The 72,089-nt window shown below is 39.1% G+C and overlaps 3 protein-coding genes and 1 pseudogene across 3 annotated transcripts in view; 3 read left to right on the forward strand and 1 right to left on the reverse strand.

Moving 5' to 3' along the window:
- Window positions 1-16,240: 16,240 nt before the first annotated feature.
- LOC141617303 (protein STABILIZED1-like) lies at window positions 16,241-52,796 on the forward strand (annotated as a pseudogene).
- Window positions 52,797-52,918: 122 nt separating this feature from the next.
- On the reverse strand, window positions 52,919-54,936 carry LOC141617304 (uncharacterized). Its single transcript, XM_074434484.1, has 3 exons — window positions 54,540-54,936; window positions 54,318-54,453; window positions 52,919-54,206 (listed from the first exon to the last, which is right to left on the reverse strand). Exons 1-3 carry the CDS (start codon window positions 54,934-54,936, stop codon window positions 52,919-52,921), a joined length of 1,821 nt encoding a protein of 606 aa, XP_074290585.1.
- An 8,353-nt stretch (window positions 54,937-63,289) lies between these two features.
- On the forward strand, window positions 63,290-67,627 carry LOC141617305 (uncharacterized). The gene is made up of 4 exons (XM_074434486.1): window positions 63,290-63,707; window positions 63,823-64,277; window positions 64,662-65,002; window positions 65,716-67,627. Exons 1-4 carry the CDS (start codon window positions 63,290-63,292, stop codon window positions 67,625-67,627), a joined length of 3,126 nt encoding a protein of 1,041 aa, XP_074290587.1.
- Window positions 67,628-69,164: 1,537 nt separating this feature from the next.
- LOC141623282 (protein HOTHEAD-like) overlaps window positions 69,165-72,089 on the forward strand; it is a 7,030-nt gene continuing 4,105 nt past the window's right edge. The window contains exons 1-2 of the mRNA XM_074439376.1: window positions 69,165-69,322; window positions 70,382-71,023. Of these exons, the coding sequence (XP_074295477.1) occupies window positions 69,229-69,322; window positions 70,382-71,023 (736 nt within the window). The 5' untranslated portion in view covers window positions 69,165-69,228. The remainder of the gene's footprint in view (window positions 69,323-70,381; window positions 71,024-72,089) is intronic.

The raw sequence follows: 72,089 nt of genomic DNA on the forward strand, positions 1-72,089 counted from the left end.
AATCTCCAGATCGAGAAAACCACTCAAGATATGATCAAGTGTAAGTAAGACCTGCAAGACACCTTGCATTTAGTGGGAGATTATAATAGGACAAGAGAATTGGTGACGCACACTTTTCGAGGACAAGTGGGAGATTGTTGGGAAATGTGTCCTCAACAATAGTGCGATCACATGATTTAAAATCATAATTAAATCTCATATAAAGAATACGTAAGGGATGATTCAATTATATAGTCAACTGATCAACATTAATCGGTAACGATTGGCTTGCTAGAGTTTGACGTCATCGTCGTGGGGACGGTGGTGGTCGATTGATCCCTTAAGGTCACACCTAAAGGATGATGCCCTTATCTATAAAGTTAATTAATTGTATGTCGATACAAGTTGATTAATTCCTTAAAAATGAACAATTTATTTTTATGAGAGGAAATATGTATCTTATTATAATGTGATTAAATAAGATCATATTTAGTGGATTAATATGTTAATTCACTAAATTATGTTGAGATTTTATAAATGTTTCGAGGTAGAGGTAATTAGTTATTTGCATTTACAAGAGGTTGTAAATTTAACTAACTAACTATTATGGGACCCATTATATGTTGATATAATGATAAAATATTACTCAATAAGTTGAGTGGATATATGTTTATTAATTTGTCACATAATTGATGTCTGACCAAATTAATATTTAATTATGAAAGATAATTAATCATAAGCATTTGAGGGACAAATATTATAAGACAAAAATGGACCCATATGCTCTAAGTGGACCGTCCAAACCATAAGCATGCTAGTTTTTTGGTTTTTGTCTTTTAGTTGTTGGATAGATTCTTCAACATCTTATGACACACCTAAAACTAGCTAGCCTACAACCTCTACTAATGCTTTTGCATGTGATAAGTTTTTAGAAGACCAAAATGCTCTTATTAAGAGCATGAGGCCGGAATCAAGAGAGAGTGAGAGGACATTTTTGTTCTTATTATTTTTCCACTCATTCTCTCACAAGATGCTTTACATGCAACCTCTCACATATTCATCATCTTCTTGATCAAAACATTAGATTTTTGATTCAAATTGTTCATAAAAGATTACTAATATTATTAGTGTAATATATGAGTATTAGTAATCAATTTTAAGGTAAACTACTAAACAAATATCTAGCAAATATTATTTAGTAGGGATAAGGGATAATCTAGAGGAGTGGCTTCTATACTTGAAGTCTTTGGAGGATCATCCTATTACTCATAATAGCTCAAGAACAAGTGAAGGTAGGAGACCTTACTTGTGCCCATAAAACGAAATTTACAATGTAAGGGACATTGTTTTCTTATAAATCCTTCTTTTTGTTATGCATGCACTAGATCTAAAGAACAAATAATTAACAAGTTAATTAGTTCACTATTAGAGGAGTCTAATAATAGGTATATGAACCTAACAAGTGGTATCAGAGTATAAGGATGTTTCATGCATAATCGGTTATTATTTTTCCAAGTTAAAAGGTTAACATATAAAACTAAAAATTTGTGATTTATTAGTATAGGCCACGAAATCACCATGCATGTTATATATTCTGGTCCTAAAATGTTTTTAGGTCATTTTTATGATTTATGGAAATTTATTGCTCATTTTAATGATTTTTGGTCATTTTATTACATTTTTATGACTAAAATGGGAATTAAAATGCTAAAAATAGTTAAACTAAGTTTCTGACATTGAAAATTTTATATGACCTCACATGCGTATTTTACAAGTTGTGTGTAAAAAGTCGAGTTAATTTGATTAATATTTCATGATTTATGATTTTTATGAGATAAAAATGGATTTAAAGAGGTAAAATGGTTAAAAATAGTTAAATTTCGAATTAAGCCATGATCTTTTAATATGATATCACATGCATAATTTAAAGATAGTATGTAAATTTATAGATTAAAAGATCTCTTTTAGCATGATTTATGGATTTTTAGAGTAAAAATGGCATAAATAGTGACTATTTTAGCAAAATTAGCTAAAACATATTGCATGGTTTGAAAAAATTATTTTAAGTTGAATAAATATCCCACTAATCATATCTAAAGTTGTAAAAATTATTGGATTAAGTTTCGGATACTTTAAGTATTTTATGATATAAAACCGATAAAATGAAACTATATTTTCTCAAATTTAATTCGAAAATTTTAAGCATGATTTTTGACATTATTAGTGTTCTAGATTTATTCCATAATATTCAAAAATTTAAAATTCAAATTTTGAAATTTTCATAATTTAATTTGGATTTATTTCATATAAATAATGATTTTAAGGTCAAAAATGAGCATAAAATTAAATCAAGTTGAATTATTGTCAAATATTTAGTGATGACTAATTTTTGAGTCCTAAAAAGTGTTAGGATAATTAACTTGAGCTTAGATGTGATTTAAGTGTTAATTAGTGAATTTAAAAGGTTATTATCACGCATTTCCATAAAACCGGGTTATATGTACGACATAAGTTAAATAGGGCAATTTGGCACATCATTTGGCATGATAGATACATATTGTAATGCTGTATATTTCAATTGTTGAATGTCTTTTATTTATATAATTTTGAATTATGTAATTTTATCTTAGTATGGCCTTAGTTTAATCGATATTACCCGTAATGAAAGGGAATATTGATTCGGTTGTAATTTAATGTGATCTCAAATCACTTTTATTTTTATTAGTTTTTCCATTTTATAAATGTATAATAGGAATAGCGTTGTATTTTTATTATTATTTGTAATTATGGAGCATCTTCAAAGACGGTGCCATTCGGAAAGGTGATCCGACGAAGACGGTGTCTTGAGAGGCATGCCAATTGAAGATTCAAGGGACCAAAGGAGTTGATTTCCGAATATGTAATAGATTATTTGATTTTCTATTTTTTTTTAGGAAGGCCATACTAGGAAATTTATTTATTACTTTGCATTTCTTTTAATATGTTACATGCATTGCCAAATCGCCATAACAACACATGCATTTTATATCGAGTCATCGACCGTGTCAATTATAATTATCGTAGTTCACCGCTTTAGTTCACTTAAAACGTGATAGATAATAAATTGACAAGACCTCTCACATATAATAATTGAGATATAGCCTTACCAAATAGTAGAACCCATGAAGTACCAATTTCATAAGGGAGTTAATCTGGCTTCACCGTAATACAAACCTTGTTACGTTGGCGAAATGGGGTAGTAAAATATTATTACATCGAAATTTGGATTGAGCTCAACGGAAGTATTGTTGACCGTAGTCGCATGTGTTCCGGGCTAAAGATGAAAATTAGAGTAATTTTTATCGACCGAGAGTTCTAAAAGTAGAATCGAATAAAGTGTTAATCCACCGAGTTATATTAATAAGGGTTGAATCGGCTCACCGTGCCCGAGTTGATATGAATTTGGATCTCGGAATCATTTATATAGTTGGGTGGAGGTCACTATATAAATGCAATACTTGTAGTTAAATTTACGAGTATTATTAAAACGATAGATGTTAATTATTTCCTTCATTTCCGTTTTTGTAGTTAAATAATACGCAATGAATTCATCTAATACTCCTACACCAATCACCGTTGATACATTGCTCCAATTATTCAATGAAAAATTCTCCGAGGATGACAATGAAACGATTAGAGAATTACGCATTGGCATTGGTCAGAATGGAAATTTTTGCTTCTTTACCACCTCCACACCACCCACTCCAATATTATTGCCCACCACCTTGGAAAGAAAATCTTGTGAAGAAAATCTTACTAAACCCAAGGCATCCTTGTTTGAAGAAACAATGAGATATATCAAATTGAGTGGGAGTTCTAGCAAGAGTGTCCTTCCAAATAAAAGGAGTGTTGGTATTAATAAAGGGAAAGCAATAATGGGCGAGAAACCCAAACCTGATTATAAATTGGAAATGGATAGTGGGACTACCAAGACCAAGACCAAGAAGGGTGCCAAATTCTATGAGGAATGTCATTATTGTAATGTCATGGGCCATTGGAGGCAAAATTGCCCCAAGTATTTGGAAGATATCAAAGTTGGGCTTGTTACTCCAAGTGGGACTTGGAAATGTGAAAAAGCTAAACAAGAGTAATCTGAATCTCCGATAAGGAAATGGAGCTAGGGTAGTCGCCACTTCAAGAGGGACTTATGTACTTGTTTTTGCTAATAGCTTTGAGTTATAATTTACATAATTGTTATTATGTACCCACTTAATCTAAAACATTATTTCCATTTCTATGTGAGACATGAAATGATTTATATTTTGTCATCAAAGACAATTGTTGTATCTTATTGAAAATAGACATGGATGTGAGCCATGTCACTTATCTTAATGGTATTCATGTTTTAGACACTTCCAACTCAAGTAAAGATATCTACATAATACGCACCAAAAGACTCATAACTAGTAATCCAAATGATTTGTACATTTTTTTTTCAATTTGGTTATGTAAAAGAGAAACGCATTAAAGGCTAGTGTCGACTAGATTTAATAAACCATATGATTTCAATCATATGGAATGTGTGAATCTTGTCACCTTTGCAATATGATTTGTACTTCCTTTAGAAGTAAAGGGACACAAGCAAGTGATTTGTTGGGACTAATACATGCTAATGTATGTGTTCTAAATGTGCATCATCGCAAAGGATATTTATGACTACTTCGTCACTTTTAACAATGATTTAAGTAGATATTGGTATATTTACTTAATCAAATATAAAGTGTAGCATTTGAGATATTTGAGAAATTTCTAATTGACGTAGAGAACCAATTGAATAAAGTTCTAAGCATTACGATTCAATCGTAGTGGCAAAGATCTAAGTAATAAATTTGATTTATTAAAGATGGATTATGACCTAGTGTCACTACCCATAAGATCAAACTAATATGAGTCAGTTTGAGTTGTTGAACTCAATTTTGGGAATTTGCAATCCAAAACGGACAAGTAATTCTAAACGAATGGTCAACCATAAGATACCTAGAATAGAGAGTCTATTAAACAGATGACATGGATAAGACTCGCATATTATCAAGCTGCCATGTTAGGATGGCCTTTTGAAAGCAAATACATAGTCTAAGTAAACTCCTAATACTCCGTTAAATATATATGTTTGTGACTCACAAAGCTATCTCTCATGAATATAGATGTATTTCTGAGAGATAGAGTGGGAGTAGATTGAATCGTCACAAACATCTCTTATAGTTGAAATGTTACTTTGTGAAAGTAATAGAATTATAGAGTGGGAGTTGGTATTGAACTATAGTCTATGAAGATAGAATGGAAGTATAGTTCAGTGGGAGTTTATCGCACATGTCTTATTGTTTAAAAATATTACTTTGTGAAAGTAATAGTATCATGACCTTCTTACATACGAGCCGAAGCATTACAATTCGAAAATTGTTGCTCGTGAGTAGATTTACTTTAAAGTAAGGGTCTGTTTAAAGGTAAATAGAGCTTCAGAGTACACAAATGCGTAAGATTTACATGAAGATGTTGATCAAGATAAATTGTGTTAGGAATTGCCGCATTTCAATTTAATGAAAAATGGCAAATAAAATTCGCTTTTCTAAAATGAGAATTTAGAGAAAGAAGTGTTTGAAACACAAAATCTTAGATGAAGATCTAAGAATCCTAACATATTATGCGTAGCTTTCTTAAGTGACCTTAGAATGGTCTTAAGCAAGCATTAAAGGATTATAATTTTCGTTCATGTGATAATAGTGAATTGTTTCATTCACATGATTGAAGAATCATGATTATACATGAAGTTAAGTGGGAGCTAGAATTGTTTCTCCATGTCTTATATGTTGATAACATATTACTTATTGAGAATAATGTACCAATTCTCTCTTCTGGCAAGAGTGATTGGGAGACTTGGAAAAGGTACAATATACTTTAGATTACTGAATCTATGTGAGAGTATATTGGCATAGAGTTGAAAGTCTTATGAGGATAAGATCTTTCGTATCTGTTTAAACATCAACAAGGATGAATGGGTTATTCATGTTGATGAAAGTGGAATTACTATGATGGAGTCATAGTTGTTCACTGAACCTATTAAGTTGTTGATCGCATGAAATCGGTTGTTCACTGAACCTATAAAGTTGTTGATCGCATGAAATCGATTGCTTATGTTTCCGCCATTAGAATGATCATGTATGCTAACAGACGCACATGCCATGGTGTGATATAAAAAGGAGAGCATTATAAGTCAATAAAAGGGATAATTCCCATGATATGGCTTGTGAAAGCCTTAAAGAGAATTCTTGAGATTCTTGAGAAGAATTAAGGATTCGTTTAAATGTTTGGATGATAAACTAAGTAATGTGTTGAAGGGTTGCACAGCTTTAGTTTCCAAACTCAAAAGGGATTTGTTGAAATCCTAGGGTGACCTATTGACTAAGGAGTAAGATATTAGAAAAGTATTTTAGTATCGCGCATTGCAAATTCTACAAAAGGAATCTAAGTAAAATGTGATAAAAGATCAATGTAGGGATTAAGGGTGAATTCCTCTACAAATGACTTTGTCACATGTTATGCGATAACAGTGGGAGCATCTTTCAAGTTAAAGAGCCCAAGTCTAGTAAGAAGTTTAGACATATACTTAGATAAATTCATGACATTGGAGATGACATTGAATAGAAGGAAATAGCGATTGAAAAAGTTGGAATACATGGATATCGGGTATATTCACTTGCCAAGCTTTTAATTGCATCTAAACTAGTGTTAATAATACACTAGAGATTATGGGATATGAAGTAGTAATAGTGTATTAATTATTCATATGTAATAATCGCATTTATCATTTGAGTTTCATTAAACTCACCCGCTACCTTGTCGTAACCGAATAGGTTGTAGAGACAAATTGAACCCCATTAAAGTGAACTGGATTGACATGGTATTCGCCCCTAGTTACTTATATGAGGTGATGTCTCGAAGTGACTAGAGTGTGATGCGATTGATGGCAAGTTCAAGTGCCATAGAGTCATATGGGATGACTAGTCGATCACATAGGCAGAATGTATGGGACATTCTGTTGGGCAGTGACCGCTTATAGAGTTCTAGAAATTCATAAAGCCTGGTCGTGGCAAGAGCTACTATAGTATTCTTATGAGTCAATTCTTTTGACTAGAGACTATTCGCCTAAGTTGGCACAACTTCTGATTAGCTTTGATTTATACTCTACGATTTCGTAAATGAGGTCAAACTGGGTATATTTTGGGTTATGATGGACTGTGGCTGAACGAAGGGAATAGGGCGAAAGGAATTGTCCACCCCTTGTCAGGGTTGTTGGAAATCTCAAGGCCACTCGAGGAGTAGTTAACTGGAAATGCGTTGCCACGCTCGGCAGGCATCTATGATAGATATTTCCGGTCAAACAGTTAATCTCCAGATCGAGAAAACCACTCAAGATATGATCAAGTGTAAGTAAGACCTGCAAGACACCTTGCATTTAGTGGGAGATTATAATAGGACAAGAGAATTGGTGACGCACACTTTTCGAGGACAAGTGGGAGATTGTTGGGAAATGTGTCCTCAACAATAGTGCGATCACATGATTTAAAATCATAATTAAATCTCATATAAAGAATACGTAAGGGATGATTCAATTATATAGTCAACTGATCAACATTAATCGGTAACGATTGGCTTGCTAGAGTTTGACGTCACTGTCGTGGGACGGTGGTGGTCAGTTGATCCCTTAAGGTCACACCTAAAGGATGATGCCCTTATCTATAAAGTTAATTAATTGTATGTCGATACAAGTTGATTAATTCCTTAAAAATGAACAATTTATTTTTATGAGAGGAAATATGTATCTTATTATAATGTGATTAAATAAGATCATATTTAGTGGATTAATATGTTAATTCACTAAATTATGTTGAGATTTTATAAATGTTTCGAGGTAGAGGTAATTAGTTATTTGCATTTACAAGAGGTTGTAAATTTAACTAACTAACTATTATGGGACCCATTATATGTTGATATAATGATAAAATATTACTCAATAAGTTGAGTGGATATATGTTTATTAATTTGTCACATAATTGTTGTATGACCAAATTAATATTTAATTATGAAAGATAATTAATCATAAGCATTTGAGGGACAAATATTATAAGACAAAAATGGACCCATATGCTCTAAGTGGACCGTCCAAACCATAAGCATGCTAGTTTTTTGGTTTTTGTCTTTTAGTTGTTGGATAGATTCTTCAACATCTTATGACACACCTAAAACTAGCTAGCCTACAACCTCTACTAATGCTTTTGCATGTGATAAGTTTTGAGAAGACCAAAATGCTCTTATTAAGAGCATGAGACCGGAATCAAGAGAGATTGAGAGGACATTTTTGCTCCTATTATTTTTCCACTCATTCTCTCACAAGATGCTTTACATGCAACCTCTCACATATTCATCATCTTCTTGATCAAAACATTAGATTTTTGATTCAAATTGTTCATAAAAGATTACTAATATTATTAGTGTAATATATGAGTATTAGTAATCAATTTTAAGGTAAAACTACTAAACAAATATCTAGCAAATATTATTTAGTAGGGATAAGGGATAATCTTGGGTGCAATCAAGAGGAGTGGCTTCTATACTTGAAGTCTTTGGACGATCATCCTATTACTCATAATATCTCAAGAACAAGTGAAGGTAGGAGACCTTACTTGTGCCCATAAAACGAAATTTACAATGTAAGGGACATTGTTTTCTTGTAAATCCTTCTTTTTGTTATGCATGCACTAGATCTAAAGAATAAATAATTAACAAGTTAATTAGTTCACTATTAGAGGAGTCTAATAATAGGTATATGAACCTAACAAGTGGTATCAGAGCATAAGGATATTGCATGCATAATCGGTTATTATTTTTACAAGTTAAAAGGTTAACATATAAAACTAAAAATTTGTGATTTATTAGTATAGGCCACGAAATCACCATGCATGTTATATATTCTGGTCCTAAAATTTTTTTAGGTCATTTTTATGATTTATGAAAATTTATTGCTCATTTTAATGATTTTTGGTCATTTTATTACATTTTTATGACTAAAATGGGAATTAAAATGCTAAAAATAGTTAAACTAAGTTTATCACCTTGGAAATTTTATATGACCTCACATGAATATTTTACGAGTTGTGTGTAAAAAGTCGAGTTAATTTGATTAATATTGCATGATTTATGATTTTTATGAGATAAAAATGGATTTAAAGAGGTAAAATGGTTAAAAATAGTTAAATTTTGAATTAAGCCATGATCTTTTAATATGATTTCACATGCATAATTTACAGATAGTATGTAAATTTATAGATTAAAAGATCTCTTTTAGCATGATTTATGGATTTTTAGACTAAAAATGGCATAAATAGTGACTATTTTTGCAAAATTAGCTAAAACGTATTGCATGGTTTGAAAAAATTATTTTAAGTTGCATAAATATCCCACTAATCAGATCTAAAGTTGTAAAAATTATTGGATTAAGTTTCGGATACTTTAAGTATTTTATGATATAAAACCGATAAAATGCAACTATATTTTCTCAAAATTAATTCGAAACTTTTAAGAATGATTTTTGACATTTTTGAGTCCTAAAAAGTGATAGGATAATTAACTTGAGCTTAGATGTGATTTAAGTGTTAATTAGTGAATTTAAAAGGCTATTATCACGCATTTCCATAAAACCGGGTTATATGTATGACATAAGTTAAATAGGGCGATTTGGCACATCATTTGGCATGATAGATACATATTATAATGGTGTATATTTCAATTGTTGAATGTCTTTTATTTATATAATTTTGAATTATGTAATTTTATCTTAGTATGGCCTTAGTTTAATCGATATTACCCGTAATGAAAAGGAATATTGATTCGGTTGTGATTTAATGTGATCTCAAATCACTTTTTTTCTTATTAGTTTTTCCGTTTTACAAATGTATAATAGGAATAGCTTTGTATTTTTATTATTATTTGTAATTATGGAGCATCTTCAAAGACGCTGCCATTCGGAAAGGTGATCCGACGAAGACGGTGTCTTGAGAGGCGTGCCAATTGAAGATTCAAGGGACCAAAGGAGTTGCTTTCCGAATATGTAATAGATTATTTGATTTTCTATTTTTTTTAGGAAGGCCATACTAGGAATTTTATTTAATACTTTGCATTTCTTTTAATATGTTACATGCATTGCCAAATCGCCATAACAACACATGCATTTTATATCGAGTCATCGACCGTGTCAATTATAATTATCTTAGTTCACCGCTTTAGTTCACTTAAAACGTGATAGATAATAAATTGACAAGACCTCTCACATATAATAATTGAGATATAGCCTTACCAAATAGTAGAACCCATGAAGTACCAATTTCATAAGGGAGTTAATCCTGCTTCACCGTAATACAAACCTTGTTACGTTGGCGAAATGGGGTAGTAAAATGTTATTACATCGAAATTTGGATTGAGCTCAACGGAAGTATTGTTGACCGTAGTCGCATGTGTTCCGGGCTAAAGATGAAAATTAGAGTAATTTTTATCGACCGAGAGTTCTAAAAGTAGAATCGAATAAAGTGTTAATCCACCGAGTTATATTAATAAGGGTTGAATCGGCTCACCGTGCCCGAGTTGATATGAATTTGGATCTCGGAATCATTTATATAGTTGGGTGGAGGTCACTATATAAATGCAATACTTGTAGTTAAATTTACGAGTATTATTAAAACGATAGATGTTAATTATTTTCTTCATTTCCTTTTTTGTAGTTAAATAATACGCAATGAATTCATGTAATACTCCTACACCAATCACCGTTGATACATGGCTCCAATCATTCGATGAAAAATGCTCCGAGGATGACAATGAAACGATTAGAGAATTACGCATTGGCATTGGTCAGGATGGAAATTTTTGCTTCTTTACCACCTCCACACGACCCACTCCAATATTATTGCCCACCACCTTGGAAAGAAAATCTTGTGAAGAAAATCTTACTAAACCCAAGGCATCCTTGTTTGAAGAAACAATGAGAAATATCAAATTGAGTGGGAGTTCTAGCAAGAGTGTCCTTGCAAATAAAAGGAGTGTTGGTATTAATAAAGGGAAAGCAATAATGGGCAAGAAACCCAAACCTGATTATAAATTGGAAATGGATAGTGGGACAACCAAGACCAAGACCAAGAAGGGTGTCAAATCCTATGAGGAATGTCATTATTGTAATGTCATGGGCCATTGGAGGCGAAATTGCCCCAAGTATTTGGAAGATATCAAAGTTGGGCTTGTTACTCCAAGTGGGACTTGGAAATGTGGAAAAGCTAAACAAGAGTAATATGAATATCCGATAAGGAAATGGAGCTAGGGTAGCCGCCACTTCAAGAGGGACTTATGTACTTGTTTTTGCTAATAGCTTTGAGTTATAATTTACATAATTGTTATTATGTACCCACTTAGTCTAAAACATTATTTCCATTTCTATGTGAGACATGAAATGATTTATATTTTGTCATCAAAGACAATTGTTGTATCTTATTGAAAATAGACATGGATGTGAGCCATGTCACTTATCTTAATGATATTCATGTTTTAGACACTTCCAACTCAAGTAAAGATATCTACATAATACGCACCAAAAGACTCATAACTAGTAATCCAAATGATTTGTACATTGTTTTTTTTCAATTTGGTTACGTAAAAGAGAAACGCATTAAAGGCTAGTGTCGACTAGATTTAATAAACCATATGATTTCAATCATATGGAATGTGCGAATCTTGTCTCTTTTGCAATATAATTTGTACTTCCTTTAGAAGTAAAGGGACACCAGCAAGTGATTTGTTGGGACTAATACTTGCTGATGTATGTGTTCTAAATGTGCATCATCACAAAGGATATTTATGACTACTTCGTCACTTTTAACAATGATTTAAGTAGATATTGGTATATTTACTTAATCAAATATAAAGTGTAGCATTTGAGATATTTGAGAAATTTCTAAATGACGTAGAGAACCAATTGAATAAAGTTCTAAGCATTACGATCCAATCGTCGTGGCAAAGATCTAAGTAATAAATTTGATTTATTAAAGATGGATTATGACCTAGTGTCACTACCCATAAGATCAAACTAATATGAGTCAGTTTGAGTTGTTGAACTCAATTTTGGGAATTTACATTCCAAAACGGACAAGTAATTCTAAACGAATTGATGCGTGCATATTATATAGACTTTTACGGTCTCTTTTGGCACGCATTTCTATGTATTTGAGTGATATTATGTCGCTTTGTACCCCGAATAGGCTACTTTGTGCTTTTATTGCTATTTTGCAGATTTGTAGCGGAAACGAACCTTTTGTGGCCTTGAGATAGCATCTCTGGAAGATAGACGGAAAAGAGGACGAAGGACTCATGCATGGGGAAGCGTGAAGACGAAAGTTAACCAAACTAAACAAGTCAGGACTACTACGGAAGCTGAGAAGTGACTGAAGATCTCGATCGACCACATTTGGCTGTCGATCGAGAACACAGAGGAACACAAGCCCTCGATCGAGCTGTCATGTGCTCGATCGAACTGTCAAGCCCTCGATCGAGTTGCCCTGTGCTCAATCGAGCTGTCCTGTGCTCGATCGAGAGCCTTAACCTCTCGATCGAGAGGTTCTCCTTTACGTGGGCTATTAAAGCCCGTAGGTTAATAAAACTACTCGTGAAGTTTTGTTATAAAAACAAAAAGACGAGTTACTAGGTTAATATCTTTTACCTATCATTCATTTTTCCCATATACATTTTTACTCAAGCATCGTTCTTTCGCTTGGAATTTTACGATCTAGGATTTGGTTGTTCTTTACGCCGGATTTGCTATTATAGTATAATTCCTTCCCTTAATCTCTTCTCTTGTTTATGTTTTATATTTGCTCGTTTAGTTTCATTATTAATTTCGGCCCTAATCTCGTTATTGCTTTATACTATTGTCACATCATGTTTTCCGTTAGCATTTCGTTATTAGTTGTGTTAGTTAATTTAATTAGCATGCGTAGCTAATTTCTTTATATGCCGGGATGAGGGAAACCGTGTTAGAAGCATGTTAGGACGACTACTAAGGTAGTTATGCGGTAGGAATCAGATCTAAGCAATTTGTTTGTAGATCGGTTAAATGAGTGCACGCAGGAGACCGTCTGTTTAGTTAACCCCCGACCTGGATCGAAAGATTGGAAGGGTAGACTTGCTTAGTTCTGATAATTGACTCCTATGAGGGCGAAAGTCAAGTAGGATGACCTTAGGGCGACTTTAGACCGAAAGGTATAGTCGGGTTTGAGACCGAAAGGAGATAACCTAGCCCTTCCTGCTAATAAACTTGCCAACCTAGTTATCCCGATAGTGCGTAGAACACGGCGTACCGAAATCCTGGCATATCTCTCTTTATCTGATAGTTTATTTACATTTCTCCCTATTTTCTCTTATACCCTTTTTTTCTCTTCCCCTTAAACTTTAGTAGTTAGAACATCAAATTCAAAACCCCCATTTTGTGACCGACAGATTAGACTACAGTTAATAGAAAAGCCTCTATGTGGATTCGACCCGACTTCCCTAGCTATTTATAGTATAGGCTTGTTGGTATATATTTTTGGTGTTGAATGTCACGCATCAAATTTTGGCGCCGTTGCCGGGGAGGCAATTTTCATTTTTTATCTGTGTTGTTTATTTCTGTCTTGTCTTAAGGAATTTTATTTCCTTAAGGCTGTTCTTATTTATTTCCTTTTAGCTGTGTATGCGCATGTCTCGTAGGGGTGAATTAGTTGCGGCTGATCCTGAACCTGAAAGATCCTTTTTACGCAGAAAGAGGGAGTTAGAAAGAGTTCGTCGGGAGGAAGTCTTGAGTACTTCTGACAGTTCGGTTATTGAGGAAACTTCTATTCGTGAGACTATTATTCCAGTCAAAATGCCTAATATCGCGAGTCATTCGGAGCCTACTGCTGACTATATTCCGAAGGGGTTCAAATTGTCTACCGATGAGGACGGCAATACCTTCGATATTCGGCCATCCTACATCAATTTGGTCGAACGGAATTTGTATCGGGGGGTCCCGGCGAGGATCCTAGGAAACATATGGAAAGATTTGCTGATTATTGTTCATCCATCCCTACGTCCAAGGGAGTGACCCAAGACAAGATAAAGGAAGTTCTCTTTCCTTTCTCTCTGACCGATAATGCGAGGGAATGGTTGACGGACTTGGATAGAGAAGCAGCAGGTATCACGGATTGGACTACTTTAGCTCTACCCTTCTATAAGAAGTATTTTTCTCCGCAGAGGACCAATGCATTGAGGGCCCAGATTACTAATTTCAAGCAGACGGGTTCTGAAAATCTGTTTGAAGCATGGTGCCGCTTTAAGAAAGCTGTGAGATCGGTACCCCATCATGGATTCCAACAAAGTGGTTTTTATGCAACCAATTCTATAATGGGTTGTATGATGATCATAGAGCCATTTTAGATGTGCGGCTAATGGTAGATTCAGTAGCGAGGTTGATGATGATAAGGGCTGGAAGCTTATTGAGGAGATGGCTAATCACACTGCAGAATATGGGAATCCGCGGAGTGGTACACGGACGATAGCTAATGTCGAATGTGAGGATATGGATGCTAAGTTCGAAAGGCTTAATGCTAGGTTTGACCAATTGGAGATGCAGTCTCCAGGGAGTCAATAAACGGTTCACATGCTAAAGAAAGACGATACGAATCTTTGTGAGAGATGCGGTGAGCTGGGGCACGTTGCTATTGACTGTTTTGCTGATAGAGAGCAAGTCTTTTCTTTCCAGAAGTACCGTCAAGGGTATAATTCGGGGTATGTCCATCCAAATCTGCGTTGGTCGAGTCAAAATGTCCTAAATCCTACTCCTCCACCGCAGCAACAAGCTTATGTGCCACCGCATAAGCAAAGTTATCAAAAACCCCCGCAATTTCCAAATCCGCAGCAAGGAAGTTCTTCATCTGGAGGAATTTCAGAAGTGGGAGAGCTGAAATCCATGATTCAAGCTCTCGCTACACAAGTGAATAGGTCGGACCTAGCAACCAATGCTACTATCAAATTGCTTGAGTCCCAAATAGCTCAAATTGCCGCAAATCAATCCACGAGGCAACCCGGACAGCTGCCTTCTCAATCTGAAAAGAGGAAAGAAACGCTGAATATGATAACATTGAGAAGCGGACTGACTTATTCTGATGCTGATATTGCTAGTACTGATGTTTCTGGCACGAATTCCAATGCTACTGCTGCTGACAGTACGACAGCTCTCGATCGAGAGGTTTGTGTTCCTCGATCGAGAGAAAATGGAGAGATGGATCTCGATCGAGAGGCTGCTATAGCTCGATCGAGCACTGCTGCTGGTGAAGTCTCTCGATCGAGTGAAAGTTATGATCGATCGAGAGATTCTGATGATGAAAGTGGTCGATCGAGGCCAATGAGCAAGCATATGATTAATAACGCTTTGATTCGTGACACGCATAACGGAGCTCCTATTGAAGATGCTCCATATCCAGGGCGCTTGAAGAGGGTCAAGAAGACGGAGCCTGAGTTCGCACGTTTCGGTGAACTTGTGCGAGGATTGAACGTAAGTGTTCCGTTTATCGAGCTGCTAAAAAAGGTACCTTCATATCTAAAATTTTTGCGAGAAGTATTAATGCGTAAAAGGACCATAGATGATGTTGAGACAGTAGCTTTGACGGAGGGGTGTTCTGCACACCTCCAAAATAGGACCCCACCTAAGCTTGCTGACCCTGGAAGTTTTTCGATACCGTGTCACATTGGAGTTCAATTAATTGATAATGCGTTGTGTGATTTAGGAGCAAGTGTTAGCGTGTTACCCTTATCTTTGGCCAAACGGTTAGGATTCACTAAATTCCATTGCACCAACATGACGGTCCAAATGGCTGATCGGACCTTGTCAGGACCTTTAGGAGTACTGCAAGATATTCCTGTGCAAATAGGAAGATTCCTTATTCCTGTCGATTTTGTCTTGTTAGATATACCCGAAGATAATCACACCCCAATTATTCTGGGAAGACCGTTCTTGCACACTGTGCAAGCGGTTATAGATGTTGGGTTGCGCACTCTTACGTTTAATGTCGGTGGTGAGGAATTGGTTTTTGCTAAACCCGCTACTCATAGGGGTTCTATGCGTGTTTTGGAGTGACATGCTATTCCTGCGGTTGGTGTTCTTACGCCACCCATGATTGAGTCGCCTTCCATCCCCGTTGTTGATGTTGAGCCCCCTCGTGTTGTTACTTTACCTGCTACACTCACACCTCCGCCTCAGAATGAGAGCGATAAGGGGGACCGTGCTATTGTTGTTACTTGTACAGGACCTGGATGGGGAGCTTTGGCGCTTGACCAAGGCGAAATGAATTCCAATGTTGGAACGGGAGAGGGCGATGGTGGCAATATGACACGCATTCTGGCGGAAGAAATAAAGTTGGGACATTCGTCGGAAAGTGGTACTTATGTTTGGAGAAGAAAGTTGGAAGTTACCACAGCTGAGGGTAACTCCGTTAGCCAGAGGCCTAGCAGAGGCCTGAAGGACTTAATTGAGCATTAGCCGGGTTTGCAACCTCGTGCAAATTGTAATAGACAATAGATTTTTGAATTTCTTTTATTGTTTTTAAACTTCTTTATTTGCGTTAGACACTTAGACTATAGGCAATTTTACCATAGAAGACAATTGTGGACTGTAGACAATTTGCTCGTAGTTTGGGATTTTTTTACTGTCAATTTTGCAGGTACAGAAAGCCGCACTCAAAAGATAATACATTAAAATGTGTGCCAGCAGGAAAAGCTCTCGATCGAGAGGATTTTTGAAGAAAAAGAGCTCGATCGAGGGAGTCCGTTCTCGATCGAGTAAGAGGAAGATTAAGGGACAGCCACCTCTCGATCGAGAGGTATGAATTAACTCGATCGAGAGGATCTGAGAGCTAAAGCTCTCGATCGAGAAACTTGTACCTCGATCGAGAAGCTTAACGGGTATATAAAGGGAGTTCTCTTCTCGATCGTCTTCTTTATTTTCTCGACCCCCATTCCTTCATTCCTGCATTTTTCAATCGATTAATTACCTTGCAAAATTGGTTTTTCTTGCCCAAAATCTTTCTACAATAAATTACCCATATAATTACCATTCCTAATTAATCAAAAGCCCTCTCCCAAACTCCATCTTTTTCGATTAATTAGAGTTTTCGGGTTTTTAGGGTTTATCAATTCGAATTTTTCGAATTTGTGCTTATTGTTTCGATTAATTAATCTTGTGTGGGTATTCTAGCATCAAGTAAGTTCGACCTTACTCTTCTCTTTCAATTAATTGCAATCCCCATTCCCTTTTTTGTGATTTAGGGTTTATGTGGTTGTTTAGGACGAATTTTCCAATTGAAATTGTAATTTAATTATTAGTCTTGATGTTATTGTAGTTATGGATTCCAGTAAAGAAACCCCCATCACTGAGACCGTACCTGAGACCGCTGCTAATGCTCAGACGGCTGCTTCTTCTGTTGGTGTTGTTACTCCGGTGGTTACCACCACTGCAGCTTCGGCTGCTGCTTCTACCCCAGTGACGGAGAAACCCACAACCGCCACCGAGGTCACAAAAGCCAAGGCTGTGGGAGAGGTGACACCTGCTGCCTCTGCTCCTACCAGGCCCTTTTCTATGCTGGATCGAGGAGTCACGCCTCGATTCCCGACACCTGGTATGCTGCCACCTAAGCCGAGTCAGCAGGCTAGTCAGCTAGTCACCACTTCCAGCTCTTCTGGGGCTGCAGTTGCGAGAGAGGCCACTCTTACTCCTTTATCGGAGTTGCCCACGGTACGTTTCGTTTCCACGGATCACCGGACTCGGTTATCCGCTTTACTTCGTTGCCCTCTCTCCTCCACCCCTTTCATTGCGCGGACTGACCTAGCGACCTTAGGAATTTATGAGGAGGTCTTTAGTTTGTTGAACGGGACGGGAATGTCGGGTCTGATTACCTTGCAGGAGGCTGCTATTCGTATCCCTACATACGAGTTTTTCAGCTCCTGCTCTTTTGACACCCACTTTTATGCTTCCAACCACTCTAGTCCTTGCATTCACTTTCGACTCCGCAATGAGTCGCACCATTGGACTTTGGCCAGGTTTGGGGAGGTTCTAGGCCTAGTTAGTGACGGCCCCATCGAGCCGCCTCGGGATATCCTTCAGCCGCTTTGGGCTGCACTTTCTCACACTCCTTACCCCACACGGAGAGGAGCCCACGTACACTTACCTGCTCCCCGTTACTTCTTGCGACTTATGGGAGAGACCATCTTTGGGCGACCTGAGCCCAATAACGTGACCAACACTGAGCTAGCGATTCTCGCGGGGTACCTCAACATTGACTACGGTACCCCGTTTGTTCTAAACATTGCTTATTTGGTAGCTCAGCATTGGAACGGAATTGGGAAGAAGGTCAAGACCTCTGTTGTCTGTGGCGGGCTAGTGACTAGGATTGCCCGCCATATTTACCCCTCTGAGCCTGGACTTACCGCGCCTCATAAGCGGTGCTTACCTTGACTTGGCCGCCATGGTTGACTTTGCTCGGTTCCCAAAGAAGAAGGGCATGAGGACGTGGAAGATTTGTGGTTCCACGTCTGTTACCTTACCGTGCCCTACCCTTCCTCCACTTTTACCGCTCCCGACTGCTGCTGAGGGAGCGAGGCTACCTCCACCCACCTACCACCTTACTTTCACCCCTGCATCCTCCTCTTCCAAGAAGAGGAAGCGGGAGGTCGGAGCGACTTCTTGCTCTCAAGCTCAGACTCAGGCTGGACCGACGCCCGCGTCCACGCCCCCACTTACCCCTCCTCCTTCTGGATCGGCCCTGCCGGCCAATTTTGTTTGCCCTCTTGCTTTAGGGGCGCCCGAGGTCATGGACCAAGGGCGTCGTGATGCCTTGCTTCTGGATATGTGCAGGTACCTTACCGAGATGAGACGGGATCAGGCTCTTGCCTTATTCCCGATCTACGAGTTCCACATCCGAGCACGGCGACCGATTCCAGAGGGGTGGCCGCATCCCTCCTTCTACCGATACCCAGAGGGTGGGTACCCTCCACTCCCTTCTAACTCAGAGGACGAGGTGGAGGAAACACCGGTAGCACGAGAGTTGCGGTTGCGGGCTGAGCAGGCGGCACAACGGGCTGCCCGAGAGGAGGCGAGGGACCCCCCATTTACGCCAGGTGCGGAGGAGGTAGCTGGAGACGACGATTAGAGGTTCCCCTAGTTTGTTGCTGGTTTGGGGAAGCCGTCTTGTGAGTACCGTCTTCCTTTCTTTTTCATCTTTGTATTTATTTATTGTATTTTAGGAGCATGTATTAGGTTTGCGTACCCCATCTCCCATTTTTCTTTGTTAGTTAGTTGTGAAGACAATGAGGACATTTCTGCTGTTTTTGGTTTGGGGAGGGTATATGCATCCTTTTGCGTCTGCATTTGCATTTCGTTTTGCATTCACGTTTACTGCTTTATGCTTTTGTTTTTCATACAAACAAAAAAAAAACATCAAAAACATAAAAAAAAAATATATAACATATCATGTTTACTTTTGCATATAGCAGAGTCGGATTGGAGTTCCTTAATGATGACTTTGCACTGCTAGTCGTTTATATGCCATTCCTTGCCTTTCATAACTGCCTTGTAAGAAAATTAAAAGTGATTTCTCAAATTTTGTTGTGGAATTTACTACGGATTATTAGACTTGACTCGTAATTTTGGCAAACTACCTATATATTCTGAGATATAGAGCCATAACTGGTGACATTCATGACCAGTTTTCCTAGGAATCGAGAGTAGTTACTCCCCACATTTCATTGTATCGCATGTATATGAGTTTTGATTTCTTTTTGCCTGCACGCATGGGTTTGTGGTCGGTATTACGTGTTTTGAGAACTATTGCATATTCCCCTTTCTCATTTTATCCCATGAGCTCCACATTAGCCAAATCGCAGTTGCCCCGAAACTACAACCTATATTTAGCCTACCCTTGCTGAGCTAGTTAGTAGTTTTGTGGAATATATTGTTATGTATCGGATTTTGGCTCGTATATCTTATCTTGGAGTATGTATTAATGAGAAAAGAAAAAAAAATCAGCCAAAGAAAGAAAAGAAAAAAAAACCGTGTAAAAAGAAAGGAGAAAAAAAAAGGAAAAAAGAAAAAACAAATGGCTGAAAAATATTTTATACCTCTCGTGCTTATTTATACTTTACGAGGTACATTCATTATGGATTCTTGTGTTGTATATGCCAAATTATAAGGCATTGAGTTATTTATATGATTGGAAGAGTGGGATGTATTTTATTATGGTCTTGGTTAGGTTCTAGCTCGGCTATTTTACCTTCACATTTCCATATTTGTTTTGCCCCTTCTTACTAATTGAGCCTCACATATCCATATTATGCAATTGTTCGGCACGTGATAGTCCTTGAACGGTGGTTTTGCGTGTGTACGGTGACTGAATCATTACTCATGTTAGTTAGCGTTACATGTTGTGTTGGTCATGATCTAGGTGAGAGTCTCGCAATTTCTTCTTTCTCTCGCACACATATTCTTACTTACCATTTGCTTTCTTTGCCGAGAGAAGAGTGAACCGGGAGAGTCCAAATTTATGAGTCTTGCAAGGTCGAACATCCAATGTAATTCCATTATATGCATAAATTTGTTCACCTGCTTTGAGCTTGGCAGTAGTTGATTTTGTGCATTAAAGCGGTTTGGCATTGACTAGTAGTTAGCTCTGAAAGTTACTCCTTTCCATTAGGTCTTTAGTTGCATTTAGTTTGCTTGGGGACAAGCAAAGGTTTGGTTTGGGGAAGTTTGATGCGTGCATATTATATAGACTTTTACGGTCTCTTTTGGCACGCATTTCTATGTATTTGAGTGATATTATGTCGCTTTGTACCCCGAATAGGCTACTTTGTGCTTTTATTGCTATTTTGCAGATTTGTAGCGGAAACCAACCTTTTGTGGCCTCGAGATAGCATCTCTGGAAGATGGACGGAAAAGAGGACGAAGGACTCATGCATGGGGAAGCGTGAAGACGAAAGTTAACCAAACTAAGCAAGTCAGGACTACTACGGAAGCTGAGAAGTGACTGAAGATCTCGATCGACCACATTTGGCTGTCGATCGAGAACACAGAGGAACACAAGCCCTCGATCGAGCTGTCCTGTGCTCGATCGAACTGTCAAGCCCTCAGTCGAGTTGCCCTGTGCTCGATCGAGCTGTCCTGTGCTCGATCGAGCTGTCCTGTGCTCGATCGAGAGCCTTAACCTCTCGATCGAGAGGTTCTCCTTTACGTGGGCTATTAAAGCCCGTAGGTTAATAAAACTACTCATGAAGTTTTGTTATAAAAACAAAAAGACGAGTTACTAGGTTAATATCTTTTACCTATCATTCATTTCTCCCATATACATTTTTTGCAAGCATCGTTCACTTTGCTTGGAATTTTACGATCTAGGATTTGGTTGTTCTTTACGCCGGATTTGCTATTATAGTATAATTCCTTCCCTTAATCTCTTCTCTTGTTTATGTTTTAAAATTGCTCTTTTAGTAACATTATTAATTTTGGCCCTAATCTCGTTATTGCTTTATACTATTGTCACATCATGTTTTCCGTTAGCATTTCGTTATTAGTTGTGTTAGTTAATATAATTAGCATGCGTAGCTAATTTCTTTATATGCCGGGATGAGGGAAACCGTGTTAGAAGCATGTTAGGACGACTACTAAGGTAGTTATGCGGTAGGAATCAGATCTAAGCAATTTGTTTGTAGATCGGTTAAATGAGTGCACGCAGGAGACCGTCTGTTTAGTTAACCCCCGACCTGGATCGAAAGATTGGAAGGGTAGACTTGCTTAGTTCTGATAATTGACTCCTATGAGGGCGAAAGTCAAGTAGGATGACCTTAGGGCGACTTTAGACCGAAAGGTATAGTCGGGTTTGAGACCGAAAGGAGATAACCTAGCCCTTCCTGCTAATAAACTTGCCAACCTAGTTATCCCGATAGTGCGTAGAACACGGCGTACCGAAATCCTGGCATATCTCTCTTTATCTGATAGTTTATTTACATTTCTCCCTATTTTCTCTTATACCCTTTTTTCTCTTCCCCTTAAACTTTAGTAGTTAGAACATCAAATTCAAAACCCCCATTTTGTGACCGACAGATTAGACTACAGTTAATAGAAAAGCCTCTCTGTGGATTCGACCCGACTTCCCTAGCTATTTATAGTATAGGCTTGTTGGTATATATTTTTGGTGTTGAACGACACGCATCACGAATGGTCAACCATAAGATACCTAGAATAGAGAGTCTATTAAATAGATGACATGGATAAGACTCGCATATTATCAAGCTGCCATGTTAGGATGGCCTTTTGAAAGCAAATACATAGTCTAAGTAAACTCCTAATACTCCGTTAAATATATATGTTTGTGACTCACAAAGCTATCTCTCATGAATATAGATGTATTTCTGAGAGATAGAGTGGGAGTAGATTGAATCGTCACAAATATCTCTTATAGTTGAAATGTTACTTTGTGAAAGTAATAGAATTATAGAGTGGGAGTTGGTATTGAACTATAGTCTATGAAGATAGAATGGAAGTATAGTTCAGTGGGAGTTTATCGCACATGTCTTATTGTTTAAAAATATTACTTTGTGAAAGTAATAGTATCATGACCTTCTTACATACGAGCCGAAGCATTACAATCCGAAAATTGTTGCTCATGAGTAGATTTACTTTAAAGTAAGGGTCTCTTTAAAGGTAAATAGAGCTTCAGAGTACACAAATGCATAAGATTTACATGAAGATGTTGATCAAGATAAATTGTGTTAGGAATTGCCGCATTTCATTTTAATGAAAAATGGCAAATAAAATTCGCTTTTCTAAAATGGGAATTTAGAGAAGGAAGTGTTTGAAACACAAAATCTTAGATGATGATCTCAGAATCCTAACATATTATGCGTAGCTTTCTTAAGTGACCTTAGAATGGTCTTAAGCAAGCATTAAAGGATTATACTTTTCGTTCATGTGATAATAGTGAATTGTTTCATTCACATGATTGAAGAATCAAGATTATACATGAAGTTAAGTGGGAGCTAGAATTGTTTCTCCATATCTTATATGTTGATAACATATTACTTATTGAGAATAATGTACCAATTCTCTCTTCTGGCAAGAGTGATTGGGAGACTTGGAAAAGGTACAATATACTTTAGATTACCGAATCTATGTGAGAGTATATTGGCATAGAGTTGAAAGTCTTATGAGGATAAGATCTTTCGTATCTGTTTAAACATCAACAAGGATGAATGGGTTATTCATGTTGATGAAAGTGGAATTACTATGATGGAGTCATAGGTTTTCACTGAACCTATTAAGTTGTTGATCGCATGAAATCGGTTGTTCACTGAACCTATTAAGTTGTTGATCGCATGAAATCGATTGCTAATGTTTTCGCCATTAGAATGATCATGTATGCCAACAGACGCACATGCCATGGTGTGATATATGCTGAGAGCATTATAAGTCAATAAAAGGGATAATTCCCATGATATGGCTTGTGAAAGCCTTAAAGAGCATTCTTGAGATTCTTGAGAAGAATTAAGGATTCGTTTAAATGTTTGGATGATAAACTAAGTAATGTGTTGAAGGGTTGCACAAACTTTAGTTTTCAAACTCAAAAGGGATTTGTTGAAATCCTAGGGTGACCTATTGTCTAAGGAGTAAGAGATTAGAAAAGTATTTTAGTATCGCGCATTGCAAATTCTACAAAAGGAATCTAAGTAAAATGTGATAAAAAAATCAACGTAGGGATTAAGGGTGAATTCCTCTACAAATGACTTTGTCACATGTTATGCGATAATAGTGGGAGCATTTTTCATGTTAAAGAGCCCAAGTCTAGTAAGAAGTCTAGACATATACTTAGATAAATTCATGACATTGGAGATGACATTGAATAGAAGGAAATAGCGATTGAAAAAGTTGGAATACATGGATATCGGGTATATTCACTTGCCAAGCTTTTAATTGCATCTAAACTAGTGTTAATAATACACTAGAGATTATGGGATACGAAGTAGTAATAGTGTATTAATTATTCTTATGTAATAATCGCATTTATCATTTGAGTTTCATTAAACTCACCCGCTACCTTGTCGTAACCAGATGGGTTGTAGAGACAAATTGAACCCCATTAAAGTGAACTGGATTGACATGGTATTCGCCCCTAGTTACTTATATGAGGTGACGTCTCGAAGTGACTAGAGTGTGATGCGATTGATGGCAAGTTCAAGTGCCATAGAGTCATATGAGATGACTAGTCAATCACATAGGCAGAATGTATGGGACATTTTGTCGGGCAGTGACCGCTTATAGAGTTCTGGTAATTCATAAAGCCTGGTCGTGGCAAGAGCTACTATAGTATTCTTATGAGTCAATTCTTTTGACTAGAGACTATTCGCCTAAGTTGGCACAACTTCTTATTAGCTTTGATTTATACTCTACGATTTCGTAAATGAGGTCAAACTGGGTATATTTTGGGTTATGATGGACTGTGGCTGAACGAAGGGAATAGGGCGATAGGAATTGTCCACCCCTTTTCAGGGTTGTTTGAAATCTCAAGGCCACTCGAGGAGTAGTTAACTGGAAATGCGTGGCCACGCTCGGAAGGCATCTATGATAGATATTTCCGGTCAAACAGTTAATCTCCAGATCGAAAAAACCACTCAAGATATGATCAAGTGTAAGTACGACCTGCAAGACACCTTGCATTGAGTGGGAGATTGTAATAGGACAAGAGAATTGGTGACGCACACTTGTCGAGGACAAGTGGGAGATTGTTGGGAAATGTGTCCTCAACAATAGTGCGATCACATGATTTAAAATCATAATTAAATCTCATATAAAGAATACGTAAGGGATGATTCAATTATATAGTCAACTGATCAACATTAATCGGTAATGATTGGCTTGCTAGAGTTTGACGTTACTGTCGTGGGACGGTGGTGGTCAGTTGATCCCTTAAGGTCACACCTAAAGGATGATGCCCTTATATATAAAGTTAATTAATTGTATGTCGATACAAGTTGATTAATTCCTTAAAAATGAACAATTTATTTTTATGAGAGGAAATATGTATCTTATTATAATGTGATTAAATAAGATCATATTTAGTGGATTAATATATTAATTCACTAAATTATGTTGAGGTTTTATAAATGTTTCGAGGTAGAGGTAATTAGTTATTTGCATTTACAAGAGGTTGTAAATTTAACTAACTAACTAACTATTATGGGACCCATTATATGTTGATATAATGATAAAATATTACTCAATAAGTTGAGTGGATATATGTTTATTAATTTGTCACATAATTGTTGTATGACCAAATTAATATTTAATTATGTAAGATAATTAATCATAAGACTTATAAGCATTTGAGGGACAAATATTATAAGACAAAAATGGACCCATATGCTCTAAGTGGACCGTCCAAACCATAAGCATGCTAGTTTTTTGGTTTTTGTCTTTTCGTTGTTGGATAGATTCTTCAACATCTTATGACACACCTAAAACTAGCTAGCCTACAACCTCTACTAATGCTTTTGCATGTGATAAGTTTTGAGAAGACCAAAATGCTCTTATTAAGAGCATGAGGCCGGAATCAAGAGAGAGTGAGAGGACATTTTTGTTCTTATTATTTTTCCACTCATTCTCTCACAAGATGCTTTACATGCAACCTCTCACATAGTCATCTTCTTCTTGATCAAAAGATGAGATTTTTGATTCAAATTGTTCATAAAAGATTACTAATATTATTAGTGTAATATATATGTATTAGTAATAAATTTTAAGGTAAACTACTAAACAAATATCTAGCAAATATTATTTAGTGGGGATAAGGTATAATCTTGGGTGCAATCAAGAGGAGTGGCTTCTATACTTGAAGTCTTTGGAGAATCATCCTATTACTCATAATAGCTCAAGAACAAGTGAAGGTAGGACACCTTACTTGTGCCCATAAACCGAAATTTACAATGTAAGGGACATTGTTTTCTTATAAATCCTTCTTTTTGTTATGCATGCACTAGATATAAAGAACAAATAATTAACAAGTTAATTAGTTCACTATTAGAGGAGTCTAATAATAGGTATATGAACCTAACAATTTACACCCTCGGACTTACATGTTTGACGAAACGAGTTGAACTAAGTTTATGTTTTAGTGATGCTCGACTCGAATGTAAGGAAAGTGCCCTCGTAAGAGGAAAACGATTAATATTAATTAAAGTTGATTATGGTGGAGTTGGTCAAATTGGTCGGTCATGCAAACGAGGCTGGTACTCAGAAGGATCCGAGCTTACGTGGTCGAAAGTTCAAGCACGTAGACGCCATAAAGTAAGAACGTGGTCTAGAATTCAAAGGGAGAAGAGAAGGGCGGACACACGCGTGAGAAATATGAGGAGCGAAGGCTCCTATTTATACTAATCACGTGAAGGAATTAGGGTTTTCGGAGAGACTTTGGAAGTGAATCTCGAAAAGATATGAAAAGATACAAAAAATACGCAGAAAAAAACTTGGGAAGAGGCGCAGCACGCACTGCGTCCTTTGGAAGAGGCGTAGCACCTGCTTCGTCTGTTTCCAAGTGGTTTCCTCCTGCGGAAGAAAGATTTATGTGTTTAATTTATGGAATAACGGATTAATCTTATTTTCCTTAATATTTTGTATGAATATTACGGGAAATTCTTTACCAAAGATTAAAAGATTGTGAAATATGGAATACAAATATCCGGAACATTCTGACTCGGGATTTTTGCGGTTATCAGAAAATTAAGACGGTTTTAAGCCCGGACTCCAAATGTACTCTAATTACTATCAAAACGACCGTATCGGCGCGTAGATGACAATTAAGAGGTAGACACAAGTGTTTGAGCAATCACTTGACAATAAACTTACGAACTGTCACAAATCGTTCTGCGTACCAAACATGCGGCCAAATTATCACCGGATGGTTTGCGGGAGGTGCAGAAATGAGGTATCTACAGAGCCCCCACTTTGACTAAGGCTTGGACAAGGCGAAAGTCAAAGTATAGCCATCAGGTCAATCGAAGATTACAACCTGACGACTATAGCGACGCGAGGCGGTTCAAGGGGTCTGAACCAAGGACCTGTCGTCGGGAACATTTTAGAGTCTGTCGACTATCGAGGAGGGTCGTTTAAAGTCCATTAGACTACGTAAGGAGGCTCGCCAGCCATAAGAAGAGACCATACCTGAGACTTCTTTCTCGAGATGCTTCTGGAGGTGCGTAGGAGCTAAGGGTAAGCATAAGAGCTAAGGTTAAGCGTAGGAGCTAAGGGTAAGACCTAAAAGATATATAAGGATTGTGCTAGGGTGTGGGACCCTAAAGGAAAGCATCGACGGGAAGGAGGCCAAATATAAGTTCAACTTAAGGGGTAATCAAGGTTTGAGTGTAGGAACTCTAAGAAAAGTTGATGATCCTAAAGGATTATGATCCTAAAAGGAAAAAGTGATCCTAAAGAATATGATCCTAAGGAGAAAAAGTGTATGAACTCTAGGGAGTTTGGGAACCTAAAAGAAGCTAGGTGTGTGAACCTGGGTATATGAACCTAAAAGGACGGGGTTACTAATTATTATTTTAAACGCGTGCGCTTAAGCTTTCTGAGGTATGAGAACTCCAAAAGGATTTATGGGTTTATACGTTCGTGTGGGAGCTTAAAGGTTTATGAACCTAAAGGAAGCCATTTTGGGATCTAAGAATCTAGGGGGTAAGAATCCTACTTTGGGTTTACGAACCTAAGGAAGGAGCGTTGGTTTGGGAACTTCTGGAGAACGATACCTTTGTTGAACTCCGCGAGGAAACATAAATGTCAAGGGTAGCAGGACGTAAGCGGGAACTGCTGGGGAAGCTGCTTGGGTCGTCTTCAAACAAACTTCGATAAGTCTTGGGGTTGATGTTGATCTCCACGTATTGAGAGGGATGATTGTATGTCCGTGTACTCTCGTTGGGAGAACATAATCGGGAACTGATCTCCATGTCTCGGGAGGGAATGTCTCTCCGTGTACTCTCGCTGGGGGAACATAATCGGGAACTGATCTCCATGTCTCGAGAGGGAATGTCTGTCCATGTACTCTCACTGGGGGAACAGAATAGAGGTGTGTCGAAACACCTGTCAAAGAATATTCGCTTGTTGTGGCAAGCGAGGTCTTGATAAAGTACTACTTCTGATACTTACCTGCATGGTTAGTAGCCACAGAAGAATGCAATCTAATATATGCACGTAAGCGATTATTACATGGACCTCGAATGAGGAAACACATAGGTTTTGCAAAAGTTGTTTCTTTTTAAAAGTCGTTTAAAACTTGTTCAAAGAAATTTGTCGTTTGTAATGCGTTATGCATATTCAATGGGCTTTAGACATAGGACTTGTCATGACACAGACCTTATACGGACGTGAAATACAGACTTAGCTTGGACTGGCGCGACACCAACTTCGATTTGACGCGACACAGGGATGACTTTGACAGACTTTGTTTAAGTATGCGCAACCCCTAGCCAAGTGTGGGTGACAATGCGTATCAGTTCCAAAGGTATAAGAATTGCAATAATGATGAAGGCGTATAAAGGCAAGGCATGAGCCATGGATCATCTGTTTACTAGGACTTCTTTCACCACCATTTGCTATAAAAGAGACCCCTCTTGAGGCACGATGACTTGGAGAATTGATCTAAGATCTTTGTCATTGTCCGGACCAAGTACTAGCTTGACTCAAAATAAGAAAGGAATAACGGAAGGGTGGCATCTTGGAAGAGAAGCCCCCAGGATGAGAAGTTGGCTCTGGACTTTGGTAAAAAAGAGGCTGGGCGACAATAAGGAGCCCCCAGTATAGAGGTGTTGGTTGTGGAAGGGATGTTAATTGAGGCTGGAAGGATGAAATAGAGGTTGAAAGTTGATGGTTTAGGTGGTTGATAATTGAGATTGAAAGTTGGAGGTGGGGATGGTTGTGTCCATGAGGACTGCCTACGTATTTACGTGAAGTGAAATCAAACCAGATCATAGTTCTGAGGGTTGGTTAATTTTGTTTGGGTGTTGTGGTTGTATCCTTCTTGTGTAAGAAAGGACTGCCTACATATCCACTTGAAAAGGCGAAATCAAAAAATGATCGTAGTTCAAGTGTGTGCCTAAGCTATGTTGTCAGGACCTCAAAGTGCAGGGGTCACAAGGGTAATATTCCTTTGGTGACTCGAAGAATCGATTTGAGATAGCTCCCTCTGATTATAGATCAAAGAGGTATAATTAAGTTTGTAAAAAATTTCCTTGTCATGTGAGCACACTTAGTGGACCCTAAGAATGAATATGGGTATGTCCCATTCTAGGTAGCAAAGTATTTGAAGACTCCGTGTTTGGGTCAAGGTGAAACTGGATTGGATATTTGGAATGTGGAGCTCGGTAATAAGAGGCTTTGATGAACAAATCTCTGAAGCTTGATTTTGTGGAGTTATGGCTTAATGGGGTTATGTCTTGTAATATGGGTTGGAAATGGAGTCTCTTGGCTTGATGTAGCCTGAGCACATAAAGGTAGGTTGAAATGACGTGGGTTCAAGTTTCCATGTCTTGGCCCTAAAGGATGGGTATACTTATCGAGCTTGAGAGGATTCTCAAAATTCCTAACTATCTCCCTGGTAACGGTCTCGAGAAGGACTTAGGGTGTGTGATGTGTGAAAGGCTAAGTGGGGGTGCTAGCTAACCATCTTCATTGGCGTCTTGATTCTATACTGTAACTTGATTCTATATAGACTTCAGGAGTATTTCGTTTAGTATTTGATTTCAGACTTGTTCTTGATTCAGATTCAGATTCTTGGTCTAGAATATATCTCGGTTTCTTGCTCAGATTTTTGATTCGGTTTTTTGAGGATAACATTGACTTTCGATATTGACTTGTTTGATTGAGCCTTCTTCTTTTGACTCTTTTGTCTTGGATATTGATCTTGGTCATTTCTCTTGATTGAGCCTTTGTCTTTGATCATGACTCATATCGTCTTGGATTTGCTTGTATAACTTCGACCTTGGATTTAGGTCAGACTAGCACCTTTGGTGGAAACGGGTTGGTCTTTTAGTAACACGGGTTGTTTATTGTAGGGAATGGGCTTGCCTTCCGTCATGGATTGTCAACAAGGGAGACGGTCTGGATTCGTCCTAGAATCTCTTGAGATATGCTCGTCCTAGACTAGGGTTATATTGTGGTTTCTATTGCCAGACATGGAATAGGTAAGAAAAGAACACGGAGTTTCGGGTCCTCTACAACTTGGAATGGAACATCATTTAAGTGCACTCACATTGACCGTCATGCGTTGTTGTTCATTTTTAAATATCTCAAATCAATTCTTGTTGTCACAGGAAAAGGATAAAAGAAGAGATATAATAGAATATATAGATGGAAAATTGTACTTTTATTGAAATGAATAATGAATGTACTTAACATAGACTCGAGAAGACATGTGACTCGTGGGACAGCCCCCATGTTGTCACTAGGAATGGAAATGGACACGAAGAAAGACACTATGACAAAATTATGGGATAGAAAGCCTAAGACTCGGACTCGGACTGGGACTTTGACTCGATTTCAGATCTAGACTCGTAATCATCGGCCCACGCTTGAACGTTTACTCTTCCAGCAACTGGCTTCGGCATCTGGCTTTGAGCATTCACCCATTTGAGCACCCCGTCCTCATTATTGGGAACACTGGAAGGATAACAGTCAAGAAGAGTTTCTTGATAAGTGGTATATCCATGAGGATTGCCTAAGTTGCCTTGTGGGCTAAAGTTTGAGAGGGACAACTGTAATACCCGCCCTTTTAGGGACCCTTTGACCATCATTGACCGACCTTGGGAGCGGAAGTACTCTTAGGAAAGTATGCCAAAACCTGTTTGAGCTGCGAGTTAAGAGTGGTACTCGATAGAGTAGAGGCTACTCGATCGAGTAGCTAGGGTACTCGATCGAGTAGGGGGCCACTCGATCGAGTAGGTTGGGTACTCGATCGAGTACCGGGTTTTCAGCGAGGGTTTTATATCGCGTTTTGTTAAATCCGCAAATCACTTCCGCCACTTTCCTCCTATCCTTCAGTCGCCCCTTTCCCTTCCCTTCACCTCAAAACCTCCATGGAAGCCTTTTTGAAGATCTTCGAACCTTGGGAGGGCGTCACTGGTGTCGGGTAGCGATCTTTTGCGGAGTTTCTCCCTAATAGGTATGTCATAATCATCATCCGTGCCTTTGTCTCTATAGTTAGGGTTTGCTTGTTAGTAATAGATATTTGTATGGTGGTTATAGGCTTTGCTTGGTCGCTGGATATGTTATCTGTCGGCGTGGATTGGTTGCGGTTGCTTAAAGGTAAGTTCGCCTACTCAGTTTCTGTAGATGGTCTAGTGTGTCGGTCGTCATGGTAGTATTGTGATTGTTTGATATAGTAATTGTGTTGTGTTGTGATTGTGGTTGTGATCGTTGTTGATGGTTCTCGAGATGTGTTCTCGGCTGAGTGGGGTCACTTGCGGGAGTGGCTTCACGCCCTAGTTTCGCCCTTCGTGGAACCCGCCACGGAAGGGGATGTGCACATTAATGGACATGGTTATCGCTCGGTATGAAGAGCGGGGCTTAGGTGGGAACGGCTGCGGTCCCCATCGCAGGATCGGTCAGGTGGACGATCGATGGATGATTTGGTTGGATTATTGTGATTGCGGTTGGGACTGATATCATTGTTTGTATTGTTGATTGTAGTTGCCATTGTCTTATCTTGTCTCGCATCGACCTTGTGTGGTTATTTGTTTGTTATGTGTCCGCCGTGATCCCTTATGGTGAGCAATCGGTCTTAGCAGGTGTTGATGATGTTGATAGTGGGGTCCGGGGCGGGGATGAGTCTTCACGAGATATGATGGTCATAGCGAGTAGTCTTTGAGTTGTACCTTTGTATCGTATTTTGGTTTGAATCACTTGTAATATAGCTTAATAGTTCTTTTATTGACGTTTGATAATTACTTTCCTCGGGCAACCGAGATGGTAACGCCCTTATATGCTAAGGAAGGCCTAGTTAAGGCTCCTCTGGATATAAGCAGGTGTTACAAAGTGGTATCAGAGCGACGATTTTGGAACCTGTAACAAATGAACATAATGAACGTAGAGAGTCTGATAAAATGAACCTGGTGTATGTGTAATGGGAGCCCTACCGATGCTAGATTTTGGGTGAGTAGGCGCCCTCATTTCAAAATCTTGGCCCCATGACACTTAAGCCAGTCACGTGGGATAGGAATGTGGAGTCCGTGTGTCTATGGGTGCTATGTATGTTAATTGTGCCGGAGCTACCTCCGGTTAAGTCTTTGTTAGAATTGATAGGGGTGTATTAGTGATATATTAGACCGTGTATGGTAATTGTCGATGAGATCAGTGAGGTTCTTTGGATGATTAGTGAACTTATATGATGGTTATGAGATATGTGACGAAAGTTTATGTAATTGCTATGATGATAATTATAGTATAGTGAGTTATAATTCGAGACATAGCATATGGTAATGCGTTATTGCCTTATAAGATGGTCGAAATTTTTCCGCTGCGTAATATTTGATTCGTGCAAGGTGAATTGCTTATGATAGAATGTAAGACATGATCGAATAAGTTGTTTAAAAAGTATGCGTTTATGCGAGAAGTGATAGATTAATTTATTATGAAAATTATGCAATTACATGTCAAATGAAAGAATGAGCTAATGTTAATTTAAATGTTTCAATTTAGTGGTAATATATAAAGTCAGCTTAAATGTAATACGATGACGTGATTATGTTTATGGAAGATTCGGTAGCAGGTAAACCGAGTAGGGTAATGGGTGTAGTGTAAGTGGAATAAACTTCATTTGTTTGACAATATGGTAGGCTTTGTTAATAATAGTAATGCGTGAATGAACTTGATAATGAGTGCCGAATTCTGAACTTAGTTGGAATCGACACGCGGTGTTGTTTTTGCAGGAATCTTCAAGTTACTTCGTACTTATGATCGAGTACTTAACTATACTTGACCGAGTGCGAGTGCTTACTAGACCGAGTAGACCTCACTCGATCTAGTTAGGAGGCTATAACGTCGGAATGTGGGAAAATTCCTGCAGATGCTCGACGATTTAGCTCCTACTCGATCGAGTAGGGTGGTACTCGATCGAGTACCCCAGGCACTCGATCGAGTAGGTTATGTCGTGCAAATAATCCTACGGGTTTTCTTAAAACCCCTAATCTTTCTATTTCTTCTTCTTATTCCTCTATATTTCGACACACCTACACCTAAATCACTCTCAATTCCTTATTTCCTCTCAAATCCTCTCTTTCTCTTGGGTTAGTAGTGATTCTTGGGGTTGATTTCTTAGTTTAATTTCGTTTCTCTACTTTGTTCATCAATCAAGGTATGCTATTCTTCCTAATGTACATGGTTTATTGCTTTGAATGTGCTAGGAAAGTAAAACAATCTGAAATTTTCGATTATAATGACCAATTTGGTGCTTTTAATTGTTGAAACATGATTCACATGCCTTCTTCCCATGTTTGTTGGTAGTTAATTGCTGTAAATTAGATTAGAAATTGCAAAGATGAACCCGAAATTTCTAGGGTTTCCAAAATTGAAATCGATTTTTGGTTGTTTTACAATGGTTAGATGGTAGAATTGAGCCTTAAGTATTGTTTATATCATGTTGGAGGATAGATTTTGATGATTTTACCCTTAGAAAGTTGCCTTAGAACTCCGTCTTAAAAGTGCCTTAAATGGAAATTCGTGATTTATAATTGAAAAATTGATGTTGTAATTGACAATATAAGCATGAGTTGAACTTCAATATAGTAATAGAAACGATGCTTGATGAAAATATGCCAAAATTGTCATTTTGTAAAGACCGTCGAGAATTTTAATTGAGTTGTTGTACATAATAGTGAAGGGGGATAATGATATGTTATAAATTATTCTTTCTCTTGAATTAGTAACATGTGATTAGAATGTGTTTGGAATAACCTTAGAAGCATGCTAGGATATCCGAATTGCTGAGTATATGTGTTCACGTGCCAAATTTTCATAATTGCGGTTTATAAGTGGCTACAAACTGAGACTATATGTTAAAATTGAGGAAACTATTGATGAAATGTGTGTACCTAGCTGAGCATCTAAGTTTAATGGCATGATTTATGTGCTTCAAATATTGAACTGGTTGATGAGTTAGTGAACTTGCTAAGTATATAGAACTCAAATTGTATGAAGTATATGCCTACATGTTTTATACAAATTGTTTGAACTTATACCTAAAGCAGATGCCGAGATCGAACCTTGGAACCCGCCAAAGTAAACGGGGAGGGGTAACCCACCTGAGCTAGGGGAAGGAAGTGGACTTGTGGTACCCGCAGTCCCGAATACCCTACGATTGTTTTTGTTGACTTCAAGCAAAGGGAGCGTTTTGTAGCCTTACAAAAACGCAAAATGAGACCTACAAAGTGTATAGACACCAGTGTGTTAGAGGAGTTGGAGATAGAGACGGATGTCCGTCACATATTCGAGACCTTGGGTTTTACGGGTTTGTATAGGCTGAGGAAGCATACTTACCCTTTTCTTACCTTGGAGTTCATGAGCTCTTTTAACTATGACCCACGGGTCGATGTCGAGTTTAGATTGATGAATACCGGTTTTTCTGTTGACCATGGAATTGTTTGCCTCTCACCTTGGGTTGGCCAAGCCTCCCAAGGACTCCATCACCGACATTCCACCGAGTGCGGCGTCTGCCGCCTAATGCCTTGCTTGACTGGGAAGCAAGCTCCCACCTCGAGCAACATGCTGATTAATGATGTTCAGCATATTACCTTGAGGGTCTTTCTCCGTTCTCTCTCGAACCTCCTCTACGACCGAAAGGATATCAGTAAATTGATTAACCATGAGGTCTTACTTTTGATGTCGTACCTCAACCCGGAGCGGGCCAGGAAAGTGGTCTTTAATGCTCTTTCTATAGTCTGTGCTGCCCTTGCCTTGATGGCTTCTTCCTCTTCCCGGTACCTGAGTTGTGGTGCTATTGCCACTCGGTTAGCTGAAAAGCTAACCTCCTTTGAGGCTTCTTCGGCGTACGTGCCTCTAGCTACCCCAGTGCCTACCATGGATCGTGAATACTATCTCGACCTGAAATGGTTGAGGACTTTGGCTGACGGCAGCCTAGCATGGAGGGTGTATGGGATGAGTTGGATGAAGATTCCAGCTCCTGAGCACCTCCCACCCACGGAGCCCTTGGAGCCGACAGTAGTGACGGTGGACTCCGATGACGAGGAGGAGGAGGATGATGACGGACCCCGCCAGCTACAGACCTATCTCATCGACGGTACCATCCTTGAGGAGATGCCGGAGCCGACGAAGGGTGAGAATGCGGGAGTTCAGGTGGTGGAGAGACCCAGAGTGGTGAGGGGACCCCGTCGAGTGAGGGAGAGGGCCTCGGGGACTAGGCCACAGCCAGTAGCACCACAGCAGCAGCAGTCTTTCCCATGCTACCCTTACCTCGACACCCCTGAGACGCGATCCAGTTACCTGGCGGAGAGAGTGTCATCTACCTTGACACTCCGGAACATGCACGAGATGGCGTACGCTCAGGGGATAGGGACCGAGGGACCGCATCCAGTTTGGTGGAGTGGAGTTGGAGACTACACAGGGGTTTTCCATTCCTACGGGGTGGATCAGTCGACGTGGGGGGCACCTCAGTCCTTCCCCTACGGGGGCTTGACTCCATGGTATGTGGGCCCAGGAGCAGGAGCAGGAGTGGATGCGGGGATTGGGACATCGGGAGCAGGTACTTCGGGTGGTGGTGGTGATGAGGTGATGTTCGAGTAGCAGCAGCAGCAGCAGGAGGAGGAGTGATACTCCTTGTTTCTATCTTCGTTCATGATTGTTAGTAGTAGTTGTTGTTGGTAGCATGGTTAGATTTTCGGTTGTTTCAGTTGAAACTTTATTTATGAACATATATCGTTAGGCCATAAGGCCGGATTAGCTACTTTAACCGTTTGCAGGATGATTGAGAGTCGGAGCGTCATCCCGACTAAATTTATGTGACAGTCATGTTTATATATGTTGGTCTATAACGGGTTGTGTAAGGTACTTGACTGCGGTACTCGACGTAGTACCCCACACTCTATCGAGTAGTCGGGGAAAGGAAGAAAGGAAACATTCGATCTCGGGCTACTCGATCGAGTAGCCAAGACACTCGATCGAGTAGCATGGCACTCGATCGAGTACCGCTACATACTCGATCGAGTAGCACTGTTACAGGAGGTTTTGAAAATTAAAAATGTTCAATTGTTTTATAATTGCGAGTTTAATGTTTAAAGTAGTTGTGAGTGCGTAGTAACGCCTTTGAACCGCTAATTTCATATGTTACAAGTCGTGATGAAAGTGTTATAAGCATATTTGTCACAATTAGTGAAGCGGTAATGATTTCTGGTTACTTTAACATTCCATACGTCTCATTACGATCTATTTATCGGAGTTGTAACTTCGCCTATATTTGTGCACATCATTTTAACGTGTGTTGTTAACGGTAACTAGTTATTAGGTAACTTGGGTACGATTTCTAATTTAACGAGTATGTAGTTAGCGAGTAATGTCCACAACAAATAATATGGTTTCCTTTAATGTTAAGATACAAATAATAAGTAAGACGCGTTGATATTTGGGTGGTGAACTTCGGGGACGAAGTTCCTTTTTAGAGGGGAAGAGTAATGTCGCGAAATAAAAAGGGTTGCCTTTGAATAATGTTTTGCTTGTTATAACGTTGTTGGTAGTTGTTTATAATGTTGTTGGTATTATGTTCTGCTTTAATATAACGAATTACTTTAGTTGTAACGTTGTTGGTATTACGTTGCCAAGTAACATGGTGGCATTAGTTGTACCACATGAAAGTGGATATGAGAAGACATGTGCTAGATTGATGGTTGGATAGTAATTATTGTATGTTGGGAGATCGTGCGTGGCGATTCGCATTGCGAGTTGGATGCTTTATATATGTATATAAAGTAACGGTTAACGGTAATAGTGCGCGCATGATAGTAGTAAAAGTCATTAGATATAAGTATAGACGGTGATGATGATGACATGGGGGGGGGAATGATATTTCCAGGGAGTAATGGGTTGAGCGGGAAGATGAGTGAGGACGTGTTGTTCTCGTGTCTCGAGCGGGAGGTGGGTGAGGTGAACTTCGGGGACGAAGTTCTTTTTAAGGGGGGAAGACTGTAATACCCGCCCTTTTAGGGACCCTTTGACCATCGTTGACTGACCTTGGGAGCGGAAGTAGTCTTAGGAAAGTATGCCAAAACCTGTTTGAGCTGCGAGTTAAGAGTGGTACTCGATAGAGTAGAGGCTACTCGATCGAGTAGCTAGGGTACTCGATCGAGTAGGGAGCCACTCGATCGAGTAGGTTGGGTACTCGATCGAGTACCGGGTTTTCAGCGAGGGTTTTATATCGCGTTTTGTTAAATCCGCAAATCACTTCCGCCACTTTCCTCCTATCCTTCAGTCGCCCCTTTCCCTTCCCTTCACCTCAAAACCTCCATGGAAGCCTTTTTGAAGATCTTCGAACCTTGGGAGGGCGTCACTGGTGTCGAGTAGCGATCTTTTGCGGAGTTTCTCCCTAATAGGTATGTCATAATCATCATCCGTGCCTTTGTCTCTATAGTTAGGGTTTGCTTGTTAGTAATAGATATTTGTATGGTGGTTATAGGCTTTGCTTGGTCGCTGGATATGTTATCTGTCGGCGTGGATTGGTTGCGGTTGCTTAAAGGTAGGTTCGCCTACTCAGTTTTTGTAGATGGTCTAGTGTGTCGGTCGTCATGGTAGTATTGTGATTGTTTGATATAGTAATTGTGTTGTGTTGTGATTGTGGTTGTGATCGTTGTTGATGGTTCTCGAGATGCGTTCTCGGCTGATTGGGGTCACTTGCGGGAGTGGCTTCACGCCCTAGTTTCGCCCTTCGTGGAACCCGCCACGGAAGGGGATGTGCACATTAATGGACAGGGTTATCGCTCGGTATGAAGAGCGGGGCTTAGGTGGGAACGGCTGCGGTCTCCCACTGGCAGGACTGGTCCAGTGGACAGTCAGTGACAGATTTGGTTGGATTATTGTGATTGCGGTTGGGACTGATATCATTGTTTGTATTGTTGATTGTAGTTGTCATTGTCTTATCTTGTCTCAGTACTGACCTTGTGTGGTTGTTTGTTTGTTATGTGTCTGCCGTGATCCCTTATGGTGAGCAGTCGGTCTTAGCAGGTGTTGATGATGTTGATAGCTGGGGTCCGGGCAGGGATGAGTCTTCACGAGATATGATGGTCATAGCGAGTAGTCTTTGAGTTGTACCTTTGTATCGTATTTTGGTTTGAATCACTTGTAATATAGCTTAATAGTTCTTTTATTGACGTTTGATAATTACTTTCCTCGGGCAACCGAGATGGTAACGCCCTTATATGCTAAGGAAGGCCTAGTTAAGGCTCCTCTGGATATAAGCAGGTGTTACAAAGTGGTATCAGAGCGACGATTTTGGAACCTGTAACAAATGAACATAATGAACGTAGAGAGTCTGATAAAATGAACCTGGTGTATGTGTAATGGGAGCCCCGGCTGATGCTAGATTTTGGGTGAGTAGGCGCCCTCATTTCAAAATCTTGGCCCCATGACACTTAAGCCAGTCACGTGGGATGGGAATGTGGAGTCCGTGTGTCTATGGGTGCTATGTATGTTAATTGTGCCGGAGCTACCTCCGGTTAAGTCTTTGTTAGAATTGATAGGGGTGTATTAGTGATATATTAGACCGTGTATGGTAATTGTCGATGAGATCAGTGAGGTTCTTTGGATGATTAGTGAACTTATATGATGGTTATGAGATATGTGACGAAAGTTTATGTAATTGCTATGATGATAATTATAGTATAGTGAGTTATAATTCGAGACATAGCATATGGTAATGCGTTATTGCCTTATAAGATGGTCGAAATTTTTCCGCTGCGTAATATTTGATTCGTGCAAGGTGAATTGCTTATGATAGAATGTAAGACATGATCGAATAAGTTGTTTAAAAAGTATGCGTTTATGCGAGAAGTGATAGATTAATTTATTATGAAAATTATGCAATTACATGTCAAATGAAAGAATGAGCTAATGTTAATTTAAATGTTTCAATTTAGTGGTAATATATAAAGTCAGCTTAAATGTAATACGATGACGTGATTATGTTTATGGAAGATTCGGTAGAGTGTAAACCGAGTAGGGTAATGGGTGTAGTGTAAGTGGAATAAACTTCATTTGTTTGACAATATGGTAGGCTTTGTTAATAATAGTAATGCGTGAATGAACTTGATAATGAGTGCCGAATTCTGAACTTAGTTGGAATCGACACGCGGTGTTGTTTTTGCAGGAATCTTCAAGTTACTTCGTACTTATGATCGAGTACTTAACTATACTTGACCGAGTGCGAGTGCTTACTAGACCGAGTAGACCTCACTCGATCTAGTTAGGAGGCTATAACGTCGGAATGTGGGAAAATTCCTGCAGATGCTCGACGATTTAGCTCCTACTCGATCGAGTAGGGTGGTACTCGATCGAGTACCCTGGCACTCGATCGAGTAGGTTATCTTGTGCAATAATCCTACGGGTTTTCTTAAAACCCCTAATCTTTCTATTTCTTCTTCTTATTCCTCTATATTTCGACACACCTACACCTAAATCACTCTCAATTCCTTATTTCCTCTCAAATCCTCTCTTTCTCTTGGGTTAGTAGTGATTCTTGGGGTTGATTTCTTAGTTTAATTTCGTTTCTCTACTTTGTTCATCAATCAAGGTATGCTATTCTTCCTAATGTACATGGTTTATTGCTTTGAATGTGCTAGGAAAGTAAAACAATCTGAAATTTTCGATTATAATGACCAATTTGGTGCTTTTAATTGTTGAAACATGATTCACATGCCTTCTTCCCATGTTTGTTGGTAGTTAATTGCTGTAAATTAGATTAGAAATTGCAAAGATGAACCCGAAATTTCTAGGGTTTCCAAAATTGAAATCGATTTTTGGTTGTTTTACAATGGTTAGATGGTAGAATTGAGCCTTAAGTATTGTTTATATCATGTTGGAGGATAGATTTTGATGATTTTACCCTTAGAAAGTTGCCTTAGAACTCCGTCTTAAAAGTGCCTTAAATGGAAATTCGTGATTTATAACTGAAAAATTGATGTTGTAATTGACAATACAAGCATGAGTTGAACTTCAGTATAGTAATAGAAACGATGCTTGATGAAAATATGCCAAAATTGTCTCAGCTGTAAAGACCGTCTGAGAATTTTAATTGAGTTGTTGTACATAATAGTGAAGGGGGATAATGATATGTTATAAATTATTCTTTCTCTTGAATTAGTAACATGTGATTAGAATGTGTTTGGAATAACCTTAGAAGCATGCTAGGATATCCGAATTGCTGAGTATATGTGTTCACGTGCCAAATTTTCATAATTGCGGTTTATAAGTGGCTACAAACTGAGACTATATGTTAAAATTGAGGAAACTATTGATGAAATGTGTGTACCTAGCTGAGCATCTAAGTTTAATGGCATGATTTATGTGCTTCAAATATTGAACTGGTTGATGAGTTAGTGAACTTGCTAAGTATATAGAACTCAAATTGTATGAAGTATATGCCTACATGTTTTATACAAATTGTTTGAACTTATACCTAAAGCGAGATCCGAGATCGAACCTTGGAACCCGCCAAAGTAAACGGGGAGGGGTAACCCACCTGAGCTAGGGGAAGGAAGTGGACTTGTGGTACCCGCAGATCCCCCGAATACCCTACAGATTGTTTTTGTTGACTTCAAGCAAAGGGAGCGTTTTGTAGCCTTACAAAAACGCAAAATGAGACCTACAAAGTGTATAGACACCAGTGTGTTAGAGGAGTTGGAGATAGAGACGGATGTCCGTCACATATTCGAGACCTTGGGTTTTACGGGTTTGTATAGGCTGAGGAAGCATACTTACCCTTTTCTTACCTTGGAGTTCATGAGCTCTTTTAACTATGACCCAGCGGGTCAGACTGTCGAGTTTAGATTGATGAATACCAGTTTTCTGTTGACCATGGAATTGTTTGCCTCTCACCTTGGGTTGGCCAAGCCTCCCAAGGACTCCATCACCGACATTCCAGCTGAGTGCGGCGTCTGCCGCCTAATGCCTTGCTTGACTGGGAAGCAAGCTCCCACCTCGAGCAACATGCTGATTAATGATGTTCAGCATATTACCTTGAGGGTCTTTCTCCGTTCTCTCTCGAACCTCCTCTACGACCGAAAGGATATCAGTAAATTGAATAACCATGAGGTCTTACTTTTGATGTCGTACCTCAACCCGGAGCGGGCCAGGAAAGTGGTCTTTAATGCTCTTTCTATAGTCTGTGCTGCCCTTGCCTTGATGGCTTCTTCCTCTTCCCGGTACCTGAGTTGTGGTGCTATTGCCACTCGGTTAGCTGAAAAGCTAACCTCCTTTGAGGCTTCTTCGGCGTACGTGCCTCTAGCTACCCCAGTGCCTACCATGGATCGTGAATACTATCTCGACCTGAAATGGTTGAGGACTTTGGTGACGGCCCCTAGCATGGAGGGTGTATGGGATGAGTTGGATGAAGATTCCAGCTCCTGAGCATCTCCCACCCACGGAGCCCTTGGAGCCGACAGTAGTGACGGTGGACTCCGATGACGAGGAGGAGGAGGAGGATGATGACGGACCCCGCCAGCTACAGACCTATCTCATCGACGGTACCATCCTTGAGGAGATGCCGGAGCCGACGAAGGGTGAGAATGCGGGAGTTCAGGTGGTGGAGAGACCCAGAGTGGTGAGGGGACCCCGTCGAGTGAGGGAGAGGGCCTCGGGGACTAGGCCACAGCCAGTAGCACCACAGCAGCAGCAGTCTTTCCCATGCTACCCTTACCTCGACACCCCTGAGACGCGATCCAGTTACCTGGCGGAGAGAGTGTCATCTACCTTGACACTCCGGAACATGCACGAGATGGCGTACGCTCGGGGGATAGGGACCGAGGGACCGCATCCAGTTTGGTGGAGTGGAGTTGGGGACTACACGGGGGTTTTCCATTCCTACGGGGTGGATCAGTCGACGTGGGGGGCACCTCAGTCCTTCCCCTACGGGGGCTTGACTCCCTGGTATGTGGGCCCAGGAGCAGGAGCAGGAGTGGACGCGGGGATTGGGACATCGGGAGCAGGTACTTCGGGTGGTGGTGGTGATGAGGTGATGTTCGAGTAGCAGCAGCAGCAGCAGGAGGAGGAGTGATACTCCTTGTTTCTATCTTCGTTCATGATTGTTAGTAGTAGTTGTTGTTGGTAGCATGGTTAGATTTTCGGTTGTTTCAGTTGAAACTTTATTTATGAACATATATCGTTAGGCCATAAGGCCGGATTAGCTACTTTAACCGTTTGCAGGATGATTGAGAGTCGGAGCATCATCCCGACTAAATTTATGTGACAGTCATGTTTATATATGTTGGTCTATAACGGGTTGTGTAAGGTACTTGACCTGCAGGTACTCGACAGAGTACCCCACACTCTATCGAGTAGCTGCAGGAAAGGAAGAAAGGAAACATTCTGATCTCGGGCTACTCGATCGAGTAGCCAAGACACTCGATCGAGTAGCATGGCACTCGATCGAGTACCGCTACATACTCGATCGAGTAGCACTGTTACAGGAGGTTTTGAAAATTAAAAATGTTCAATTGTTTTATAATTGCGAGTTTAATGTTTAAAGTAGTTGTGAGTGCGTAGTAACGCCTTTGAACCGCTAATTTCATATGTTACAAGTCGTGATGAAAGTGTTATAAGCATATTTGTCACAATTAGTGAAGCGGTAATGATTTCTGGTTACTTTAACATTCCATACGTCTCATTACGATCTATTTATCGGAGTTGTAACTTCGCCTATATTTGTGCACATCATTTTAACGTGTGTTGTTAACGGTAACTAGTTATTCCGGTAACTTGGGTACGATTTCTAATTTAACGAGTATGTAGTTAGCGAGTAATGTCCACAACAAATAATATGGTTTCCTTTAATGTTAAGATACAAATAATAAGTAAGACGCGTTGATATTTGGGTGGTGAACTTCGGGGACGAAGTTCCTTTTTAGAGGGGAAGAGTAATGTCGCGAAATAAAAAGGGTTGCCTTTGAATAATGTTTTGCTTGTTATAACGTTGTTGGTAGTTGTTTATAATGTTGTTGGTATTATGTTCTGCTTTAATATAACGAATTACTTTAGTTGTAACGTTGTTGGTATTACGTTGCCAAGTAACATGGTGGCATTAGTTGTACCACATGAAAGTGGATATGAGAAGACATGTGCTAGATTGATGGTTGGATAGTAATTATTGTATGTTGGGAGATCGTGCGTGGCGATTCGCATTGCGAGTTGGATGCTTTATATATGTATATAAAGTAACGGTTAACGGTAATAGTGCTCGCATGATAGTAGTAAAAGTCATTAGATATAAGTATAGACGGTGATGATGATGACATGGGGGGGGAATGATATTTCCAGGGAGTAATGGGTTGAGCGGGAAGATGAGTGAGGACGTGTTGTTCTCGTGTCTCGAGCGGGAGGTGGGTGAGGTGAACTTCGGGGACGAAGTTCTTTTTAAGGGGGGAAGACTGTAATACCCGCCCTTTTAGGGACCCTTTGACCATCGTTGACCGACCTTGGGAGCGGAAGTAGTCTTAGGAAAGTATGCCAAAACCTGTTTGAGCTGCGAGTTAAGAGTGGTACTCGATAGAGTAGAGGCTACTCGATCGAGTAGCTAGGGTACTCGATCGAGTAGGGAGCCACTCGATCGAGTAGGTTGGGTACTCGATCGAGTACCGGGTTTTCAGCGAGGGTTTTATATCGCGTTTTGTTAAATCCGCAAATCACTTCCGCCACTTTCCTCCTATCCTTCAGTCGCCCCTTTCCCTTCCCTTCACCTCAAAACCTCCATGGAAGCCTTTTTGAAGATCTTCGAACCTTGGGAGGGCGTCACTGGTGTTGGGTAGCGATCTTTTGCGGAGTTTCTCCCTAATAGGTATGTCATAATCATCATCCGTGCCTTTGTCTCTATAGTTAGGGTTTGCTTGTTAGTAATAGATATTTGTATGGTGGTTATAGGCTTTGCTTGGTCATTTGGATATGTTATCTGTCGGCGTGGATTGGTTGCGGTTGCTTAAAGGTAGGTTCGCCTACTCAGTTTTTGTAGATGGTCTAGTGTGTCGGTCGTCATGGTAGTATTGTGATTGTTTGATATAGTAATTGTGTTGTGTTGTGATTGTGGTTGTGATCGTTGTTGATGGTTCTCGAGATGCGTTCTCGGCTGATTGGGGTCACTTGCGGGAGTGGCTTCACGCCCTAGTTTCGCCCTTCGTGGAACCCGCCACGGAAGGGGATGTGCACATTAATGGACAGGGTTATCGCTCGGTAGGAAGAGCGGGGCTTAGGTGGGAACGGCTGCGGTCCCCCACTGGCAGGACTGGTCCAGTGGACAGTCAGTGACAGATTTGGTTGGATTATTGTGATTGCGGTTGGGACTGATATCATTGTTTGTATTGTTGATTGTAGTTGCCATTGTCTTATCTTGTCTCGATCGACCTTGTGTGGTTGTTTGTTTGTTATGTGTCCGCCGTGATCCCTTATGGTGAGCGGTCGGTCTTAGCGGTGTTGATGATGTTGATAGTGGGGTCGGGCAGGATGAGTCTTCACGAGATATGATGGTCATAGCGAGTAGTCTTTGAGTTGTACCTTTGTATCGTATTTTGGTTTGAATCACTTGTAATATAGCTTAATAGTTCTTTTATTGACGTTTGATAATTACTTTCCTCGGGCAACCGATATGGTAACGCCCTTATATGCTAAGGAAGGCCTAGTTAAGGCTCCTCTGGATATGGGGGTGTTACAACAACTTCCCGTCTTCGATCATATCCTGAATGACATGTTTTAATTTGTAACATTTCTCTATATCAGGCCCTTCGCCTCTATGGTATTTGCAGTAGGCATTCTCATCCTAGAACTTGGATTTATTCTCTGGATTAGGCGTAGGTCCTATAAGCTTCAACATTCGTTGTTCCATGAGTCTCTGAAAGGCATCGGCGTATCTAATACCAATGTTGGTAAATTTCCTAGGAGGTGTGCCCTTATTTTCGGAAGCCTTTGTAAATGATCTTGGAGGGTTGTTAGGTTTCTTTGACGAAGGGTCCATGAGGTTGCCTTTGTTGATTTTGATTCCCGGATGAGAAGAACTAAGAATAGATTGCCCACTTGTTGCTTTCTCCTTAGGACTGTTAAGTTGAGGGTTTGTCTGGACACTTTTCATTTTGAGAAGTTGGGCATCAAGCTTCTTATCCATTTCAGCAAATTGATTCTCCATCTTGGAAAGTCGAGAGTTTAGATTATCAATGGAAATTTGTTGTTGAAGCCCATGGAAAGCATGAGCATTCCACTTTGGATATCGTCGTCTTCGAGCACGTTGATATCTCCGTCGTCACAAGGATCGAGGAGATGAGAACAGTCTAGATATGATTCTTCGTCATGTTTAATGATATTAGACCCAAGAGGGTCGATTTTCTTGGATTGCCCGACAGAAGGTGGCTTAGGAAGCTTGCCTTCTTCGATCATATCTTGGATGGTGTGTTTCAAGAGAAAACACTCTTCAATATCATGACCTCTACCTTGGTGATATAAGCAGTATTTGTTGCCCTTCCAGAGGTTCACCTGTTTCTCTAAAGGTGGATCTGGAGTTGGCCCTATTGGATGTAGCTTGCCTTGGGCAGAGAGTCTCTTCAAAGCATTGGCATAAGACATGCCTAGATCGGTAAGCACCCTTTGATGCCTCCCAGGTTTTGTTTCAGCTGTTTTCGGCTTTCTAGGACGATGGTTATTGCAAGAGGTAAGTTTGGACGACCTAGACTAGAGGTTTCTCTAGGTGGTGTGTTCTTTTCCACCATCCCATTCTCGAGGGTCAGGACGCGAATGCTCAAATTTTCCACTGTAGTTTGAACTCCTAGGACCATGGCATAAACGTCTTGGAGAGACACGGTGATTGTGGCTTGATCTGCCTCGTGACTTTGCTGACTGGCAGAACTTGCTGGATTCCTACTCGACAGAAATGACGCGCATTACAACTCGATTCGACGTGGGATCACGCATACTAAGGCAATAAACAAAGGAAGGGATAAGATGACAAATCTAGACTTGACTTGTGAATCCGTGAAATGTCGTGAGCGACTTCTAGTGTTTGAATTCACGGTGCTTGACTTTTAATTTTAGACTCGAGTGTTAATTTTGACGAAGTGATCCTTCATATGATTGACTTTATTGACGGAATTAATGACACGTGTTAATTCTAATTTGTGTGTTTAAGACAGACTTGACTCGAGGTTCGGGTATGTGTGTCCCGAATGTGTCATTAGGAGAATTCAAGAGACAGATTTTGGAATGACTTGATGTGTTAGCCTCGAGTGCGTGAGTCGAGGTGTGGGAATGTTTAGATCCTAATTGAGTTGGGGTAGGGAGTCCAAAATGACGGCGTGACGCCTTAGGACTTGACTTGAATTTTGAAATTACCCAAAATGTAAAGGAAGACAGGTTTTATGACCCGACAGAGTTTCGACTAGGACATAGCCGATTTGAATTTTGACCCTAACTTAACCCAATTGAATTTACATATTCACATTTACATGCTTTGAAATATTTTGGTTTTCTTTTTTCTTTTCTTTTTTTGGACTATTTTATTTTCTTACGTTTTTTTGTTTTTGTATTTGGTTTTGAAATGGGTTTTAGGCCCGAAGTTTGACTCGACATATGGACAGAGTTTAGGCTTATTTTGTGCTATTTTGAAAATATTTATATTTTGAAAAGGATTTTATTTTACAAAATGGTTTTGTTTACAAAATGGTGATCACATATGATACAAACATATATACAAGCATTATAACGGGATGCTGAGTGCATTTAAAAGGGTTTTGGTTTAAAGGATGGGTTGCCATACCGAACAATCAAACCCGGGGTCTGTGGAGAGGCTCGTACCAAACAAGAGTAAGGCCAATTCCTAGTCCATTTCCTCAAGTAGTGAAAGTCCTTGATACAAACAAGAGTAAGTACCATGGTATGGATGACGTCAATCGCTATCCATCCTTAGGCCCAAATAAGAATTAGGACCGTTTAGACGGGACGATTGGTCGAATGGGTTGGGTTGGGCCTAGGAAGGCCGAATAAACGGTCTAGGAAGACCGAGTTATGAAAACCGACAATTGTCTTGTACAAACTATTCTCTAACCTTGTTCAAGTTTCACCCTTTTGGCTAAACGTAAGTGTATTATCCCCAGCGGAGTCGCCAAACTGTGGACACGGGCTACGGGGGCGCTTGGGAAACAAGTGTTTGCATTTGTGGAGTGGCCACCAATTTATTGTGGAAAATTGGAAACCGTTCGAATACCTCGTGCCATGTCAAGACACAAAGTAGTGACATGAACACCAAGAACTCGTTACCCTTAGCATTCTATGTCTAGAATGACTCTCGTGGATGCCAATGAACACGGATGTTCACAGAGATCTGGAGTAAGGGGTGAGGGTACGTATTAGGAAGCTCTTTTGATCGAACACCTAATCCCGCCCGCCTCGATAGCGGCCTCTACTAATGACTAGGGAAATTATTTATACTCGATATATTGCCGATTATATGCATGCAATGCAACATCCAAGTTTTAATCCTAACATGTGAGAATTAACTATGTCGGTGAAACAACTAATTTAACATACAATTGGGTCGAATCGGGATTTAGGTTCAATTACATGTGAAGACATACAAACAATGCGATAAAAGAAATACAATAAAGGAAAATTACAATAATTACATCGGTTTCATTAATTTATGTCGAAAATACTTTTAAAACGGATAATTTGAGAAAGAACAAATAAACGAACAAATTATTAATGATAATACGAATGACAATTAATTAAATGCGTAAACTAATTAAACTAGGTCAAGGCAGAACGGAAGTTCAGAGACAGAAATCAACCTGGAACAGACGCAGCAGGACTGCGCCCTCTGGAAGAGGCGCAGAAGTTGCTGCGTCTGTTCCAAGGCTGAGTTCTGGCTGTGAAGCCGGAACTGCAAATCGTTAGTATTCGTGGGTGAATTTAATGATTGATTACGATATTCGACTCGGATGAAAATGATTTAATACATTAATTACATATGAATGAGTCATAAAAAATATAAAACATGAATGAAACAAATGTAAACGAATTAATTACATGAATGAATGATTGATTAGTGACATGAGTGAACTAATTAGGTTAGATATATCGAATTAATGAAGAACTAATGACGGATAAACAGATGGGAATATATCAAAGATTGAATTCCAGAAACTCGATATGAAAGAATCGAATCTCTACAACCCGGATTGACTTTAATGACGAAAACCCGCATATATTGGTTATAAGGGATTTAAGACGGGAATTTAATGACGAATTATATACTAACAGTGATTAACAATATGTTAAATTATTATGTGAACGAACTAAGAACAAATAAATACGAAAGAAAACAAGAAAGACGAAACCAACAGAGGACGAAGGAAGAAGAAAAGAGGCAGGAACGGCGGCAACCTCAGGAAGAGGCGCAGCAAGTGCTGCGTCCTTTCCAAGAGGCGCAGCAATTGCTGCATCCATTCTCGACGTCTGTCTCCTGTTAATCCGTAAAAAGGGTTTAAACAAAGGGTTTTACAAATCGGTTTTAGAAGTACTTTCGACATAAACCTTACATGAATGATTACAAAAAGTAAATAACAATAAATAAAAGAGAGATTTACACCCTCAGACTTACATGTTTGACGAAACGAGATGAACTAAGTTTATGTTTTAGTGATGCTCGACTCGAATGTAACGAAAGTGCCCTCGTAAGAGGAAAACGATTAAGATTAATTAAAGTTGATTATGGTGGAGTTGGTCAAATTGGTCGGTCATGCAAACGAGGCTGGTACTCAGAAGGATCCGAGCTTACGTGGTCGAAAGTTCAAGCACGTAGACACCAAAAAGTAAGAACGTGGTCTAGAATACAAAGGGAAAAGAGAAGGGCGGACACTCGCGTGAGAAATATGAGGAGCGAAGCCTCCTATTTATACTAATCACATGAAGGAATTAGGGTTTTCGGAGAGACTTTGGAAGTGAATCTCGAAAAGATATGAAAAGATACGAAAAATACGCAGAAAAGGACTTGGGAAGAGGCGCAGCATGCACTGCGTCTGTTCCCAAGTGGTTTCCTCCTGCGGAAGAAATATTTCCGTGTTTAATTTAAGGAATAACGGATTAATCTTATTTTCCTTAATATTTTGTATGAATATTACGGGAAATTCTTTACCGAAGATTAAAAGATTGTGAAATATGGAATAGAAATATCCGGAACATTTCAGAACATTCTGACTCGGGATTTTAGCGGTTATCAGAAAATGAAGACGGTTTTAAGCCCGAACTCCAAATGTACTCTAATTACTGTCAAAACGACCGTATCGGCGCGTAGATGACAATTAAGAGGTAGACACAAGTGTTTGAGCAATCACTTGACAATAAACTTACGAACTGTCACAAATCGTTCCGCGTACCAAACATGCGGCCCAATCATCACCGGGTGGTTTGCGGGAGGTGCAGAAATGAGGTATCTACATTTATATAGTGTATTTAGAATCTTACTATTTCTCTAGGATTAGGAATTTATGAGTTAAAAATCAATTGGGACAAACGTGGTGGACGTTAAAGATGTAGTATTTGAGTTGTGGTAGAATGGGGAAGGTATTTTATTTGTGTATAGTCCATAAGAGAAGATATTTTTTCATATATTTGTGTACATAGGGATAATAATATTTTTTAATAAGATTTTTTAGATTGTATTTTACCTGTGTATATTCCAGAAGAGAAGGTATTCTAAATAGTTTAAAACAAAACTTTATTAATTTTTGCTTTAATCATTACGTTGTGGACGTTTTTTTCCCTTCATATTATTAAAATTGGAAGATAATAAAATAGTCAAATGGAATAAAAAGCCATTAAAATCAAGTCATTGGTACAATCAAGTCTCATGCAGACCTGTCAATTGAACCATTTAGATTAGACTTGGACAAGGTCGTTGGAGTTCGGGTCATTTCTGGTTGGGTGGTCGAGTCCAATTTATGAAGGTTCTCATTTCAATTACATCATTTGGAGTCACGTACTCACGTTTAGTCTCGATTATTCGGGTCTGGTTTATTGCAGCTGCTTTGGTACTTTGACGTTCAGCTTCATCAGCCGCATTGCTTAAGTTTTGTCATAGGCTAATTTGATGATAAACCAACTAATATTTACTTCTGTCATACTCCATCGAATTATTCGAACATAATACATAGCATATTAAATACTGAAATTCCATTCTGATGATTAACATACATAATCAATGAAATGATGGTGTAGGTAACATGTGTGGAGCTTGCCGAATTTGATGATAGTAGCATTCAATTTTTGTTCACTGCATCTACAAGTGATGCTGAGATTTATGATATTAAGAAGGCTAGATTGTTGCTTAAGTCTGTCACACAGACCAATCCTCGACATGGGCCTGGTTGGACTGCTGCTGCTAGGTTAGAAGAGGTTGATGGCAAGCTTAAGATGGCTAGACAATTAATTGAGAGAGGCTGTGAGGAGTGTCCTAAGAGTGAGGATGTCTGGGTTGAGGCATGCCGTTTAGCGAGTCCTGATGAAGCAAAAGCGGTTATAGCAAGGGGAGTGAAAGCTATCCCGAATTCCGTAAAGCTGTGGCTGGAGGCTGCTAAATTAGAGCATGATGAGTCAAATAAGAGCAGGGTTCTGAGGAAGGCCCTTGAACATAACCCAGATTCGGTGAGGCTGTGGAAGGCCGTTGTTGAGCTTGATAATGAAGAGGACAATTAGCTACTGCTTCAGAGGGCGGTCGAATGTTTTCCCCTGCATGTGGATTTGTGGCTTGCACTTGCTAGGCTAGAAACATACGATATGGCTAAGAGAGTGCTCAATAGGGCAATGGGAATGCTCCCGAAGGAGCCGTCTATATGGATTACTGCTGCCAAACTGGAAGAAGCTAATGGGAACAATGCAATGGTTGAGAAGATCATAGAAAGAGGTATCCAGGCCTTCCAAAAGGTAGATGTTGTTGTTGACCGGGAAGATTGGATGAAGAAAGCAGAACTCTGTTAGCGTGTTGGGTCTGTCGTTACTTGCCAAGCTATAATTAAACACACTGTTGGTCTTGGAGTGGAGGAAGAAGATAGGAAAAGAACATGGGTTGCTGATGCCGAGGAGTGCAAGAAGAGAGAGTCGGTGGAAACTGTTAGGGCTATATATGCTCATGCCCTTTCCGTCTTTCTGACAAAAAAAAGTATATGGCTTAAAGTAGCACAGCTCGAGAAGAGTCATGGAACTTGAGAGTCTCTTGATACTTTGTTGAGAAGGGCATTCACATATGTGCCCCAGGCCGAAGTTCCGTGGCTTATGGGTGCAAAAGAGAAGGGGCTTGCCGGTGATGTGCCATCAGCTCGAGCCATTCTTCAAGAAGCTTATGCTGCTATTCCTAACTCCGAGGAGATTTGGCTCGCTGCTTTCAAGTTGGAATTTGAAAACCATGAGCCTGCAAGAGCGAAGTTGCTCCTTGCTAAGGCTCGAGAACGAGGAGGCACTGAAAGAGTCTGGATGAATTCTGTAATTGTCGAGAGAGAACTTGGGAAGGTATTTGTTTTTAGCAATACGAATAGAATGAACTCAATTAATCAACAAATAGAAAAATTCAATATACACAATTAATTAAACCAAACAGCAACTATAAAATGCGTACATATTTTATTGATTTGCATTGATTGGCAGAGTGTGAGGCTCACAAATTCTAACCCGAGACAGTGTCTTAATAATTCCTTATATATTACTCTTTTGGTCTCGGTCGCCTGTTCACCTTTAATAATTGTTGTGAGGAGTATTGTCAGGCGGTGTTATGTTTTAAGGAAAAATAAATCTAATATAAACTAACTTAATAGTATTTGGATGCAGGTACCAAAACCATACATGGAGAACATTCCCTGGTGCCACGGTCAGTTAAAGAGGTGGCAGGATAGTCTTTTTTTGATAAACTCTATATACTGCTACGTCCTGGGTCGTTATCGTTGCTACTCCTGAATAAGTCCAGCCGTTATACCCTTTCTCAGGTGTGCTCCTGGTCGGGTTTAAATGCTGGTGGTAAGGTGATCATCGTCGGCCATTGTTTGCTGATTGTGTCAGCATTCATCTTCAGGTAACAGTCAGTTGCCTGATCTCATTTATCCGTTCCTTATATTTTTGTTTTGGACCATTTCTATCAAAGGATTTATGAGGATCACAAGATTTTAAGTTGACTGATGTTGTCCTCGTGTGTTTTGTGTTATGTACTCATTTGAATGAAGGGCATCTTGCTCCTTGATCTATCTCATTCTGTTGAGGTGTTGCTGGTTCCGATGATGTTTTTTTTTTTTTTGCCTTCTCTATGCACTGATTGATCAAATGTAATTCGTATGAAACTGAGTAAACGAGCACAAAATACTTTAAGACGATACTTTATCAACCTATGGTTTAACTATAATGTTCAAAATCCAGTTAATGTTCCAACTATGTAATATCAGTTAAATTCGAAACTGAATAAATGAGCACTAAATACTTTAATACGAAACTTTATGAACTTAGGCTTGAATCATAATGTTCAAAATCTAGTTATTCTCCCTATTATTCAATAACAGGCAAATTCGAAAAAACCTCTTTGTATACTATATTTCGTGTATATCCCTTGAAATTCTGGTCAGTATCATCTATGAAGAACCTCAGTCCTTGCGGTGTCGTCGTCCTCGATGCCGCAAAGTATAACTGTCCATGACTAAAAACTGGCTTCGGTAAGTAGACCCCGACGTGTGTAAGGGATTGACCTTGACTCTTGTTTATGGTCATTGCATAGCATGGTTTTAGTGGATATTGTCTTCTCTTGAGAATGAATGGTACCTTAGGATCCGTCGATGTTAACACTATCCGTGGGATTAGCACATGCTTACCCACGTTTGATCCGGTGATAATCCTCGCTTCCACTATATATTCTCCCGTTCGTGTTACAATCAATCGAGTTCCATTACACAATCCTTGTGAGGGGTTAATATTACGTAAAAGCATTACTGGCATGCCTACCTTAATCTTGAGCTCGTGCCTTGGCAAGCCTTGTATATTTAGCGTATTTAGGTACTCGATTGGGTATGCCGAGAACTGGTCATCGCTGTCTATAGAAGCCGCGCATAATTCATCGCAACTTTTATACATTATATAGTTGCCAGGGATTTGCCCGGTCATATAGTTGTTTACTGTATCTGTTGTTTCGTTCAAAGGTGTCAGTATTGCGCGTTCACGCAAGTATTCATCATCCTTACTCCCTTCTACGAAACTCGGGTAAATTTCATCGACTACTTGTTTAATATCAAGCTTCCCACACACTGATGTGTACTCTTCTGGTATCTTTATCCACGTCCCTTCATCCTCATGCTCTTCCGCTTTCGTTTCTAACCTCCCGTCACCCATAGCCAATAACCACTTATTAAATCTCTGTTTTTGACCATCTGAATCTGTAACCCTCATGCTCTTCCTTAGAAGAAACACGGTGCATGATTTCCATATATATGATCTGCTTATCGAGGCTTGTATGATATCCTGTCTCTTCCCCTTCGATACGATGGGGAGCACTTGTCTGAAATCTTCTCCAAGTAACACCACCTTTCCCCGGAACATCTGTGAAGATGCGTCCGGATCGGTGTAGCTTACTATATCCCTCATTGTACGATCTAGTGCTTCAAAAGCATTCATGTGGTCCATTGGTGCCTCATCCCATATAATCAATGACATCTCCTGTACTAATTCAGCCATCTGGCTATTCTGTTTCACATTACATGTCGAGTCGTCAAATAGCTCAATAGGTATATCAAACCTACTATGCGTTGTCCTTCCCCTGGTAGTAGTAATGCTGCGATACTTGTAACTGTATCGTTAGTATTTAAAGTGCCATTATCATTATATCTTTTTCTTTTTCTTGTTTGCAGTTTTTACATTTATTGTTAAACACTTATTTAATTTAGAGATCTAATCGGACGATGCCACATTGAGTACAATCTTGCCCTCCGACCGCAGTTTCGCTGAGATTGCCCCGTATAAGAATGTCTTTCCTGTTCCTCCATGACCGTAAACGAAAAACAATTCCTGTAATTTGCTACTGACAGCATTGAAAACTGCATCATAGACATCTACATTTGTAGAAAATTGTTAATACTTTATTATGTATTTTACGATGCTTATTTTCTAGTGTATGACATACCTTTTTGCTCTGTGTTCAGTAATTTGACCTTCCCCTCCCACTCGTCTCTCAGCTGTTTGCGATCGTACTTCCTCTCATCCCTAATAAGTTTGTCCTCCATGCCGTGTACATCGGATTCCACTGGTTGCGGCATACTTTCTATGTCCAATAGTCTTTTGCCGTATCTCATTAGAATTTTGTCTATCTCAAGTAGGGTGTATGACCGTTTGGCAGCATCACTAAGTTCTAAATTAGGGTCTCCAAACAATCTTCTTTTCTTGCGCTCAATGTCCTCTGATAGCATCCCATAGCTATCCTCCCACAGCTTCGTGATATCTGTTACTTCACAAAACAGAATCATCGTGACGAATAGCTCCTTGAGCTGCGACGGCATCGCCCATTTATTTGCTTCTGACATGGCTTCATGCCACTATTTATCATTATTTAAAAGGCCATGTGCATAACAAGCTTCCTTGAATGTAGGGTACACAACGTCTCCCAATGTTCTAATTTCTTGATAACTTTGCGCACCCTTGACTATGTTAAGGAGCACTCTCAGGTAATACTTTTCTCCGGCTGTTAGGTGAACGTAAACCATCCTGCCAATGCACTTCCCCGGCTTCCTTTTGTGCCATCCCCCCTCCTTCCACACGTATTTTGTTGGAAATTCCGCATAGGATAACGTTCTTGCATCTGGCTGATTTGCATTTGTTGTCATCCACGCTGTCATCATTGTTTCTGTGCTGTTTTTCTCCTCAATTATTTCTTCTAGCATATCACTGTCCTTAATCACCACTGATTGTTCTCCTTCCAGGTGCACGGGGAGGCGCATCACTGAAGGATATCTCTCCTGGATATCAAACTCAAAGATTCTCCAGGCCGCCTCTGATGCAGATAGATATCGACAATCCATGTAAGCCTTTATCTCGTCCTGTGTGTCCTCTTGTATGACTAAAGTTGCCTTATCTGGTCCCTTTGATATGTATTTAAACAAATACTTTATGGCTTTTGCTGTGTTGCACCACTCGACATTGATGTGTGCATCAAACATTAAAAGCAACCCTGGGTTATATGGTACAATAGATCTATTGTCCATCTCATGGATACCCTTTTTAATGGTCCTGCACGTAGAAATTTAACGGTTAGTTCACGTTAGTGACACTCTTGTCATTAGGTTAGAAAGTGGGAAGCTTTAGAATATGTATTTACCTACTGTCCTTCCTTCTTCTGTACACTGGATACCCATTGTAATCCAATGTTGTGCTCTCGTTATGTTCCTTTGGATATTTCTTTGTGCAAACATCATTCATCATACATGGGCAATTAGGACCATCTTTTCCGCATGGTCCATGGACCATTGAGCGTGACACAATTTCATATAACCGTGGCTCCTTGTTTTTTGTCAGGTATCTCCGCACGGATTATGGTGTCGATGAAGTCGGTTGACACCTCTTTACTCCCTCTCCTTAGCCACAATAGTATATGAGCATGAGGTAACTCTCTCTTCTGAAACTCTATGGTATAAATATCTGCAGGGGCGGGGAAAATATGTTAGTTGTTTACATTTAAGAATAGTATTTGACATTGCGGTTTAGTTGATTGAACAAAATGAGTTCAGAAAAAGCCATGGATCTGATCTTGTTTGTTCATCAAAGTTTTGTTCTTTTTGTAGGAAGGTTTAGTCTGGTTAATTGTTTCATTCTTTGGGTGGTATTTACAAATCACTGCTGCATTGATGGGGAACTTATTTTAACCTTTGACATTTAAAAATAGTACTATTTATTTTTTCAAGGATTACCTGCAACGGTAGGTCCAAAATAGTCTTCCTTTTTCAAAAGGTGCATAAGTTGCCGGAGCTTCATCTTGAAAATTCTGGCCACGATATCTGGACGGTCCTCAGCTTTTTGTCCCCCCATGAGAGTCAGAGCTGCCTCGACCTCTGACCATCTTGGATTTGCAGTGAATGTTAGAAATAAGTGAGGATTTCCATACCACCAACAGATGGCCATTGCATCTTGGTAGTTTTGTTGCATGTATCTCGGGTTTCCAGTAAATGAGGGAGGCAGATATATTCTCTGGCCAATCGTTATCCCCATTGTATCTCCTTGTGTAATGGCATCATATAAGTTATTTAAAACATCACATCTGAACTTGTCTTGATTATTTCTAATAAACCAGAGTCTTTCTGACTCGATCGCACAACAACAATCTACTAAAAATTGCTGGAACAATCTACTGGAATATAGTAATAGACCGCTTCCTATCTCCCTATGTTGTATCCGATACGCATAGTATTCTCTCATAGTGACGTATTCCCTCTTGCCCTTCTTTCGTGTCCCATCTGGTACGTAATATGTTATTCCAGTATGGTAACTATCCTCGCCATAGGGAAATAATAGCGGATACTGCAGAGCCATATAGGAAGGATGTAGCTCGCTAATTGCTTGTAACCCTCTCGATCTATGATGTACAACTATATCCTTCCCTCTGGACTCGGTGCTATTATCGTGTACAATGAGTGCGGCGATCTCTGACGCTGTTGGAGTATTATATATTCTGTCATTAGGCTTCCTTGTACCTAACAATTTGACTGATAATCGTATGTTTTCGTCCTCCTTTATTCTCTCTTTTGCCATACGAAATGTCTTTGCTAGTGGGTTAAATTCGTCTAACATGTCCTTTAGTTTTGTTAGGATGTCATGATCTAAGGTAGGGCTGGCCTCTCTTCTGGCCACGGCCTTTTCTCTTAGCAATATCTATGAGGCGGTATCATAGACATATAGTTGTGCATATGATGGCTGGCCCACCTTCTGGAAGCAGCGTTCCCATACGGTGGAGGACCTGGACGCTTACCCGGAAGACGTAGCTACCTGGCCTCTGGTTAACCGAGTTGTCGATCTTTGCACCCATAGAAGTGAATGCGTAACAGGAATTGTATACTCTAATTAACTGTCTGAAGTCTTTTGATTCCTTATCTTCATGGGTTAGTAGCCTTCTTAAGATATCGGGTGCATCCTTTAGTCCCTTCAAACGAACCTTACCATCTCTACAACACATGTTGAACCTTATGTTGTTTCGTGTGCTTGTGTTTTTTATTCTCTCATCGAACCACATAATGGCACCACATGAAGGGCAGTTGTACTCAGCATCGCCTAGGTAGCGATACTCTTTTTCTTTGTTCTCTACGACAAATATACCATTATTAATCTAATCAGTATTAAAATTGAAAAAAAAAATTAAATATTGTCTGACTAAAGAACAACAGCCTAATACTTTCTTGATTGGTACAGAAGATAAGTTTAGTAATCTACCTGGTTGCCCTTTATCGTCATTGTCTATCTGTTCTTCAGAATTGTTACCTACTCTTTGCATCTTCCTTCTGCCTTCTGAGATGATCCTCCTACGTTTGTTCCTCTTATCTACCCCTTCCATTATTGTTGTTTACTTGGGTTGCAAAAACTCTGGTGGAGCAGGAATAATTGCTGTGTTTATTTGAAGAATACATATGCTTAAGTAGGAGTAGAAGACTTTTTTGTCTCCAATTAGGTTTTACATATATATTTTATTAAAGAGTGGCAGAGTTCATATAGTAAACATAAACAATATACAATATGGTCTCCTTTCCAATTGGTTTTTATATATAGTTTCTGTTTTAAACTTTATCTACTGATGGTTTGTCAGTGTTGGGATTACTATAGTTGCAATATCTAACTCTAATTCTTTATTATATTGTTATAATTTCAGTTATGAAGCGCTCCTGGTGGGATACCTAAGGGGGCAGTTGAACGTGTTGATATTACAATGAAGCATGGCATCTGTCTGTGATGAAATTTTGGGTGTGTATTATCCGGATTATCAGTGTCAACAATCAAATTATCTTTAATACTTGTCATACGCACCTGGGTATTTTAAATTCGGCTTGCTCATTTCTGTAATCGAACATGAATTGGCACAGTCAGATTTCAGAAAAAAAAAACCCCTCTGGGAATTAACATCAGTAGTGTCTCTGAAAGAATAGTATTCACTAAACCATTCAAGACACTAACTTTCTTGAAAATACCCTCAGATTTCACAAACCCGTTAGCTAACTCTGAATAACTAAGCTCTGACATTTGTTTATCTTTTTTTAATTGGGCGAAGTCTTCAGGAAATCCATGCATCTCCAAGAGTTCATGTCTAATAATGAGGCGATCCTCTGAGGTTGGTCTTGTGTGAGATGGGTACGGTTCTGTGATTGAGAGTTTGATTTTATTTCGGGGAATTTTAATTGCAGCTGCTGAAGAAGTTTGCTTTCTTTTTCTGGGTTTTTTCGCTTCTGGAGATTGGTTATGCGATTTCAGGTTGGCACAAACTGGTATTTATTCTTTATTACTCAATATGAAAAGTATGTAATATCTAATGATAATACATCAATTATTGTCTAAGTAAATAAAAGTAGTAACTAATAATATGTAGATGTGCTACATACAGCAAACTTTAGGAAGTATCTAGGAATTGAAAGTAACAACTAATGGTTTGTAGCTGTGTCATAGACATCACAGCCATTATTAAATAACAACTAATATTATGTTTTTTATCCTATAAGCTATTAAGTAGTAGTTTAGAGCTATTCAGTCTTCCTTGAGATTTATTAAGTCAACCTCCTCGTGTCTTGTCTTCTTGTTTTTTGATGTGCTGCTCGACCCCTCGTCATCTAATTCGTCCACAATATGAACTTGTCTTGAGCGTTTTGGCTGTGTATGTTCTCCGTTGACAGTCTGTATTTAATGGTCGTATTGTTAATATCCACGCTTGGTTAAATTGAACCCATGAAACATTTAGTAATATTTAGTTATTTACCTCATTGAAGCACTTCTCTGAGATGTCAATGACGTTGAAGCTCTTTCTTCTTTTAAGACCATGATTATAATCAGCAACCTTTATTTTGAAACAGAATTCTTTTCCAACGAAGGTGTTGAAAAGCAGATCCGGGATGTGATTGTAGTCTTCATCATCCTCGTCCTCAATTAGTTGGGAATCAAATAAGGTAAGAGCATCTTGACCAATAAGTTTTTTAGCTTCTTTGTCAAATATGACGAAAGATGTAGTAGAAGTAGCATCTTGCACTTTTAACTCGATACGATACCTAACCCGAAGAACAGTCATATAGTTAGTTAATAATTTTGACAGTGTCACTATTACATCTATTAACAATCAGGTTATTGTCTGAAAAAGTGATACCTGATTGTCTGAGTTTCACTTGGCTTCTTGCAAGTATCACACCAAAGGCCAGATGCCTTATGACGTGGCTTACTGGTGCACCCAAAACATGATTGGTAATTCCATGGTTTTTCTCTTGGGATACATTTTACTTTAGCAGTACAATAACGTATAAGATCCTGAATGTCCAGAAAAAAGAATAAAAAAGGACTTAGTGAACTGAAGGAGAGAGTTTGTACTCAGTTTCTGCATACTCTAAGAGGGTTGATATATCTTTTTGGGTGATTTCGTCTATAGCTGCTTTGTGTTTGAAATCCCCATTCTACTCACTATAAATTGTAGTCAGTGTATTCACTTCAGGGAAGTCTAGATTGAGGTATAGACTACTTGATGAAGAAGTTGATATACTATTGTATCCTAAAATTTTTTTAAGAACAAAAAAATTAGGGACATGCTTTAAATTTTAGAAATAGCATAGTAATGAATAAATTTCATACTTACCATTATAGTTCTTTACTATGAGAGATGTAACGACGGCTACGGTGGGTAAGTTAGAACCAGTAAGTTTTTCTTTTTGTAGATGGTAGTTGGCAAGACATTCATCCCATAGAGTAATTCTTACATGATCACCCCTGTTTAAAAAATAAAGGAGGTTATAAAGTATTGGAGGCAGGGAGTAAAGTATAGCATATAGATTATAATCCAAGAGTTGGGTACATACACTTCATTTTCAATCTCTATAGCAAAAGAATTGTTTCCGGGTTTCTCGTTGATAACAACTCCGTATAGATCTGTAAATTCGGAGTACTGTTAGAAAGGAAGATATTAATTACGGAATAATAATTAAGGTTAGTTCACATACCAGTAAGTATATAGTGGTTATCACGCCGATGGTCTAGATTGTCGAATGGAACAAAGTCGAATCTATGAATAGGAATAGTATTATCTTCTAATGTCATGGCCTTGGCAAAAGTAGAGTAAAAGAACTTCAGCATAATCTTGTTGTCGCTTACAACACGATAAGCGGTCCTATTTGGGAAATCTCAAATTTTTTGAGGATATGGATTTTTCCATCACAAATTTTGGTTCGAAGCGTTTCCAGAAATAACCTGGGATGGTTGCCTCCACGTACCCTCCCTGTAAATGGTTTATAAAAATATAGTTTGACGTCAGTTCGTTGCCCTGGGTGGAAAACGTAAAATATATGGCCAGAGAAAATAGAATAATTTATTACCTCTTCATCTATGAGGACCTTAGAAACATGAAGAAGCTCAGATTTGTTGGTTGGACGATAAACTTTGCACAATCTTGTCACACGAACCCTGATTTTCCAATTGTTACTGTCGGAGTCTTCGTTGTCAGGAGGTGTTGGTCTTAGTTCATTGATCAACGAATAAGATATGTGCATAGAGAAATTCAAGTTAATATGAGTTAAGTTAAATATGTTTGGATGCAGGTACTAAAAGCATAGATGGAGAACATGAGAACATACCTTGGTGCCATGGTTGCCTAAAGAGTTTGCAGGAAAGTTTTTTTGCAGGTAAGTTTAACGTTGGCATTAGTTTATTTATATAGTGTTTGTAAGATTTATCTATTTCTCTAGGATTAGGAATTTATGACCTAAGAGATAAGAGTTCACAAATAGTGTTTAACATGAACGTCAATTGGAATAAACGTGCAGGAGGATGGCATTGAAGACAGTAGGAAGACAGCAAGCATTTAACAAATTTTTAATGTAGTATTTGATTTGTGGTAGAATGGGGAACATATTTTTTTCAGTGTATATTCCATAAGAGAAGATATTTTTCCATATATTTTGTGTATAATAATAATTTTTAAAAAGATTTTTTAGAAGGTAGATAGGAATAAGACTTTTTAATAAGAATTTTTAAATAGTATATGTTTTGTGGTAGAATGTGGAAAAGGAGAGTTGAGAAAAAATATTTTCAACGTGATATTTTTGAATAAGCAAGTTGTTAATTTTCAAAAAATATTTATTATTTTGGTTCGAGTGTTTAAGAAAGCATGGAGTCTCTAGAATTGCCTGAAAAAAGCCTCATATATATATATATATATATATATATATATATATATATATATATATTGATTTAAAGATGAAAAAGTATGGAGTATTTAAGCATACAAAGTACTCGGTATAGTAGTTATAATAAAATCGTCGACATATTTGATTAATATTATTTTTTTATTATTATTATTATACTCCATATGTAATTATTATTATTGAGATAAAAACACAAGAAATAATTAGTGTGCAGCTGAGATACTATATGGACTCTCACTCCTTTACCAATAACAAAGTTAAGTCTAGTAAAAATTTGAACAGTAGTACGGGTCCCAGCATCCCGAGACACAGAGAATTTCTGAATCCGTTTGAGCAAAGCAACCGCACCCGTCTCCACACCCCACCCTCAATGAAGAGAAGGAGAAATGAAAGAAACAATTTCCGATCGCCGTGCGTACAAAAGCCCCGATTTTTGGCACACTTGCGCAGAGCAGCATCAACCAGCACGCATCCGGGCACGAAATCAGACATTCTAGACCCAGTCAAGGTAAAAGACCCAGTCAGATCCACACACATCACGCCTCCTGTCCCAAGAATAAAGTAACAAATCCACAGGAGGCAGGGGTTTGTCATGCCCATCAATCAATCCAATATCCATCTCCTTACGAGCATAAATCTCAGATCGAAAGCCGATATCCAAGATGGAATCACGAACAAGGTCAACAGTTCCAGCACACAACACAGAATGATCCCCATAAATATCTTCATCAAAGACCCGAGAAGAAGCAGAACACGGCCTATGCACCGAAAACAAAAGAACACTCAAGTGACTCAACTGATAGCTAAGCACACAATGATAAGTTCTCTCATTCATAGTCTGCCCCAACCCACCAACAATCTCATTAGGATTATGCAAAAGGTCAGAACCCGTTATCTCATTAAAGGACTTGTCTTATCCGAGCACAATTTTATGAGAGTGTTGTTGATAATTAGGCGTATTGAATACCGAAAGACAAAAGAATATATAGTGTATTAAAAGCGTATAATTTTGATGCAACATTAGCCTCATCTACAATACCTACTACACCGTATAATTTATTTCATTTACAATATTCAGTGGCACCTGTATTTCATCATTCTCCTGTCTTGCGAGCTAGCCATTACAGTATACTTAAGTTTCTTGTCAAGTTTACTCTTACACTCCGTATATAAATACGTTTGCCAAATTACGACTAGGACCATAGTAAGATACCAGAAGGGAAAAATCAAATAAAAGGTGTGATACTACATTACTTTGAGTTGACTATTAAAGTTCTATCCAAGAATGGATACTATAGTTTAAAAGAAAAAATATTAGGAATATCGTATAGTTTATATTAGGCCCAATACGGATGTCCGACAATGTAAACTATATAAGCCAAGTTAGGCTAAGTGATCAATACAACTTACCATTTCATCTATCTTAACATTGTATCAGGTTCAGGTTCCCTTCCGAAACCCTAAAAAAAAACCCTAATTCGCAAAAACGAAGATCCTTTCCTCTACCTCCATGGCAGGCGACGATGAAGCCCCACCAAACCCCAAAATCGACTCCACTTCACCTTACTATCTCGGTTCTCTCGCTGTTCCCGAGGCCAAAATTTCAAACGTTGTCCTCCGTCGTGAAAATTACGACGATTGGAAGAATTCCATGCGTATGTCTTTGAAATCGCGACGCAAATTCGGTTTCATTGACGGCTCTATTAAAAAGCCGACTGATCCTTTTTATCTCGAAAATTGGGAAGTGGTTCATTGCACCCTTGTGCAATGGATCCGAAACACCATTGATCCGTCCCTCCTCGACACGATTTCCTATGTTGAGGACGCTTCTGTTTTGTGGAACGACTTAGCCGCGCAATTCTCGGTGGTTGATGGTACTGTTATTCATAATCTCAAAACTCAAATCAAAAATTGTGTTCAAACCAAAGGTATGGATATCACTACTTATTATGGCAAACTCAAAAATCTTTGGGACTCTCTTGTTGTTCATGAGCCCCCCTTTTTCCTGTAAATGTGGAAATTGTAGCTGTAACATTGGTCAAGACGCTGTCAAACGTCAAGATTCTGAGCGGCTACATCAGTTTTTAATGGGACTAGACTCGACTTTATATGGTCACATCCGATCCCAGCAGCTTCAATTAAACCCGTTACCTTCCCTTACCCGTGTTTATCATGCTGTGCTTCAAGAGGAGCGCCTTCGTGCTTCTCCCACGGCTGTTGACGATGCCTCTGATGTGGTGGCGTTTGCAACCCCGCGTCCTCCCCTTGATTCACGTAACCAGGAACGTGGGGAAAGGCGTGGTTTATTTTGTCATTTATGCGATACTCGGGGTCATGAATTACATAACTGTTACATTAAGTCACAGCGGTTTCCGGAATGGTGGGGTGACCGTCCCCGTACCCTCGCTGATTTGCGTCGTTCTCGTGCTAACAAAGCCTCGCGTGGGACTAGTTTTACCTCGGCTGGTAGGTCTGGAACGGGGACTGCTGCTGCCTCGGTAAGCGCGCCAGGAAACGGGTCAGGAGCTGGTACTGTGCACGCTAATATGCTTACTACGGGTGTTTCCACCAATTCCGTTCTTACTTCGCATCGTCTCAGTGGTATGTTTTCTTGGATTATCGATACAGGGGCATCAAATCATGTCACCGGTGATTTATCTTGATTGACGGATTGTTATACAATTATGGCTCGACCCGTTGGTCTCCCGAATGGGCAACGAGTTGAGTCCACACTTATGGGCTCGGCTTTCATTAATTCTTCTCTCACTCTTACTCAAGTTCTTTATGTGCCAAGCCTTACGTGTAATTTGCTGTCCGTGTCTCAGCTAGCCTCCACTCGTGATTTTATTTTTGAATTTGCTAAAAGTCCGTGCTTGATACAGGACCGTTCTTTGAAGACGACGATTGGAGTAGGTGAGCTGCGGGATGGATTGTATTGGATTCGTGCGTGTTCTGTTTCAGCGGGTATTCATCAAGTAAGTGCCTCGGGCTCTCGTGACCTTTGGTATCGTCGTCTTGGGCATCCCTCTGATCATGTCGTCAAGACTGTCCCTTTTGCTAGCTCTTTGAATTTTAATAAAGATTGGGTTTGTGATGTCTGTCATTTGGCTAAACAACACCGCAATAGTTTTTCCAATAATGAGCAGCGTGCTTTGGACATTTTTGATCTTATACATTGTGACTTATGGGGTCCTTATAGGATACCGTCTTCGTGTGGTGCGAAGTATTTTTTGACGATTGTGGATGATTTTTCCCGTGCTACATGGGTTTATTTATTGCTCGATAAAACAGAAGTTACGGATATGTTCATGAATTTTATTAATATGGTCTCGACACAATTTTCTAAAACTCTTAAAGTGGTGCAAAGTGATAATGGAACTGAATTTAATTGCATGGCTGGCTATTTCTTTGCTCATGGCATTCGTTTTCAAAAGTCTTGTGTTGCCACGCCTCAACAAAATGGGCGGGTTGAGTGAAAACATCGTCACATTTTAAATGTGGCGCGCTCTCTTTTATTTCAGGCCAACTCAGATAAGTTCTTTTGGGGCGAAAGCATTCTTACCGCTGTTTTTCTCATAAATCGCGTCCCGTCTTCGTTGATTGATAATAAAACTCCATATGAATGCTTGTATGGTGTCCGACCGTCCTATGTCAACCTCCGTGTTTTCGGTTGTCTCGCTTTTGCCCATAATCAAAATGCCCGTGGAAATAAATTCGAAAAAAGGGGTCGGAAATGTATTTTTGTTGGGTACCCAAGTGACAAAAAGGGGTGGAAATTGTTTGATCTCGACACAAAAACATTCTTTGTTTCCCGCGACGTTGTATTTCATGAGACCGTGTTCCCTTTCGATGATGTCCAAGAGGAACCCGTGACTTCTCTTCCTCCCCATGTTTGCGACGAGCCTTTTAATGGCTCTCTTCCTATTGATTCTCCAGCTACACCGCGGAGGGGGGGGATGCCACTGCTGCCACCACGGGTGAGACAGAGGGTGGAGTTGTGGGCGACACAGGGACAGCCGAGGGTGTTATTGGGGACGTTACAGAGGACGCTCCAAGTACCGCTACTGGTGATGCTACGGGTAATGGTACAGCTACTGATGATGCAATTGGTAGGGGTCATCGCAAAAAATTTCCTAATTCTCGTCTCCAAGGTTATGTGCTTCAAACTACACGCAATCCATCCCCGTCCTCTAGCTCATCGACTTCCTCCGCGTCGTCTTCAGGTACGCCTTATGATCTTGCCAATTATATTAATTGTAATTCTTTTTCGGAGTCGCATCGAAATTTTATTGCAGCCATTACCTCCGGAATTGAACCACCGTCTTTTAAGGAAGCTATACGGGACAATGATTGGTGTGAGGTTATGAAGGCCGAAATTGATGCCCTTGAACGCAATAACACATGGGAGCTCACTGATTTACCTACTGACAAAAAAGCTCTCGGTTGTTGGTGGGTCTATAAAATCAAATACAAATCTGATGGTACTATTGAACGCCTTAAAGCCCGTCTTGTTGTTTTTGGTAATCATCAGGTTGAAGGCCTAGATTACGGAGAGACTTTTGCGCCTGTAGTGAAGATGGTCACAATTAGAGCTTTTTTATCTGTTGCAGCTGTCAAAAATTGGGAATTGCACCAGATGGACGTGCATAACGCATTTCTACATGGGGATCTTGATGAAGAGGTATATATGAGGCTCCCTCCAGGTTTCAGTCGTGGCAAAGAAGGCAAAGTTTGTCGCCTTAAGAAATCACTTTATGGCCTCCGTCAAGCACCCCGGTGTTGGTTCGCTAAATTAACCGCGTCTTTGAAGAATTTCGGGTTTGTTCAATCTTACTCCGACTATTCTTTATTTTATTTTTCGCGAGGTACGGTGCGGTTATTTGTTCTCATTTATATGGACGATCTCGTTATTGCGGGAAATGATCCGTCTGAAATTTCGAAATTTAAAGCCTACTTGAGTGACTGTTTTCACATGAAGGACCTGGGTAAACTTAAATATTTTCTCGGCCTAGAAGTGTCACGCAGCAAAGAGGGCATTTATCTTAGTCAACGGAAGTATGCTCTTGATATTATTTCTGAGACGGGCCTTCTCGGCTCCAAGCCCGTAGCCACGCCCATTGAGCAGAATCATCGCCTTGGGTTGGCTTCTGGTCCTCCTAGCCCGGATGCTGAGTCTTATAGACGGCTAATTGGTCGCCTTGTTTATCTCGCTGTGACGCGCCCTGATTTATCTTATGCGGTCCATATTTTATCCCATTTCTTAAGCAACCCAGGAAGTGAGCATATGGCAGCCGCTCATCGTGTAGTGCGTTATTTGAAGGGTAGCCCGGGACAAGGAATTTTGCTCCGAGCTGATAGTTCGTTGTCTCTCCGCGGTTGGTGTGATTCTGATTGGGGCGGTTGCCCTACTTCACGACGGTCTATTACCGGTTGGTTTGTGACTCTTGGTGACTCCCCTATATCCTGGAAGACTAAAAAGCAACAGACGGTCTCTCTTTCCGCCGCCGAAGCAGAATATCGTTCAATGGCCCAGTTAGTCTATGAATTGAAGTGGCTTAAATGTCTTTTGTCTAGTCTCGATGTTGCCTTTGCTGCGCCTATCTCCATTTTTTCTAACAGCAAGTCCGCGTTGGATTTGGCCCGCAACCCGGTCTTCCACGAGCGTACAAAGCATATCGAGATTGACTGTCATTTCATTCGAGATGCCATTACCGACGGACTGGTTCTTCCAACTCATGTTTCTACCACTGATCAGCTCGCTGATATTTTTACGAAAGCTTTAGGCGTACCTCAGTTTACCTATCTTCTCCGCAAGCTGGGCATTCTCGATCTTCATGCTCCAGCTTGAGGGGGGGTATTAGGAATATCGTATAGTTTATATTAGGCCCAATACGGATGTCCGACAATGTAAACTATATAAGCCAAGTTAGGCTAAGTGATCAATACAACTTACCATTTCATCTATCTTAACAAAAAAAAAAATCAATTAACGTACAAATTAATTTATTTGAAATCTCTGTAAATAACCGCGATTTTTGTTACTTTAAGAATTACTCCGTATTATTAGCACATAATTCGAAATAAATGGTACATGGACATAAAAAATGAGTCAATAGATACTGGCTAAATATTATGTTCCCTATTTCTTAAGAATATTTTAACTAATTATCCGTTAAGTCTGTAGCACTTTGGTTTTTCACAATGGGAGCTTGCGGTCTAGCGTCTATGTACAATTTTGAATCAAGCAGAACCGAAGAGCATTAAAACTATGTACGGAGTAAGAAGTATACTTCTTCATCATAAGCTTTAATTTTATTATGTTTATAGCTAGGTTTCGAGCTCAAAAGTGATACGGAGTAGTTAAACTAGTGACTTAATTAGTGAGTAGTATTATTGTGTGGTTTATGTATTGAAGTTACTATATCTCAATCAACTTTGACAATTCCACGGATTTTAAGAGAAAGTTTTCAAGTAGTAATACAGTTGTCGTTTTTCATGTATGTGCCACATTGTATATATTTCAGCCATAAGAATTGGTGTATATATATATATATATATATCCAAGTCTTTCCATCATTGTATCTATCCTTCACACTTGATTGTGACATCCTAGCGCCCTTAACATCCTCTTTAATGCCGCTTAAATATAATATCGCACTAGGATATTTTAGGCCCAGCTTATTTAAGCACTATTTATCTCAGCGAATTTCAATTCACTTCAGCTCACTTTAGCTAATCAGTTCAGCTCTATTTAATTATCTCAAAAGACTAGCGAGTTGTTTATTTGTTTTAACTTGGTTACGGAGTCAATTTAATCAAATGATTTTAGATTTGTTAAATTGATGACAATGTTTTTCTTTTTTCTTTTTTCTTTTTTTTTTTAATTTCTTATGTATCTACAATGTATAGTCCTCTTTATTATATTGATCGATGGCGTAGATTTATGGAATACCAACTTGCTTTTTAAGTGACATGCTCATCATATTTGACAGAACATATAATTTTTAGACGAGAGCGTTACATAACCAAGCCTACCGATCACTCTCTCAATTACTTCGTAGTCCGTACTAATTAGTTTTACGAGCGAGAAAACATCATATGAGCCTATAGTAAACTCCCCCTCGTTACTCGTGTCTTATCGAGACGACCCGCTTTGATCGTTAATACATATAGTTAACACCCCAGTTGATTAGATTTAGCTCATACGCCATTAAATGCAAGAAGTAGGGTTATGTATACTACTGAACCACGCAAATTCTATTTCAAGTTACAACTTGTGCTTAATGAAGGGCCCTTTACGGGTTGGAGTTAGGGGGTTGGAGCATTAATCTTCGTATAATCCTTCCCTCCTTTTTTGTAATATATATATATATATATATAGATATCACACACATGATGACATTAATAAATCCAACTTCATCACTTTTACATTAACAAAACTATTTCATCATGACTTCAACTTCACGGCACATAACTTTTGTTTTCACTATTATTTTATGTGCCATTTCTACATTCTTTCATTCCTGCAAATCTCAACAAGAAGGTAAGCAGCGAAATTATTTATAGCCTAATTGACACCTTTGAATTGTATGCGTACTGCTGATTACATTTATTCGCGTATGCATGATATAATTTATGGTGTTTGTTTGTTTTCCTTTTTTTTTACTTTATAGTGATAGTTTCAAACGATATTATTTATAGCTTAATCAACACCTTCCAATTATATGCCTAGTGCTGCTTACATTTATTCTTGTATGCGCATGATATAATTTATTTTATTTTATTTTTTTACTTTATAGTGATAGTTTCAAACGATATTATTTATAGTCTAATCGACACCTTTGAATTGTATGCGTATTGCTTAATACTCCCTCCTATTCGAAATAACTCTCCCTATTGAAGGGTGGCACGGGAATTAAGGGTGTTTGAATTAAATAAGTTAAAGTATTGTGGTAAGGTGAGATAATTGGAGAGGAAAGGTATTGTGGGATATTATTGTGGGGTTAGGTGATTAAAATAAGTAATGTTATGAAGTGAGTTGATTAAAATAAGATAAAGTATGGTATTGTGGGGTATTGTTGTGGAGTAAGGTGATTAAAATAAGTATAAAACTTTACTAAAAAGGGAAATGGGGAAAGTTATATGAATAGATAAAAAAAGAAAGGGGGCAGAGTTATTATGAATAGGAGGGAGTACATTTTTTCAGCAGTAATAGGATATTCCAATTTCCCATAAAAAAATCAATAAATTTTTTCCTTTTTTGTTTTCTTATCCTATGCCTAGTGGACATAGGTTAGAAAAACCGTATTTTCAAACTATATTATTTATAGCCTACTGGACACCTTTGAATTGTATGCCTAGTGCCGATTACATTTATTCGCGCATGCGTGATATAATTTATTGTTTTTCTTTTTATACTTTATAGCGATAGTTTCAAACCATATTATTTGTGTTATAGCCTAATTGACACCTTTGAATTGTATGCATAGCATTGATTACATTTATTCGCATATGCATAATTTAAGTTATTGTGTTTTTTTCTTTTACTTAATTATAGTGATTGTTTCAGATAATAATAATTCATGTCAATTATACTATGCAGCTCTAAAGTATAGTTTCAGTAAGCCAGCAACATTAGCACCAGAAGTGTCATACTACGACTACATAATCGTGGGTGGCGGTACAGCCGGATGCGCACTAACCGCAACACTCTCAGAAGGCGCAAAAGTGCTCCTCCTCGAGCGAGGTGGACAACCCTACGGAAGACCAGACGTAGAGGAAATGGGAAAATTCGGATCCAACCTAGCCAACAACTCATGGGCAGCCTCAGCACAACCGTTTGTGTCAGAAGACGGGGTAATCAACGCCAGAGCCCGTGTCCTAGGGGGTGGCTCGGCAGTAAATGCCGGGTTCTACACCCGAGCAAGCCCATCTTACGTAGCACAAGTCGGGTGGGATGGATCCATGGTAAATGAGTCATATAGATGGGTTGAAAAGAAAGTTGCATTTAGACCACCAATGTTGGAATTTCAATCTGCATTTAGAGATGGATTATATGAAGTTGGAGTAAGACCGTATAATGGTTTTACGTATGATCATATGACTGGGACTAAAATTGGTGGAACAATATTTGATAGCAATGGAAAGAGGCATACTGCTGCTGATTTATTGGAGTATGCTGTTACTAATTCAACTACTGTTTATTTGTATGCCACGGTCCATAAGATTTTGTTTATTAGGAAAGGTACGTAAGTTGTTCAACCATCTTATTAATTATCGTTCTTTCCCTTTCCCTACTTATTATCGACTTGGTCCAAACTTAGGACTCGTTTAGCTCTCAGCTTTGGTGAATAGAATCAAATCGACGATTGTATATACAATGTCGAATAGTTACTGAACCAGTTTATCAAGTTTCAAGGTTTAACCCGATTACCACTAGACTAACACCATTTGATTAATTTGAGAGTTTTTATGACATTATCTCACAAGTGAAGGCCATCTAAATCATCATCAATTCTCATTTAATTTTAAGGCTAATAAAAATCTATTGGGGTCCATAATAGACTTTTTCTCTTGAAAATTTTGATATGTTTTATTAAATATTTTGTCAAGACTCTGGTTATTTCTTGTCCTCCTCCTGACCTCCTCTGCCGTAGCATGATTCTTCCTCCGTCCCCGTTAATAGTTATCGATTTTTAAGAGAGGTATTGGTTAATAGTTATCTATTTTCATTTTCACAAAATCTCATTATAGAAGGCACATATCCATCTATAACTAAAGACAGGCCAAATACAATACCACATTCCTAATAGGACAAGCAATAAATGGGGTGATGGGGGCCAAAAATGTCACCACTTTCAAGCTATTTGACCCGTCTTTAGCTATATACGGATGTATCCATCTATAGCAAGACTAGATGTTCCATTTTATGGTAACTTTTTATGAGTCACCTTAATACATGCATGTGACGTTATGTGTTTGTGTGGTCCAAATCTACCTATCTTGCCTTCCTTAATCTTTGTACTAAAAGAAATAGATATAACTATTAATTGAGACGGGGGTACTATTTAAATAATTAAGAAATTTTCTCGCTTATACCACTCCTACATTTTCTCTCTCACTTGGACTCTTTATTTTTTATTTTTTATTTTTTTGAAAACAAAATGTTTGACTACCAGTCACTTTTGCCTACAATTTCAAAAAACGGTAATTATTTTTTTCCAATTTGAAAGTCTTTATTATCAGATATTCGGTTTTAAAAAAAACATTGTTTTTTGAAGGGCAATATGTTCGGTCAAAGTCTTTTGACG

This window comes from Silene latifolia, chromosome X, assembly GCF_048544455.1.
Source record: "Silene latifolia isolate original U9 population chromosome X, ASM4854445v1, whole genome shotgun sequence".
NCBI lineage: Eukaryota > Viridiplantae > Streptophyta > Magnoliopsida > Caryophyllales > Caryophyllaceae > Silene > Silene latifolia.

Coding starts and splice junctions, on each gene's coding strand:
- LOC141617304 (XM_074434484.1), bottom strand. CDS start 54,936: ATGTCAGAAGCAAATAAATGGGCGATGCCGTCGCAGCTCAAGGAGCTA. Junction 54,454..54,539: donor ACTGAACACAGAGCAAAAAG/GTATGTCATACA, acceptor TCTATGATGCAG/TTTTCAATGCTGTCAGTAGC. Junction 54,207..54,317: donor ATTGTACTCAATGTGGCATC/GTCCGATTAGAT, acceptor CTAACGATACAG/TTACAAGTATCGCAGCATTA.
- LOC141617305 (XM_074434486.1), top strand. CDS start 63,290: ATGGCAGGCGACGATGAAGCCCCACCAAACCCCAAAATCGACTCCACT. Junction 64,278..64,661: donor CGGGGACTGCTGCTGCCTCG/GTAAGCGCGCCA, acceptor TGCTTGATACAG/GACCGTTCTTTGAAGACGAC. Junction 65,003..65,715: donor CCGTCTTCGTGTGGTGCGAA/GTATTTTTTGAC, acceptor TTGATTCTCCAG/CTACACCGCGGAGGGGGGGG.